Source organism: Rattus rattus, chromosome X (assembly GCF_011064425.1).
Source record: "Rattus rattus isolate New Zealand chromosome X, Rrattus_CSIRO_v1, whole genome shotgun sequence".
NCBI classification, from domain to species: Eukaryota; Metazoa; Chordata; class Mammalia; order Rodentia; family Muridae; genus Rattus; species Rattus rattus.
The window spans coordinates 22,304,855-22,376,943 of NC_046172.1; the positions used below are offsets into that span (position 1 = coordinate 22,304,855).

The 72,089-nt window shown below is 39.8% G+C and overlaps 1 protein-coding gene across 1 annotated transcript; it reads left to right on the forward strand.

Annotated features, from left to right (window-relative positions):
- The first annotated feature begins 1,985 nt into the window (after nt 1–1,985).
- LOC116888444 (ralBP1-associated Eps domain-containing protein 2-like) lies at nt 1,986–38,017 on the forward strand. Its single transcript, XM_032889719.1, has 4 exons — nt 1,986–2,191; nt 4,386–4,531; nt 25,037–25,142; nt 32,411–38,017. Exons 1-4 carry the CDS (start codon nt 2,144–2,146, stop codon nt 32,477–32,479), a joined length of 369 nt encoding a protein of 122 aa, XP_032745610.1. The 5' UTR covers nt 1,986–2,143; the 3' UTR covers nt 32,480–38,017.
- Nucleotides 38,018–72,089: the final 34,072 nt, after the last annotated feature.

Below are 72,089 nucleotides of genomic sequence, written 5' to 3' on the forward strand. Positions count from 1 at the left end.
GATAAAATGGAGTAACAAGGGCTGCATATATCGTGTAAGAGTGCTTGCCTCACACATATGAAACTTTGGGTTCAATCTCCAGCACTGCAAAATGAGTAAATAAATCATTTGGCAGTGAGGTTGCTCAGTAGGTAAAGGTGGTTGCTGACAATCTGAGCAGGAATCCTGCAACCCAGATGGTGAAAAAGGAGAAGTGACTCCCACAAAAGGTCTTCTTTGACCTCCATAATGTACCATGGCACACACATGCATGCACATACATGCATGCACACACAATAAATATATTAATGAAAAATAAGTAAGTAAGACTTGGGAACAGATGGTATTCTACCTTGGGAAAGAATGAACAGGGGAAAAATTGGGGCAGGAGAACTGAAGGCAGAGAACCCCAAGAAAGTCTAGCTTTCAGGAATAGGAACAGTCAGAGCAGAGAAGGGAGAGAGGGGGATTACAACTTGGAGAGTGTCGCTTCTCCACCACCTGAGATCACCAGGGGCACCATTTTGGAAGGGAGGTGAATGAGGAGAGTATAAGAGGCAACCAGGCTCTGCTAACCTTAGCTCCCTGGGAGCCAGTCTGTTCAGTAGTAGCACTATGGGAAAGAAGGCGCACTGTAGGAGGCTAGAGATGGCCATGCAAGGGGCAGTGTGGCAGTCGTTTGCGCTACAATCTGAGTATTTTGTGGTGTGAAGTTTCAGGCAAATGAAGGCCTGATACAGTGAAATGTGGAAGTCACTTTGCTCCTAAGCAGCTGGTTTATTCATCCTGTCAGTATTTTGCATCATTGGCTGATAGCAGCAGAAAGCAAAGGGGCTCTCCACAGCTGAAGGTACATAGCCTTAGGGACACAGGGAGTCTTATGTAAGTCCCATTACCCTGTGTTCCACTTGGCTGTGTTCTATGTCATGAAGTGCTTGGGGGTATCCCTCATCAGTCTTTGAGACTTAATAGTCAGCCTTTCTGATCACTACAGCCATTACATACCTCCTTTCCTTTTAAAGGTAAATGGCTATGTTTATTAGAGTGCTTCGTTTTTTAAAAGATTTAAAAGATTTGTGTATGTATTTCTGTGTGTGTGTGTGTGTCTGTCTGTCTGTCTGTAGAAGCCAGAAGAGGACATCTAAACTCTAGGAGCCAGGTTGTGAACTGCCTGGTGTGGGTGCTGAGATTTGAACTTCAGTTCTCTGGAAATGCAATTCTTAACTGCTGAGCCATCTCTCCAGCCCATACAGTATTTCTTTACTAGGATTTTAATATTAAAATTATGGGCCTTTTATGGTACTGATTGTTTTCCTCAGTACTCTTTAAGTCATTTTCCTAACCCTTTCTCATCTAGTTTTTTTTTTTTGATAATTTTTACATAAAGTATCAGTTTTTTTTTTTTGTGAACCTTTCTTTTTTTTATTAACTTGAGTATTTCTTATATACATTTGAATGTTATTCCTTTTGAGTTTCGGGCAAACATCCCCTCCCCTCCCTTCCTTATAGGTGTTCCCCTCCCAACCCCTCCCCCTTGCTGCCCTCTCCCCAACAGTCTAGTTCACTAGGGGGTCAGGCTTAGCAGGACCCAGGGCTTCCCCTTCCACTGGTGCTCTTACTAGGATATTCCTTGCAACCTACGAGGTCAGAGTCCAGGGTCAGTCCATGTATAGTCTTTGGGTAGTGGCTTAGTCCCTGGAAGCTCTGGTTGGTTGGCATTGCTGTACATATGGGGTCTCGAGCTCCTTCAAGCTCTTCCAGTTCTTTCTCTGATTCCTTCAACAGGGGTCCCGTTCTCAGTTCAGTGGTTTCCTGCTGGCATACGCCTCTGTGTTGCTGTATTCTGGCTGTGTCTCTCATAGGCGATCTGCACTCACATTTTGATCAGTTTTTAAGAAATCTGTATGTGAGATACTCGTGGTTCCTTTTCTTTTGACTGGAAGGAGACATGGAAGGGAATAGCGAGGTCTATGGTGGAAGATTTTCCCCAAGGATAACTGCATGTCTGCAGCTTGGTCTAGACCAGTGTGACTTGTTCTCCCTCAGTGACTCTTTTCCGAAATGTTCGTGGTCATATGTTTACACAGTTGGGGTTTGCATATATACCTTCTCTTTGATCTTGTTACAGTCTGAACCGGCGTCTGAAGCTGACTTATATCCTCAGATGAGCAGAGCTCCTTCCCAAGCTGCAGAAAGCAGTCCAACAAAGAAGGTAAGAGCAGCGAAAGATGGCTGCGGTGGTAGCTTAAAGACCCCTGGGCTTCTTACAGAAACTTGAAAGTTTCCACCAAGATGAATGTGACGATCTACAATTCTGAACTGTGAATTCTTTCTGAAGATTAGAATCCTGAAGGTTTGGGGCTGGACCATGGATATTCCTGGTAGTTTGTAGTCTCTCCAACCTTAAAACTAAACATGGGTGCCTTACGTTTGGCAAGGTGAAAAAAATGTTTTCAAGGAGCAGGAGAGATGACTTAGAGTGACTAAGAGTGCTTACTGCTCTTGCATAGCTAGGGCCTGGATTCAGTTCCCAGCACCCATATGGTGGCATTCTACTTTCTGACCTCTATACTCATTGTACACACATGGTGCACATACACACAACATATAAAATTAAATATAAAATGTGGGGAGAGCTGGGTGACTTTGGTAAGCCTCCATACATTTGTTAATGAAGCAGATGAGTGTCGCTGGTATAGCTTTGCTTCTTTGGTCTCCACTTGATTTCAGATATACACACAGTGCTCTCCTAAAGTGCAGCCAGCAACCTAGGACCCTTACTTGTATCACGTTTCATGCATACCCTACTTAACAATGGCACAAATTACTCCTGCCTTTTAGTAACCTTTTAGTAGTTACACATTTGTGCTCAATTTCCTTTGAAAATGCCCCAGAACATATCAGGGATGAGACACAGAGCCCTTCTGGCCTGAATTAGTTTTGGATGCGTGTGTGTTAAGGCAAACTATATCTTCTGCAAGAAGTTTTAAGGAAAACCTCCTATTTGCCATCTTATGTCTATAAATGGTTGGGTGTGCATATGATTAAAATCAGATATGTCACAGGAAAGGACGTGCTTAGTGAGGAAAAGGCTTATATAATTCAATAGCCCACTGAGTTCTGCAGTATATCCAATACTATTCACCAATGGGGCAGATTGTATGGTCTGTTCAATCAGGAGCTTCTTGCTGCTTTACCATTCATGTGCTCATTTGGAAATTCAGCAAGAATCTGGAAACCATCTAGTTTCAGACAATGCCCCCAGGTAACAGTAAGACCCCATTAGTACCCTTTGTGGGTAGGACCACCTCCCCTTTTTGGTACCATGATTTCTTTCTTTTCTGTTTTGTTGTTGCTGTTTTCTTGTTTTTAAAGTTACCATGCAGAGCAGTTCACTTCACTATCTCATTTCCATATGTATTAGTCTGTGTTGGTTCTCCCCTTCTTTATCCCCACCTGTGCCAGGATTTTTTCTCAAAATCTTGGCACCTTGCCTTAGTCTGACCATGTCATTGGGCCCCTGCCCTTCACAGCCAGTACTACTCACTATTGTGCTCCTCGTTTACTTCCTCACCCTCTTTTTGTTCTTTGGTATTATCCCTTAGGCCATTCTCTTAGCAAAGAGAGTGGACCTTGGGTTTGGAAGGTAACATGGGGTCCCCTAAGGAAGCAGGTCAACTGTTTCCTTGAACACACTGGCTTTTTGTTTGACTTCATGTAGGGATCAGGAGTAAGAGAATGATGAGCATATGATTAGGACCATTACAGATTTAAAATATATTCTTCAAAGAGGCCCAGAGTGAGGCAAGAGTCAGTTTTGTCTTCAATTAGAATAGACCTTGTGGTTATAAAGAGGAGTTCTCAATCATCCTAATGCTGCGACCCTTTAATACAGTTCCTTGTGTTGCAGTGACCCGCAACCATAAAATTATTCCATTGCTACTTCATAACTGTAATTTTGCTACTGTTACGAATTGTAATATAAATATCTGAGGTGTTGAATATCTGATATGTGACCTCCAAAGGGCTCACAACCCAAAGACTAAGAACTGCTATTATATAAAGACTATGTGACAAGTTTAAATGACAAGAAAATATAGATTGTTTACAACATTAAAAAAGGACAAGGGTTATGTCACTAGAATCTTATTCAGTGTCCTTCTTTGTATACAGCAAGAGTGGTAGATTCCCAGTGTATTTTAAAAAGACAGACAGTAGGCTGTTTGCTGTAACTCACTGCCAGCAGCCTCCAGCACTAGCCAAGTATTACCTACATGCCTGTGATGTGCAGTTTGAATAGAGGTCTTTTTGATCTTGGTCACAGAACTGTGAATAGTGGCATGATAGACGGAGGGATCATTTAAAAAAGTTTTTGAATGTTTTGGGTTGATTTTTTTAATCCACAGGATGTACCACATGCTCAGCCTCCATCAAAGCCCATTCGTAGGAAATTCAGACCTGAAAATCAAACTACAGAAGGCCAAGAGTCTGCTGCTGTAGTTGGAGGGGCAGCTCCTGCAGCGATGGTGAAACCCCATCCAACAGTACAGAAGTAAGTGGCAAAAAGATGAGTGAAGAATGTGGGGAACTTCCTCTTACATATGCATGCATATGTGCTTGTTAATTTGTTTCCCTTCTATTCCTAGCCACAGGGCTTAATGGTTGTCATAGTCATCTCTGTCATGATGACGACAACGGTGACAGCATTAAAGGCTCCCAATCTGATAGTAGACTTTATATTCCTGTTAGCCTGACAAAGGAGCAGCAAGTCCTAGGCGAGTGTTTAGTTTCATTTCCCCGTCTTTCTCTCTTTTCTTTCTTTTTCTTAACCCCTTTTTGTGTTGGCTGAATTTTCCTATGAAGGAGTCAATATGGCAGGGCCATTTCCCTCATCTCATGATCTCTTGTATGATCTTGTTTGATTTGTTCCTTTAGGGCACATGGCCAGCTCAGTGATCATAGTCTCAGTTCTCAGCAGAATTAGGGTATGATTTTAAAACATTTTCATGTAGAGTTCATTATTAGTCAGCTCATTACTGAATTGTGCAGGCAGATCTTCCATAATACCCCCCTCACCATCTGGAACAGATACTGGAGGAATTGTGGAGACACCATGGACAGGACTAAGGATTGAGACATTTGTGCTTTGGACAAACCACCCTCCTTAGAAGGCTGTCTTTGAGATCTATTACTTGACTCAGTCCTTCTGTAGTGACATAAGGTGAAATATTGAGGGCAAAACCCCGGTGCTGTCACTTGACTTGAAGTGATCCTTGCTTGCCAGCATTGCAAATAGTTGAACTCACTTGCGATATTTCTGTAGAACCCTTTCAGGTCCCACGGGCTCTGTATCTTTCCTTCTGCTACACTATTGTGGAAAGAACAGCGACAGGTTCTGTAGAAGCTGGGTTCCATTTGGGTTCTTTGTATTCTTCTTGAGAGGATTTTTCTTTCCCCAAAGGGATAGTTACCTGAAGCCATCAAGCAGTATGGGAAGTGATTTTCTGCATTGTTGTCACCTTCCTAACCAGGTTAGAGTTCTGTCAGGCAGAAAGATGGCTATGTTTTCCTTCTTCCTTTCAGCTTCATGTTAATTCCAGTCAGTCACGGGTGGCCACATTGCCGTCCAAGGTAGATTGCAGGGCATCTGGTAAACTTCACACAGAGAGATGTTGCTTTCCCTTTTTTGTTTTTTATTTTAAATCAGCTTGGTTGAAATATAATTTGCACAGCATACACTTTGGTGGCTTTTAGTATATTCACAAAAGTCATGTGATCATCACTACACTATAATTTTGCAACCTTTTTTGTTATCTCCAAAAGATTCTCTATGCCCAGTGGAAGTTGTTCCCCAAGTTCTCTTCCAGCTTCTGGAAACCACTAATTTATCCTCTGTCTCTATCCTGCTTACATTTTACATTGATATAGTCATGCATCATGTGCTCCTTTGTGCTTGATCTTTTACTTTCGTTAGTGTTTGCAAGGTTCATCCATGTTGTGGCATGAACTAGAATTTAACTTTTTATGTGAAATACTATTCTACTCTATTGATGTTCCACATGTTATTCAATAATTCACCAATCAGACTTTTGGGTTGTTTGACCTTTTTACACATTTTAAACAATGCTGTAGTGTTTTCTGTGTTCATGTTTTTGTGTGGATTTTGTGTTTTCGTTTTCTTGGGAATACACATATGGGTAAAATTTGGACTTATGTGGTAATGCTATGTTTAATACATTGAAGTAGTGTCAGATTCTTTTTCACAGTGAGCACTCCATTTTATGTCTTCAAAATGTATGAGGAATTTAGTTCTCTACTTCTTTTTTTTTTCTTTTTACTTTTTTTTCGGAGCTGGGGACTGAACCCAGGGCCTTGCGGCTGCTAGGCAAGTGCTCTACCACTGAGCTAAGTCCCCAACCCTAGTTCTCTACTTCTTCATCAATATTTATCTAATTTCTGTAAAAATATTTTTTATTTTTTGAGATTATAATATAATTACATTAGTCCTTCTTTTCCTTTCCTCTCTACAAACCCTTCCATGGGCCCCCACCTTGCTCTCTTTCAGATTCATGGCCTCTTTTTTCATTAACTATTATTACATTCATATAGCATTCCTGAATGCATAACCACAACCTGCTCAGTCTGTATGATGTTACTGGTATGTATGCTTTTAGGGCCAACCATTTGGTATTAGATAACCAATTGGTGTGCTCTTCCCTGAGGAAGACTGTCTCTTGCTCTCAGCATTCCTTGATTGCCTGTAGTTCTTTGTGTAGGTTTGAGGCTGTGTGAACTTTTCCCTGTCTCCATTAGCATGTCTATTGGTATCATCTTTTTTCAGGTCATGTTTAGGCAATCATCCATCCTAATGACTGTAACGAGGCATCTCACTGCATTTGCATTTCTTTAGTGATTAATATTGTTGAGCATCTTTCCTTGTACTTATTGGCCATTGGAATATAGTTTTGGATAAATATCTACTCATATCCTTTACCACTTATAGTTGAGTTATGGGTTATTTTATATAGTCTTTATAAAACAAACATATATAGACAAATATATAGACTATATAAAACAGATACATTATTTTCTCCTGTTCTGTTTGTTGCTTTTTCACTCTCTCTCTCTGTTTGTATAGTTTGAAGCACCAAGTTTACATTTTTGTGTGTGTATGTATGTATGTGTGTTTGCACTCCGTAACCCCGATTGACATGTAATTCAATTTGTAGACCAGTCTGGCCATGAACTCACAAAGACCTACCTCTGCCTCCCAAGTTCTGGGATTGAAAGTGGACATCTCCATGTCTGGCTTGGCACTTATATTTTTATTGTCATATTTAAGAAACTGCTGCCTAGTCCAAGTTCACAAAGATTATTTACTTAGAAAAGCCTTGTCACTTTATAGCTAACTCTGACTCCTATGGTCTATTTTGAGTTCATTTTGTATCTCATAGGAAGATGAGGTTCAAATTCATTATTTGACATAGTAATTATATAGCTGTCCCTACAGTATTTATTGAAATGGTGTTTTATTCTATGCATATGTTCTGTAAATGTCCATCAGCATGCTAGTGTGGAGATCATGTACTGTTTAGCTAAGAGACTAATGCACAGGTAACATTGTGAATAGTCAGGACCTAAGTTTTCACATGAGAGGATTTATACAGCTTCTTATTTTAGTTCCAAGATCAGCTTATTTTGGCATGGTAGAAATATTCATAATTTTTCAAGGCTGGGAGCAAAAGATAGAATATACAAAATGTTTGTCCTATAGGCTTTTCCCAAACCGCAGTTTTGAGATGTAAGCTCAGATTCCCTAAGGTATGTGATATATATATGTATGTATGTATATATATATATATGTGTGTGTGTGTGTGTGTGTGTGTATTCACCCCTCCCCCACTTCTTTCCCATTCACAGTACTATTTGCTAGGTACTGTCTTTGGAGCAAATGAGAGAAAGAGTTACAGACATTTTCTGTAAGCCTTAATTCTCCAATAGAACATGAAGAAAGGCTAAAAATAAAGAAGAACTAGTTGTAAAACTGTCATCAGCTTTTATAGAAATTAACATCAAAAAAGAATCATTGTCAGAATCCAATTCAACTTTTGGTATTACGTTGCCCACACAAATGAATTAATAAATTCATTTGTTCAAGTAAAATGCTTAGTCCAGGTTATGTGCAATAAACATTTCAATAATGTGTCATCATTAATTTGGCTTAGAGACAGTTTGGCTTAATTGTTCTTTACCCCATCTTTCTTGTCTATTAAAGATGAACTTTAGGAAAATAAGATTATTTGCGCAGTGTGGAGACAGAGGATACCATATAACAGTACCATGGCTCTGTTCCAGACTCTGTAGACAGTATTCTTCCCTATAACCCCAGAGTGCATTCTAGTAGCTAGTATAGACTGTTTGCTTATCTGCATGATGTTCTCAATGGGGTTGGAGTTTTTTCTTTCCCTCCTTATGCTTGATATATTGGGATTCTCTATGGGATTGGAGGATTGAATACCTGATGGAAGTCCTCCATTTCCAACAAAAGAAAAGGCAATCCAAAATTGTGACTTAGAAGATGCATCTAGTTTCCTTGGGTGAAATCAGGGCCTAGGGATAAGGCTAAGAAGATCTGTCCTTTTCTCTTTTTTTCCATCTTTATTAAATAGGGTATTTCTTTCTTTTTTCCTCCATCTTTCTTAACTTGGGTATTTCTTATTTGCATATCAATTTTATTTCCCGTCCGGTTTGGGCCAATATCCCCTAACCCCTCCCCTCCCCTTCCGGGTGTTCCCCTCCCCACCCCCAGTACCACCCTCCCCCAACAATCATTCACTGGGGTTCAGTCTTAACCCAGGACAGGGCTTCCCCTTCACTGGTGCTCTTACTAGGATATTCAATGCTACCTATGAAGTTGGAGCCAGGGTCAGTCCATGTATAGTCTTTGGGTAGTGGCTTAGTCTCTGGAAAGCTCTGGTTGGTTGGCATTCATTTGTTCATATGGGTCTCGAGCCTTCAAGCTCTTCAGTCCTTTCTCTGATTCCTTCAGCAGGGGTCCCGTTCTCAGATCAGTGGTTTGCTGCTGGCATTCGCCTCTGTATTTGCTGTATTCTGGCTGTGTCTCTCAGGAGAGATCTACACTTCTGCACTTCTTTGCTTCATCCATCTTGTCTAATTGGGTGGCTGTATATGTATGGACCACACGTGGGGCAGGCTCTGAATGGGTGTTCCTTCAGTCTCTGTTCTAAACTTTGCCTCCTTATCCCCTCCTAAGGGTATTCTTGTTCCCCTTTTAAAGAAGAAGTGAAGCATTCACATTTTGGTCATCCTTCTTGAGTTTCATGTGTTCTGTGCGTCTAGGGTAATTCGAGCATTTGTGCTAATATCCACTTATCAATGAGTGCATACCATGTGTGTTTTTCTGTGATTGGGTTATCTCACTCAGGATGATATTTTCCAGTTCCGACCATTTGCCTATGAATTTCATAAAGTCATTGTTTTTGATAGCTGAGTAATATTCCATTGTGTAGATGTACCACATTTTTCTTATCCATTCCTCTGCAGAAGGGCACCTGAGGTTCTTTCCTACAGCTATTATAAATAAGGCTGCTATGAACATAGTGGAGCACTTGTCTTTTTTATATGTTGGGGCATCTTTTGGGTATACGCCCAAAAGAGGTATAGCTGGATCCTCAGGTAGTTCAATGTCCAATTTTCTGAGGAACCTCCAGACTGATTTCCAGAATGGTTGCAATTCCACCAACAATGGAGGAGTGTTCCTCTTTCTCCGCATCCTTGCCAGCATCTGCTGTCACCGGAGTTAGTTATGGATGACTCTCTGTATAGATAAGGATGATGGACTCTCCATCAGCCTCTTGTCACTGCCCATACGTTTGCATGATAGGTGTGAGCCAAAATGTACGTGCTAATATATTTTTTTCACTTAGAGAATCCTGTTTATATTCTTTCTGGGAAGGGTTTTTTTTTTTTGAGATAGGTTCTCACACTATAGCTTGGGCTGGCTACCTCATAGCCTAGGCTGGGCTTCCTCATACCCTAGGCTGGCCTTAAACTTCTGGAATTCCTCTTGATTTCGCCTTCTGAGTGCTGGTGCAATAGGTGTGAGCCACTGTGCCTAGCTTATATCTTTTAAAAATAATAAATATATTATTATATATGCTTCAGATTCTCAAAATAAAGCAAAACAAAACATATTTTTCAAATTTAGATTTGCTACTTGAACAGAAATACACTGAAGGATAGGATTGCTCTGTAGGAAGCCAGGCATCTTGTCTTCTGTTCTAGATTTTGTTGGGATTGCCTTTATCCATATGCTAATGACTTGTTACCAACATATTTTATATTTAAGTCATTTCCATGTGACATGGAACATGAACATATGGAAGAAAAACCCCATAACTTATTGCGAAGTCTTTCTATTGATCTCACTGGCTTAAAAAACTTAGTCACCTGTTCTTACTCACCTACCAAGGTGACAGAATAATACAATTTCTGGTTGGTAATGTGATAATCAGTATTACCAGTCTACTTGACCCAACCTAGAATCATGTGGGAAGAGGAAGCAGGTCTTAAGTAAGGACTTGCCTGGCTGTGGGCATGTCTGTGAGGGGGTCTTGATTTTTTAATTTATGTGAAGATCAGTCCACCGTGAGCTGCCACCATTACCTAGGCCTGCAGTGCTGAGAATCTAAGTAGGTCTGCCTCGTGTATTTTCCATGCTCCTGACTATGGATATCATGTGACTTTGCTTGCTTTGAGCTCCTATCACTGTGTGACTTCTTTTGCTATGATGGGTGTAACCTGGAATTGTAACAATTAAACCCCTTTCTTATATAGATTGCCATTGTCAGAATATTTTTATCACAACAAACAGTATGAAACAATGAGAATAGGGCAGGTGGCCACATAGCAGTTGAAATAAAGCCTTACATCATCGGAACACAAGAAAGCATAAGGATAAGCTTAGTTAGAGAGCTTGCCTACTGGGGCCCTGAGTTCAGCCCCTAACACCATAAACTCCCTTTAGGGTGCTCTGCCACACCTTCTCATGCTGACAGTGTTGCACAGTGCCTCATCACGTCTGTTAGTGTGGTATTCCATGGAATGAAACAAAGCTGGATCTACTGGACAGTCTTCTACCTTTGAAACTCATCCAGTTGCGGTCAGATTGGAACATGGAAAATGTTGGGGAATTGGTAGGGAAAAAACTTCAGAAGCAATTAAGAGGCAAAGATTTCCTGAACTTAGTAACAGATGCCCTGGACCTAACATTGATGTCTAAATTAGGACCTTTTATTTGCTTTTACTTAGGATTTCCTTTGATTTACCAAATGAGAAAAAAACCCAAAATTAAAAAACAATAACAGCAACACAAAACTTGGAATAAGTTAGCATATTCTTTCTTGACTCATAAAGACTTTGGAACATTAGATTATTTGAGGATAGGGGCAGAAACAGACCATAAAAGGGGACTGCAAACCTTTGGACTCCTGAAAAATTTCTAATCTTCTAAAGGTTTTTGTCCTTTCTCTGTGAAAGAAGTCTACCACTTTGAGCTCCATAGATTAGTGCCTTGCTATGAAGGGTCATGGTTGAACTGGATGGCCAACTTCTGCCTTTATATACCTAGGAAGAGCTGCTGCTTGGGTTGGGAATACCCGGCATCCATTCAAGTCTGAAGCGGTGAGGATTTCATCAAACGCATGAATACAGGGCATCTGCCCATGTAGATGGAGGGGCAGCAATAGAGCAACAGTTTCTAAAGCTGACTCACATAACATGGTAGTAGTTTATGGATGGAGAGGCATCTGGTTCGGTTGTTCTTTTCCTGTAAACTTTTAAGTTTTGAACTGTAACCATTCACAGAAACTAACAAAATGAATACCAAGTAAACCTGTTTGTGTCTTACAATTTTTTCCAATGATTATATCTTACCTAACTATAGCCAGGATAATTCTATCCCATTTTAGAACATATTGTCATATTGTATAGATTTGTGGGTCAATCACTGCCCTCAGTATGCTGGAGTCATACCTACTTCCTATTACCTAACATTCACAGCCCCTAGCAAACAGTTGCCTAATTTTCTATTCTTATAATTTTGTCATTTTAAGAATGCTATATAAATGGATTTTACATTTTTCCTCAGCATATTTAGCACATTAAAACAGAACAAAACACGACCAATCAACCAAAAATTCAAACAAACAAAGCAGTTCAGGACACTGATCCCAAAGCAAGGAAATCTTCCATCCCTTAGCATCCATCAAATGTGGTAGATGTGTGTATCAGCCAGCACGGTGAAGCGGTGTTCTGTGGCATGCATATAGCAGTCTGTTTAGATCATCTCCTATTAAGTGACACTTGGACTGTGTGTACGTGGTGAGTATCACAATGGAGTTGCTGCAAGCGTGTCTGCGACGTTCTTACTTGTACATGAATTTTCCTTTCCTTGGGATAAACTCCTAGACATGATTTTTGGATTATCTACTTAAAAGTGTGTGTAGTTTGAAAAGACACTACCAGTTTCTTCCAGAATGGGTTTTCATGTTCCATTCCACCAGCATGTGTGAGACATTAATTCCTCCGTCTCCTTGGCAGAATTTGGTGGTGTTCCGTTTAATTGAGCTGTTAGTAAGGTATGTAAGTCTGTTCATTGTGATCTTAATTTGTATTTCTCTGCAGGCTAACAATGTTGAAAACTTTTTGTGTGTGTTTTTATTTTCCACAATCTCATTTGGTGATACATCTCTTCCTGTTCTTTGATGATTTTCTAATTCTTTTGTTTTTAAGATTTATATATATTTATATCTTCAGACACTTTGAAAAAAGGGCATCCAAATTCGGTACAGATGGTTTGCGAGCCACCATGTAGTTTGCTAAGGGTGAACTCAGGACCTCTGGAAAGAAGCAGTCAGTGCTCTTACCTGTTGAGCCATCTCTCCAGCCCTCTTTTTAATAATGTTGCATTTTGAATCCCTTTCTCTTCTTTTCTTTTCTCTTTTCTTCACCTTCCTTCTCTCTTCATCTCTTCACAAGCCATTGCATTTTCTGTTTCCTTCTCCTTTTCTTGTATTCTTTTAGTTGTTGATATTCAAGCGTAATCTTGTATATATATTGAATATTATCCTAGAACATTTATTGACCTACCAAAATGCTAGTAATTAATGTTCTTTGAGTAAAGAAAAGACATAGTTGGGTTTCTAAACTTTAATATGCTCTTTATTCCTGCAAGGAGGAAAGGGTAAGTTTTACTCATCTTAATTTATTAAAAATTCACAGCTGAAATAAATTTCATTTCAGGATCAATGGTTTGAAAACTTGAGATAGTATTACGCGTTCAAGTAGATGTATTCAAGATATTACCAGAATAGTAAGATCCTGTAGATGTGCCATTGAAACCAAATCTATGTGCTTGAACAAATGCCTAAATATTAAACATCTCAAAGTAAAATAAAAAGTCTTCTAGAATGTTGTTCTTTTTAAAAAGCATAACATTGGACCAAAGCACGGTTTTTTCTCTAGTAGACATTTAAAATTTAAGTTTATTGTAAAGCAAAGGCATATATCATTATCAAAACTCAAAGCATTCTTTTATGCTATGTATATTTGTTTCAGTATTACTGAACACACTGGCTGTTTGACTTCATGTAGGGATCAGAGTAAGAGAATGATGAGCATATGATTAGGGACCTCATTATAGATTTAAATATATTCTTCAGTAGTGCCCAAGTGGAAAAGAAAGTCAGTTTTTGTTTCAATTAGAATAGACCTTGTGGTTATAAAAAGAGGAGTTCTCAATCATCAATGCTGCGACCTCCTTTAATATAGTTCCTGTGTTGCAGACTCACAAAACTAAATTATTCCATTGCTACTATAACTGTAATTTGCTACTGTTAATGTAATTGTGGCTACAAATATCTTAGGTGTTGGAATATCTGATATGACTCCAAAGGGCTCACAACCCAAAGACTAAGAACTGCTATATAAACATCTAGTATAAGTTTGTCGACAAGAAAATATAGATTGTTTACAACATTGCATGACAAGGGTTACAGGCCACTAGAATCTTATTCAAAGTGTCCTTCTTTAAAGCAGCAAGAGTGGGTAGATTCCTATGTATTTAAAAAGACAGACAGTAGGCTGTTTGCTGTAATCACTGCTAGCAGCCCAGCACTAGCCAAGTATTACCTACATGCCTGTGATGCAGTTTGAGCTAGAGGTCTTTTGATCTTGGTCACAGAACTGTATTTAGTGGCACATAGACGAGTAATTCATTTAAAAGTTTTTGAATGTTTTGGGTTGATTTTTTTAATCCACAGGATGTACCACATGCTCAGCCTCCATCAAGCCCATTCAGAGGAAAATTCAGACCTGAAATCAAATCCACAGAAGGCCAAGAGTCTGCCAGAAGTTGAGGGGCAGCTCCTGCAAGCGATGGTGAACTCCATCCAACAGTACAGAAGTAAGGGCAAAAGACGAGTAAGAATGGGGACTTTCTCTGTATATGCATATGCTTAATTTGTTTCCTTCTATTCTAGCCACAGGGCTTAATATATAGTCATCTCTGTCATGATGACTTACAACGGTGACAGCATTAAAGGCTCCCAATCTGATAGTAGACTTTATATTCCTGTTAAATTTACGCTGTAAAGGAGCAAAGCAGTCCTAGGCGTAGTGTTTAGTTTCATTTCCTGTCTTTCTTTTTCTTTCTTAACCTTTTAGCATTCAGATTTTCCCATGAAGGAGTCATGGTGAAGGCCATTTCATCTCATGATCTCTTTGTATGGATTCGTTTTGATTTGTTCCTTTAGGGCACACACAGCCCAGTAGGGGATCACAGTCTCAGCCTTGCAGAATTAGGGTGCTGATTTTTTAAAACATTTTCTATGTAGAGTTCATTAGTCAGCTTGGTCACTGAATTGAAAAGCAGATCTTCCATAATGCCCCCCAACATCTGAACAGGATACTGAGAATTGTGGAGACACCCATGGACAGACTAAGGATTGAGACATTTGTGTTGGACAAACCACCCTCCCAGAAGGCTGTCTTTGAGATCTATTACTGACCTAGTCCTCTGTAGTGACATAAGGTGAAATATTGAGGGCAAAAACCCGTGCTGTCACTGACTTGAAGGATCTTGCTTGCCAGCATTGCAAAATAGCTGAACTCACTTTATATTTCTGTAGAACCTTTCAGGTCCCATTTTGGCTCTGTATCTTCCTTCTGCTACACCATTGTGGTTAGTAGCACAAGGTTCTGTAGAAGTTTTCGTCTCCATTTGGGTTTTTGTATTCTTCTTGAGAGAGGATTTTTCTTCCCCAAAGGGATAGTTACCTGAAGCCATCAAGCAGTATGCAAGTGATTTTCTGCATTGTTGCTACCTTCTCCTAACTAGGTTGGGAGTTCTGTCAGGCAGAAAGATGGGCTATGTTTTCCTTCTTCCTTTCAGCTCATGTTAATTCCAGTCAGTCACGGGTGGCTACATTGCTTATTCCAAGGTAGATTGCAGGGCATCTGCAAACTTCACACAGAGAGATGTTGCTTTCCTTTTGTTTTTATTTTAAATCAGCTTGGTTGAAATATATAATTTGCACAGCATACACTTTGGTGGCTTTTAGGCATATTCACAAAAAGTCATGGATCATCACTACACCATAATTTTGCAACCTTTTTTTTGTTGTTCCAAAGATTCTCTATGCCCAGTGGAAGTTGTTCCCCAAGTTCTTTCAGCTTCTGAAACCACTAATTTATCCCTCTGTCTCTATCCCTTACATTTTACATTGATAGTTTGCATCATGTGCCCTTTGTGCTTGATCTTTTACTAAGTTAGGTTTGGTAAAGGTTCATCCATGTTGTGGCATGAACTAGAATTTAACTTTATGTGAAACATATTCTACTCATTGATGTTCACATGTTGGTTCAATAATTCACCACAATCAGACTTTTGGGTTGTTTGACCTTTTTACACATTTTAAAATAATGTTGTAGTGTTTTCTGTGTTCGTTTTGTGGATTTTGAAGTTTGCTTTTCTTGGGAATACACATAAGTAAAATTTGACTTATGTGGTAATTACGTTTAATACATTGAAGTAGTCACGATTCTTTTCACAGCAGCACTCCATTTTATGTCTTCAAAAAAATGTAAGGAGGAATTTAGTTCTCTACTTTTTTTTTTTTTACTTTTTTTCGGAGCTGGGGATCGAACTCCATTCTATGGGCTGCTAGGGCAAGTGCTCTACCACTGGAGCTAAGTCCCAACCCTAGTTCTCTACTTCTTCATCAATATTTATCTAATTTCTGTAAAAAATATTTTTATTTTTTTGAGATTAGGTCATAATTGTTATTAGTCCTCTTTTCCCTTTCCTCTCTACAAAACCCTTCCATGGCCCCCACCTTGCTCTTCAGATTCAGCTGGGCCTCTTTTTTCATTAACTATTATTACATCCATAGCATTCCTGAATGCACAACCACAACCTGCTCAGTCTGTATGATGTTACTGGTATGTGTTTTAGGCCAACCATTTGGCATTAGATAAACTCAATGGTGTGCTCTTCCTGAGGAAGACTGTCTTGCCTCAGCATTCCTTGATTGCCTCTGGTTCTTGTGTAGGTTTGAGGCTGTGAACTTTTTCCCGTCTCCATTAGCATGTTATTGGCATTCATCTTTTTCAGGTCATGTTTAGGCAATCATCCATCCTAATGACTGTAACGAGGCATCCCTTTACAGCATTTGCATTTTTTAGTGATTAATATTGTTGAGCATTCTTTCCTTGTACTTTATTGGCCATTGGAATATAGTTTTGATAAAACATTCGCCCATATCCTTTACCACTTATAGTTGAGTTATGGTTATTTTATATAGTCTTTTATAAAACAAACACATATAGACAAATATATGTATCTATAAAACAGATAACATTATTTTCTCCCTGTTTTGTTTGTTGCTTTTTTCACCTCTCTGTTTGTATAGTTTTAGCACCAAGTTTACATTTTTGTTGTGTGTATGTATGTATGTGTGTTTGCAATCTGAACTCGATTGACATGTAATTCAATTTAGAATTAGTCTGGCCAATGAACTCACAAAGACTTACCCTGCCTCCAAGTTCTGATTTTGAAGTGACATCTCCATGTTGGCATTTGGCATTTATATTTTTATTGTCATATTTAAGAAACTGTGTCAGTCCAAGTTCTTACAAAAGATTATTTACTTTAAAAAGCCTTGTCACTTTATAGCCAACTCTGACTCCTGCATGGTCTATTTTGAGTCTATTTTGTATCTCATAGGAAGATGAGGTTCAAATTCAATATTTGACAGTAATTATAGCTGTCCCTACAGTATTTTATTGAAATGGTGTTTATTCTATGCATATGTTCTGTAAATGTCCATCAGCATGCTATGTGAGATCATGTACTGTTTAGCTAAGAGACTAATGCACAGGTAACATTGAATAGTCAGGACCTAAGCCACATGAGAGGATTTATACAGCTTCTTATTTTAGTTCCAAGATCAGCTTATTTTGGCATGGTAGAAATATTCATAATTTTCAAGGCTGGGAGCAAAAAGATAGAATATACAAAATGTTTGTCCTATAGGCTTCTTTCCCTGTAAACCGTAGTTTTGAGATGTAAGCTCAGATTCCCCAAGGTATGATATATATGTATGTATGTATATATATATATATGTGTGTGTGTGTGTGTGTGTGTATTCACCCCTCCCCCACTTCTTTTCCCCATTCACAGTACTATTTTTATAGGTACTGTCTTTGAGCAAATGAGAGAAAGAGTTACAGACATTTTCTGTAAGCCTTTAATTCTCCAATAGAAACATGAAGAAAGGCTAAAATAAAGAAGAACCAGTTGTAAAACTGTCATCAGCTTATAGAAATTAACATCAAAAAGAATCATTGTCAGAATCCAAATTCAACTTTTGGTATTATTGCTCCACACAAATGAATTAATAAATTCATTTGTTCAAGCTAAAATGCTTGGTCCAGGTTATGCATAAACATTTCAATAATGTCATCATTAATTTGGCTTAGAGACAGTTTGGTTTAATTGTTCTTTACCCCATCTTTTCTTGTCTATTAAAGATGAACTTTAGGAAAATAAGATTATTTGCAGTGTGGAGACAGAGGATACTATATAACAGTACCATGGCTCTGTTCCAGACTCTTGTAGACAGTATTCTTCCCTATAACCCCAGAGTGCATTCTAGTAGCTAGTATAGACTGTTTGCTTATCTGGCATGATGTTCTCTCAATGGGGTTGGAGTTTTTCTTTCTCCTTATGCTTGATATATTGGGATTCTCTAATGGATTGAGGATTGAATACCTGATGGAAGTCCTCCATTTCCAACAAAAGAAAAGGCAATCCAAAATTGTGGACTTAGAAGATGCATCTAGTTTTTGGTGAAATCAGGGCCTAGGGATATAAGGTTAAGAAGATCTGTCCTTTTCTTTTTTTTTTCCATCTTTATTAAATAGGGTATTTTTTCTTTTTTCCTCCATCTTTCTTAACTTGTATTTTTATTTGCATTATCAATTGTTATTCCCGGCCCCAAGTTTCTGGGCTAATATCCCTTAAACCTCCCCTTCCCTTCCATATGGGGTGTTCCCTCCCCACCCCCCATTACCACCTCCCCAACAATCACATTCACTGGGGGTTCGCCTTAGCAGGACCCAGGGCTTCCCTTCCACTGGTGTTTCTGGCCAGGATATTCACTACCTATGAAGTTGAGCCCAGGGTCAGTCCATGTATAGTCTTTGGGTAGTGGCTTAGTCCTGGAAGCTCTGGTTGGTTGGCATTGTTGTTCAATGGGGTCTCGAGCCCTTTCAAGCTCTTTCCAGTCCTTTCCCTGATTCCTTCAACGTGGGGGTCCCTTCTCAGATCAGTGGTTTTGCTGGCATTCTGCCTCTGTATTTGCTGTATTCTGGCTGTGTCTTCAGAGAGATCTACTTCTCTGCACTTCTTTTTGCTTCATCCATCTTGTTCTAATTGGGGTGGCTGTATATGTATGGACCACACGTGGGGCAGGTCCTGAATGGGTGTTCCTTCAGTCTCTGTTCTAAACTTTGCCTCCTTATCCCTCCTAAGGTATTCTTGTTCCCCTTTAAAGAAGAAGTGAAGCATCTACATTTTTTGGTCATCCTTCTTGAGTTTCATGTGTTCTGGTGCGCCTAGGTAATTGAAAGCATTTTAAAGCTATTATCCACTTATCAATGAGTGCATACCATGTGTGTTTTTCTGTGATTGGGTTATTCACCAGGATGATATTTTCCAGTTCACCATTTTGTCATGAATTTCATAAAGGTATTGTTTTTGATAGCTGAGTAATATTCCATTGTGTAGATGTACCACATTTTCTGTATCCATTCCTTTGTTGAAGGGCATCTGGGTTCTTTCCAGCTTCTGGCTATTATAAATAAGGCTGCGATGAACTTAGTGGAGCACGTGTCTTTTTTTTTTATATGTTAGATCTTTGGGATCTTAATCACTCAAAAAGGTATATAGCTGGATCCTCGTGTAGTTCAATGTCCAATTTTCTGAGGAACCTCCAGACTGATTTCCAGAATGGTTGCAACTCCACCAACAATGGAGGAGTGTTCTTCTTTTCTCCGTGATCCTTGCCAGCATCTGTCACCGGAGTTAGTTATGGATGACTCTGTATAGATAAGGATGATGGACTCTCCATCAGCCCCTTGTCACTGCCCATACGCTTTGCATGATAGGTGTGAGCCAAAATGTACGCAGCATAATATTTTTTTCACTTAGAGAATCCTGTTTATATTTTTTCTGGGAAGGGTTTTTTTTTTTTGAGATAGGTTCTCACACTATAGCTTGGGCTGGCTACCTCATAGCCTAGGCTGGGCTTCCTCATACCCTAGGCTGGCCTTAAACTTCTGGAATTCCTCTTGATTTCGCCTTCTGAGTGCTGGTGCAATAGGTGTGAGCCACTGTGCCTAGCTTATATCTTTTAAAATAATAAAATATATTGTATATATGCTTCAGATTCTCAAAGAATAAGCAAAACAAAACATATTTTTCAAAATTTAGATTTGCTACTTGAACAGAAATACACTTCAGAAGGATAGGATTGCTCTGTTAGGAAGCCAGGCATCTTGTCTTCTGTTCTAGATTTTGTTGGGATTTGCCTTTATCCATATGCTAATGATGACTTGTTACCAACATATTTATATTTAAGTCACATTTCCATGTGACATGGAACATGTAGAACATATGGAGAGAAAAAACCCCATAACTTATTGCGAAGATCTTTCTGATCTCACTGGCTTAAAACTTAGTCACCTGTTCTTACTCACCTACCAAGGTGACAGAATAATGCAATTTCTGGTTGGTAATGTGATAATCAGTATTACCAGTCTACTTGACCCAGCCTAGAATCATGTGGGAAGAGGGAAGCAGGTCTTAAATAAGGACTTGCCTGGCTGTGGGCATGTCTGTGAGGGAATTGTCTTGATTTTTAATTTATGTAAGAAGATCCAGTCCACCGTGACTGCCACCATTACCTAGGCCTGCAGTGCTGAGAATCTAAGTAGGTCTGCCTGCGTGTATTTTCCATGCTCCTGACTATGGATATCATGTGACTTTGCTGCTTTGAGCTCCTATCACTGTGACTTCTTTGCTATGATGGAGTGTAACCTGGAATTGTAACTAAGTAAACCCCTTTCTTATATAGATTGCCATTGTCAGGGTATTTTTATCACAGCAAACAGTATGAAACAATGAGAATAGGGCAGGTGGCCACATAGCCGGTTGAAATAGAAGCCTTACATCATACGGAACACAAGAAAGCATAAGGATAGCTTAGTTAGAGAGCTTGCCTAGCATGCACAGGGCCCTGAGTTCAACCCCTAACACCATAAACTCCCTTTAGAGAGTGCTCTGCCACACCTTCTCATGCTGACAGTGTTGCACAGTGCATCTGCTCCACATGATAGTGTGGTATTCCATGGAATGAAACAAAGCTAGGATCTACTGGACAGTCTTCTACCTTTGAAACTCATCCAGTTGCAGTCCAGATTGGAACATGGAGGAAAATGTTAGGGGAATTGGTAGGGAAAAACTTCAGAAGCAATTAAGAGGCAAGATAAACACCTTTCCTGAACTGTTAACAGATGCCCTGGACCTAACATTGATGTCTAAATCAGGACCTTTTATTTGCTTTACTTAGGATTCCTTTGGTTACAAATGAGAGAAAAAAACCCAAAATTAAAACAACAATAACAGCAACACAAAAACTTGGAATAAGTTAGCATATTCTTTCTTGACTCATAAAGAACTTTAAGGAACAATAGTTATTGTGAGGATAGGGGCAGAAACAGACCATAAAAGGGGACTGCAAACCTTTGGACTCCTGAAAAATTTCTAATCTTCTAAAGGGTTTTTGTCACCTTTCTCTGTGAAGAAGTCTACCACTTTGAGCTCCATAGATTAATTGCCTTGCTATGAAGGGTCATGGTTGAACTGGACTCGTAACTATCACCCATATACCTAGGAGAGAGAAGCTGCTTAGGTAAGGATGCCCCGGCATCCATTCAAGTGTGAAACTGGAAGTGAGAGTTTCATCAAACACGCATGAATACAGGGCATCTGCCCATGTAGATGGAGGGCAATAGAGGCAACAGTTCTAAGCTGACTCACATAGCATGGTAGTAGTTTATGGATGGAGAGGCATCTGGTTCCGGTTGTTCTTTTCTGTAAACTTTTAAGTTTTGAACTATATACATTCACAGAAACTAACAAAAATGAATACCAAGTAAACCTGTTTGTGTCTTACAATTTTTTCCAATGATTATATCTTACCTAATCTATTTGCCAGGATAATTCCTATCCCATTTTAGAACATATTGTCATTATTGTATAGATTTGTGGGTCAATCACTGCCCTCAGTATGCTGGAGTCATACCTACTTCCTATTACCTAACATTCACAGCCCCTAGCAAACAGTTGCCTAATTTTCTATTCTTATAATTTTGTCATTTTAAGAATGCTATATAAATGGATTTTACATTTTTCCTCAGCATATTTAGCACATTAAAACAGAACAAAACACGCACCAATCAACCAAAAATTCAAACAAACAAAGCAGTTCAGGACACTGATCCCAAAGCAAGGAAATCTTCCATCCCTTAGCATCCATCAAATGTGGTAGATGTGTGTATCAGCCAGCACGGTGAAGCGGTGTTCTGTGGCATGCATATAGCAGTCTGTTTAGATCATCTCCTATTAAGTGACACTTGGACTGTGTGTACGTGGTGAGTATCACAATGGAGTTGCTGCAAGCGTGTCTGCATACGTTCTTACTTGTACATGAATTTTCCTTTCCTTGGGATAAGCATCCTGAACTGTGATTTTTGGATTATCTGCTAAGTGTGTGTAGTTTGAAAAGACACTACCAAGTTTCTTCCAGAATGGAGGTTTCATGTTCCATTCCCACCAGCATGTGTGAGACATTGAATTCCTCCGTCTCCTTGGCAGAATTTGGTGGTGTTCCGTTTTAATTGAGCTGTTAAGTAGGTATGTAAGTCTGTGTCATTGTGATCTTAATTTGTATTTCTCTGCAGGCTAACAATGTTGAAAACTTTTGTGTGTGTGTATTTTGTTACCACAATCCTCATTGGTGATACATCTCTTCCTGTTCTTTGATGATTTTCTAATTCTTTTGTTTTTAAAGATTTATATATATATTTCATGTCTTCAGACATACCAGAAAAGGGCATCAAATTCCATTACAGATGGTTGTGAGCCACCATGTGGTTGCTAGGAATTGAACTCAGGACCTCTGGAAGAGCAGTCAGTGCTCTTACCTGTTGAGCCATCTCTCCAGCCCTCTTTTTTTAATGTTGCATTTTGAATCCCTTTCTCTTCTTTTCTTTTCTCTTTTCTTCACCTTCCTTCTCTCTTCATCCTCTTCACAAGCCATTGCATTTTTCTGTTTCCTTCTCCTTTTTTCTTGTATTCTTTTAGTTGTTGATATTCAGCGTAATCTTTGTATATATATTGAATATTATCCTAGAACATTTATTGACCTACCAGAAATGCTAGTAATTAATGTTCTTTGAAGTAGAAAGACATAGTTGAGTTTCTAAACTTTAATAATAGCTCTTTATTCCTGCAGGGAGGAAAGGGTAAGTTTTACTCATCTTAATTTATTAAAAATTCACAACTGAAATAAATTTCATTTCAAGGATCAATGGTTTGAAAACTTGAGATAGTACTTGTTCAGAAGTAGATGTGATTCAAGATGTTACCAGAATAGTAAGATCTGTAGATGTGCCATTGAAACCAAATCTATGTACTTGAACAAATGCCTAAATATTAAACATCTCAAAGTAAAATAAAAAGTCTTCTAGAATGTTGTTCTTTTGGAAAAAGCACTAACATTGGACCAAGGCACAGTTTTTCTCTAGTAGACATTTAAATTTAAGTTTATTGTAAAGCAAAGGCATATATCATGTATCAAAACTCAAGCATTCTTTTTATGCTATGTATATTTTGTTTCAGTAATACTAGAGTTGTTCTCAACATTTTACTTTGTAATATTTATTTTTATTGTATTCTTGCATATATTATTCATTTAGTAAAGAAGTTATGAATACAAGTTTACTCTTATATGTGGAACCTGGATAACTTTCTCTCTTTTGTCTCTCTCTTCTCTCTCTCTCTCTCTCTCTCTCTCTCTCTCTCTCTCTCACACACACACACACACACACATACACACACACACACACACACACACATGTACATGTGCAACCTGAGAATACAAAGGAGACATTTGTGAAGAAGATGGAACTTAATGTGATAGGAAGCTGGACAAGACAGGGTATTGAGTAGTGAATATTCGCCAAAGTCTATATGAATTTGAATGAAAATGTCATTATGAAACTTTCACTTTGCTCAGTGAATATATGCTACTGAAATTAGTTTTTAAAGTGGGGGAGAGTGCTCAGTGGGTAAAGCGCTTGGCTGTACAAGCGTGAGGACCTGAGTTTAAATCCCAGAACACAACTGTACATTCAGTCTCTGCTTTGTGAACCAGTAGACTTCTGAAACTTCTTCCCCGTCTCTGTATGGCTGACAATTAGCCTTTAAACTTTCTGCAGAATGAACTAATCTTCTACAGATTAGCAGGGTGGCTAGCGTAGTGTATCCTCTAAGGAGATAGTCATTCTATCTGTAGGGTAGATCAGTACTAGAACCCATTTCCCAGTGATTAAAAATATGATTGTTTTCCTAAGAGAGTAGGAATCACCTTTTCGTTTTGTTTCTTGCTGTGGGAATAAGAGTTTGTAAGTTAGATTTACGGTGGCCATGTTGATTTATCATTCCCACCATGGACGGTTTTAAAAGATCAACACCATACTAAGAAGACTTACTGGCCAGTGTAAGCGGATACTTTAATAGGTCTAAGTGGAACACATGATCTCCCTAGTTACACCTGTTCTTCAAGTTAGTACTGACTTAGCTAAGGTATGCTGGTGCAAAAACATTCTTCATTTTCTTCAAGTGCTTCAGATACATTCTGGTATACATGAAAATTCACGCATTCTCATAAAGAAATAAAAGAGAATTGAGCAGTCTTGCTAAATTTCTGCTTAAGAAAATGTTCTGCTCTTTTCCACAAGTCTTGTCCACTGAAGTAGATTCCATTAATGCCTATACAAAAAGGGTCATTTGGCTAATAAGACTTATCAGAAAAGCGCTTATTAAAATGTCTTGGAATAACTGGAACACAAATGTTTGAAAAGGCTCAATTCACAGTCTCTATTCAAGTTATAGAGTGGGGAATGGCTTCAGGTTTATATAAATAATTCATCCTGACAAATTTGTTTCATTTTGGCATGGGCCTGCCTGCCTGCTGGCTTGCTGGCCTGAGAACATGAGATGTTATTTTTGGAGCCCTAGGATGTTAACCTTTGTCAGTTTAGCTCCTCTCATGAATCTGAGTTCTGACTTGCAAGAAAGGGTCCAGACCTCTGAATTTCTTTTCATTGACATGTTTGCACTATTTTACAGGCAGTCTTCCAAGCAGAAGAAGGCTATTCAGACTGCCATTCGCAAAAATAAGGAGGCCAATGCAGTACTGGCCCGCTTGAACAGTGAGCTTCAGCAGCAGCTGAAGGTAAGGAGTGCTTCTCATATTTGGATCCCCTCATTTACCCTGCCTTTTTCTTCCCATTTGTTCTGACCATCAGCTCCCCATTCCTTTGTTCTCAAGGCTTTTTTGACTGGGGAAGAACAAGTATATTTGTGTTTCAAGGATTGGTTCTTGACTACTTAGACTAAGACTAATAATAACTTCAGTTAAAAGGAAGCAAAGCTGCTCATAAACTCTGAATTCTTTGTTGTTCAAAGCTTCTGGGAAAGTTCATAAATGTAGGGATCATCTATGAATGATTCTCACTTTTGTGGAAGTAGGCAGCCTGGGTAAACCCCTTTTCTGGTACCTTGGAAATGGTTCCATTTCACTTCTCAAGGACATCAGCCCTGGTTTTCTCACCTGTTCCTCTTCATCACTTCTCTGAATCAGTTTCTCAGGCTGCTCCAGCCATATAGCACAAATGTGTTGACATCATACAATAGTAAGGTATTTTGTCCTGGCTCTAGAGTTTGAAGCCAATTTGTCATCAGAGCCCTCCTGTCTTTGAAAGCTTCAGAGATGACATGCTTCCTAACTCCAAGTATTTTTTGGCAATCTTTGCCATTTCTTGACCTGTACTTAAAGGTCCAATCTCCATCTCCACGCTCACGTAACATTCTTCCTGTGTCTTGTCTATAATGTGTTCTTATTGTACCTTTCTGATTAAGGACAGCAGTCATTGGATTAGGGCCCAACTTAATGTAGCATGATGCCATCCTCATATAAAAATCATGTTTACAGGTCCTGGGAGTTAGGACTTGAATATATTTTGGTGGGATATGATTTTATTGGGTCATTCTCACCCCTCATGTAAACATATTCCAGCATCAGTAATCTTAGGGATGATTTCATTCACTGTCTCACATTTCTCTTTATTGACTTCTTTTCATTCCTCTCTCTCTCTCCATCTCTCCATCTATCTAGTTTCTAGAAGAATCTATATAAATGATCATCTCTTTGCCCAGGCTGGCCCTAGAACACAAAATCCTCCTGCCCCAACCTCCTAAGCGTTGAGATGATACATGTGCACCACCATGCCAATGTGGAACCAGTGCTTGCGACTGAGATACCGGGCTTTTCCTCCTTGGCCCTCTACTCCACAGTACTGCTTTAGCACTCGCCACTCTCTTCCTATTCCCAACTTCTGGTTTATGTGCTTCTCACTTCTACTAAGATATTTAATTCCAGAACTTTTAAATACATAGAAAATCTGGAATAGCTGTACCGTGAATATTTGTACAGCCACGGCTTCAGATCTTCCACTAACCATTAATTATGCTTGCTTTATCACGCACGTGTCAGTTTGTGCTCTATTCATCAATTTATTTCACTTTTGACATATAAATACATTACTAATATTTGTATATATTCCCTAAATATCTCAGCATATATATTGTTAGCTAGACTTGTTTTTTTTTTATTTGAGACATAGCCCCTTCATCCTGGAACTCACTATGTATGCAGAAATGTCTAGCTTCATAGAGTTCATTTTTTTTTTCTAGTTTTTTTTTTTTCGGAGCTGGGGATTGAACCTAGGGCCTTGCACTTGCTAGGCAAGCGCTCTGCCACTGAGCCAAATCCCCAACCCCGAGTTCATTTTTTTTTACAGGTTTTCCTTATGATGTGAGATTTAACACATATGAATCATAACTGCATTCTTGCTGATCTTGTAACAAATTGGATATACTTATATAACCCAGGTTCTATGGATTTAGAGACTGTTGCCATCCCTGAAAGAGGGTTTCTCATTTTCCTTCCCATTCTACTCCTACCCCACCCACAGGCAACCAGTGTTCTGGTGTTTTCATACCATAGGTTTGTCTGTCCTGTAACTGTATATGATAGTATCCTATAACCAATACTTTTGTATACAGTTTTGGAGATTCATGTATTTTGTTGTGTGCCTCAAGGGAATTCTTCCTTTTACTTCCACTCAATACTGTACTGAGTGACTATGCCGCAGTTACATTATTAGCTCCATTGATGAACACTTGAGCTGTTTACAGCTTTAAAACATAGCAAATAAAACTGCATCATTGAACATGTTTTAAAAACTATGTTTTTGTCTAATCTTTGAGAATTTCATGAAATGTATTTTGGTCATATTCACCCCTTTCCTTGCCTCATGTCTTTCTACAATAATTCTCTGAGTCTAACTTGTGCTGCCCCTACATGTATGGCTGTGAGGTAGCTAGCTAGCTAGTCAATTTATAAGGGACTGTACTCCTGAAGAAAACTGACTCTCCCTTAGGTTAAAAAAAAAAACAAAAAACAGACAAACAAGCAAAAGTCTCAAAACACCTTCCCCCATGTACACACATGTCTTAGTTACCTTTCTGTTGCTGTGAAGAACACCATGACCAAGGCAACTTATGCAGCCTTGTTAGAGGAGACCTATCACTGGGGGTGAGTTCTGAGCTTTCAAAAGTCCATCCAGACCCGATCTCTCTTTCTCTTTCTGCAACTTACAGATTATATATATATATATTCCTTCACAAGCAGTTTCACAATGTTGTCAGTATTTCATTCTATTGTTTGTATCACCTATTTATTTGATGGCTATATACTTTTATGAACAGATACTTCAAAATTTGATAGAATCCAACTTTGTAACTTTCATAAGTTTATTACTTTCAATGTAAGGAAACTATACATCTATAGATTATAAAATAATTTTAATATATTTTCTTCTAACAGCTTTATTTATTTTCCTTTACATTTTTACATTAAATTTGTACATGATGTGACATTAGGGTCAAGTTTCATCTCTCCCCATGTTAGTATTTTCTTAATCCAACACCATTTGATGAAAAGACTTTTCCTCCCTTGGATTGATCACTTTGGTGCCATTATCATAAATCTAATGACTTGTAATTATGGGTTCAGTTCTGACTTTTTACTCTGTTCCATTAGTCTTTCTATGAATCTCTGTGTTACAGTCTTGATTATCGCTGCCTTATTCTGTCTTGAAATGTGGTAATATAAAATTTTCGACATGTTCTTTTCCATGATTCCCTTGGATATTGTAAGCTGTTTCTTTCAGAAAAAATTTAAGGATTGGTAGAAAATGTCACAAAATAAGAACCTGGTAGGATTATGGATAAATTTATATTGAATCTATCAACTAGTTTAGAAGAATTCAGCATGTAATTAATATTGATTTAATCTGAAAAAGCTGAAGAGTCCTACAACTATTTTAGCCATCTAAAATTCTCTAGGGTTCTTAGATTTGAGTATATAATTTTTTTTTGAAAATTTTGTCCAAAATCTTGTGATATTGATAGATTTAAAAACAATTTGTTGTTCAGTTGAATTTTAAAGGTCCCAGGATATAGGATCGTTACAACAAAAACCGCACATTCTTGTGTATATGTCATCAAATTGTAATGATTTTTTTTTGAAAACATCACTTGACAGTAGCTAGCTTCTTCCCTTAAATGAGAGAACTTTGGTACAAATCTATCATATTTGTACACTGGAAACTAGAAATGCTGCCGAGACAAATCCAGGGAGACCTAAAGGAACACATATATTTTCTTATGTATTTGGAAGATTGAATAAAATAGAGATGTCCAGTGATCTTTAGATTCTTGACAGTTCAATTAAGATCCCAGCAGGATTTTTAAAATGAGTACAAACAAGCTGATCCAAACATTTATATGTGAGGGCTGAGGAACTTGAAATTGCAGGCCTCCCAAAAAAAGTAACAGATAAAGAAAATCACTGGCAAGCTGCAGTAATTAAGGCAGAGAGTTCTGAGAATGGGGTATGGATCAGAATCCTGAGAGAGAGATCATATAATTTTAAAACCATTTTGATAAAAAAGGCAATGATGCTAAATAGTCATAGAAAGCGTGTCTCCCAGCATGTTTAACACTTGGTTATTCACAGTAACAAATAGGGAATCTTGATCTAAGTCTCACCCCATGTACAAAGACTAACTTGAATGGGGCTTGTCCATGTAAATGGAAAACATAAAGCTATAAAATTTTTAGGAGAAATTAAAGGGAAAAAATTCATGCTTTGAGGTTAGATATGACCCCAGTAAAAAGAAATGATTAAAAGCATAATCTATAAGAATATAATGTAGTTTATTCACCTTCATTAAAATAAAATACCTTTGCTCTGCCAAAGACACTAGAAAATTACAAGACAAGTTATAGATGGTGAGAAAATATTTTCAAACTACATATTTGTCAGAGAACTTTTGTTCTGACTAAAAAGTAATTTTAAAACTCAAAACTAAGTCTTTGGGAAGGCCTGCTACTGTTGGCATGCTAAATGAACACAACAATAAAAAGACTCCTGACATCTTACTGTACCCATACATCAACGGCTCACTCAGCCCTCACCAGAGAAGCTTCTTTTTGCACTAGATAGGAAGTAACACAGAGACTCACAACTAGACAATGGATAGCAAGAAAGACAAGGGGAATACTCAATCCTAAATGGAATATCTTCATCAAAATCCTACCTTCCAGGGCTCAGGGATCTATGTGGAAGAGGAAGTGGAAAGATCATAAGAGCTAGAGGTAAAGGATGACTCCAGAGAGACAGCATCTTCCAGACACATGGCTGATACACTCATGAACTCACAGAGATTGTGGCAGTATGCATAGGGCCTGCACATGTCCAAGCCAGACAAAATCCTAGCATGCCGAAGGGGAAGTGGACACAAAGTCCCACCTCTAATTAAGAAGCTATTTGCAATTGATACCACCTTCTAGGAAAGGGAAAATCAGCTCTTTACATTGGAGCCTCCCTGAGTATAATGACCACACTTCACAGAAGGCCCCACGCCCAGGAGTAGTTGCCCCACACAAAGTGAATTTCTTGTATTTTCTTTTTTATTTGTTTTGCTGTTTTTGTTTTATTGATTTTCTTTCTTTCATTCAGCTTGTTTGTCTGTTTTTCGTTTTCTTTTTCTTTTCCCTGTTGGAGAGACTGAGAACATGGCATTGGATGGGTAGGGAAATAGCAAGGATCTGGAACGAGTTAGAGTGTAAAATATATGATCAAAATATGTTGAATGAAAAATGTAAATAAATTTTAAAAAAAGATTAAGAACTTTAAAAAAACCAAATATCTCAATTTAAAAATTGGCAAAGGACTGGAACAGCTATTTCACCAAAGAATATAAGGATGACATATATACATACAAGATGATATTCTATATCATTAGCCACTTAGGGAATAATTTAAGCTAGCATTACATACTACTATACACTTATTAAAACTGGTGAAACAAAAAATGGCACTGTTAATGGACAGCAATTGGAACCTCATGCATTGATGGTGGGACTGCAAAATGGTACCCTCACCCCGGAAAGTCATTCAGTAATCTTTTGAAGTGATATCTATGTTTATCTCATTTTAACTTCATTTTCCATTTAATTTGGCTTTATCCTCTCTCTCTCTCCTTTTGTTTTTGTGTAGTTTAGCTTTTTTCATTGTTCTTCTTGTTTCTTTTCAGTTTTGTTTTTTTGAGACAGGGTCTTACGTAGCTCAGGCTGATATCAGAATGACTAATGTATGTGTCACAGTCTTGAACTCCTTTTGATCATCATTTCTTTACTTGCTAAGTGCTGGGATTCCAGGCACATGCTACTATGGCCTATTTATGTGGTGCTAGAGATGGAATCTGGAGTGACCTGCCTTTTAGGCACGTACTCTACCAACTGAACTCTGTTCTTTTTGTACATCATTTTCACAAAACATATTTGCTCCCTTGGGGCCTTTGAAGTTGCAATGTAGTCATCCTGCACGTCTTCATCCAACGTAGTCAAGTAGCTTCCTTTTAGCTTCATTAACGTCTATGATCAAGTTGCATCACCTCTAAGCAATCTTCCCTACTCATACTTTCTGTTTTCTCCTGGTCTGCTAACTGTTGTTCTCTAATGCATCATCTTATTTCTTGACTTTCATCGCTCTCTTCTTTGCCCATTTAATTGTCTGTACATTCATTTGAATATAGGCCATATAAGGGTCTCGGCCTACTTTTTCTTGGGTTTTGCTGATACCGTAGCTAGAGCAGCATCTGACCTAGAGCCAACAGATGCAGAAGTGATAGCTTGCCAGGAATGTGAACAGAATTTGAACTGTTGGTGCTGTATATTGTTTCTCCAAATGTTAGCCTTCACTATCTCAGAATTGAGTTTTAGTTAAGAATTTTCCCACACTGGAACAATTCTACTCAGAGCACTTTAAATGTCCTTTTTGTTTGCAGAACCCTGTTTTGGGACTGAATGTTTCAATTTCCCAAACAGTATTGGTTGTTCCTCTCTCTGCTTTTATCTCAGTGTTGTGGTTTGATTAGGTGCTGTGGCCTATATAGATTCATGTTTGAATGTTTGACCATAGGTATTAGGAGGTGAGTCTTATTGAAGTAGGTGTGGCCTTGTCGAAGGAATTGTGTCACTGTGGGGTTGGGCTTTGAGGTCTCCTATGCTCAGGCTATGCCCATTGTGGCACAGTCTCCTGCCTGCACATCAAAGTATAGAACTCTTGGCTCCTCCAGAACCATGTCTGCCTGGATTCTGCCATGCTTCTCACCATGACGATAATGAACCAAACCTCTGAGACTGTAAGCCAGCCCCAATTAAATATTTTTCTTTATAAGAGTTGCCTTGGTCATGCTGTCTCTTCACAGCAATAAAACCTGAACAACGACACCCATAAATCATGTTAAGCTGTATCATGTGCAAGAATGTGGACAAGAAGAGACTTTTGTGGAAGGATAACCAGTCTTTTTATCCTTCATCCCCAACTAAATACTGTACTAGAAAAGAAGCCAGAGATTGCAACTAGAAATTTAGTTGAGGTGACTCATAGTTCTGTATTGGGAGTCTGCTTTTCCTTTTGGTTCTCCCCTGTTGGCTTTTTAATATTTAATGTCATTCTCTACTGCCTTCTGAGCCCATCAAAGCAGAGTGAGGCTAAGGCAGGGTTGCAGAGAAAATCTTATCAGGTGTGCTATGAAGTAGTTTAGTTGTACCATGCTCAAAGTGCCTCATGTTAACACATATCAGTGCCAAGTAGTACAGTGGCTGCAAGGCACTCATGAAGCCACACCTGAGGTTAGTGACTGGGAATCCCCCATTGTCTGGTCACCAGCATTGAAATCAGTGCCTTTTGGGCCACCTATCTCCAAGTCTTTTCTACATTTCCTTTGAATGTGTAAAGAAATAGAGATGAACCCATGAAATGATGCCTTTCCTTCTTTTTCTTTCTTCTGTTTTTGTATAATTTAGGAAGTTCATCAAGAACGGATTGCATTGGAAAACCAATTGGAACAACTTCGCCCAGTCACAGTGTTGTGACAACCTCAAGGCTTGAGTGACAGCAGGTGACCTTGTCTGCCAAGATCTTTCTTTTGAGTATTTGAGCCCAACTACTTGTCATATATGTCTGAATGTCAAATGCTGTGAGCAGCACAACATAATCTATATGACTTTCTCTTTTGCACTTCACTTGTGTATTTTACAGTGGTGGTAAAATATGTCTTCAACTGATCATTGCACTTAGAATATTAACTATCAGCTACTGGGAGGCTAAAGCAGGACGGTCATAAGCTCAAGGCCATTTTGAGAAGCTTCTTGAGATACTGTCTTAAATGAAAAGTAAAAAGAGAGGTATGTATATATCTCAGTGGTAGAGTGCTTGCCTGATTTACAGGAAGCCCCTGTTTAATCCTAAATCCCACTTAAAATTATACTTATATTGGAATTTATCTCCAGTTTTAACCACTTTTAGATACTGCTCCTTATTTAAATTACTCTTTTAGCAGATAATTGAGAGCATTATTTATTTAAAGAATTTATAATTTTACAGAACCTATTAATGATGTACTACCAGGATGCTCATTTTATTCTTATATGTATGCTATATACAGTCCGTGGGTTTCCTGGATAGTATGCATTCCAGCTGGATAGTCTTAGGCATGATGATAATAAAAACAAAAGCTGGAATACAATTAAAGCATCAGATTTATACTGGCACTGTGCCTCTACCACTAAATGCCAAAAACTGCTTCCGTAGTACCATTTTGATATTATGTCTGTTATACATAATACATGACTATTGTTTTCAATATCAAAACCTTACTGGGTCTTTACACCTCTGTGAAGTAGAGATTTTGGCAATGAACTGTTGAACTTGGCCAATCTAGGCCATCAACCTAGAAAACTTAGTCCTTTTCATGTAAATTTTTGCGCAAGCACAATCTACTTTAAATGCCTTGCCTGATCAAATTAAATAAATAATTGCCAGATCTCTGCTTTTATCCCGCACGGGATAACAACTTTGTAAATGCATGAGCTTGGAAACCACCCATCAAATATTGGTAGCTGGATAGCTACCTATTTGTTGTTGAATCCAGGTATCCAAGCTGAGAGGGGAAGAAAATAGCCACCAACTCTGCAACACTCCTTGGCTGTTGTCATTGTCTTTATTTTAGCCTCGATTGCAAATGTGTTACTTCTGAAGATACAATGAAAGAATGCAATCTTCCCACCAGCTCTGCGACTACTTGTTCGGTGCAAAGTGTGCTCTTGGGAAGTATTAACATTACATACAGTTCAGGGGAGCTTAGCTAACTCTAGTGGAAGTGATAGAAAGCAATCTTAAATTGCAAAAGCAAGGATCCTGTAGAAATTTAGTAGTACAGCCCAGTTGAAAGTAGGAAATTACTGACCTGTAGGGTTACAGGGTCCCTGAATCACTGATCTTCAACAGGGCATTGTAGTGTTAGCACAAGTTGCACAGGGTACTTTTCAAATGGTTTTGGATAGATTTATAATATGTAAGATTAAGCTGTTGATTTCAATAGAGCTGAGAGTGTTTAGTAAAAATAGGCATTTATTTAATACTTCCCTGTTCCTTTGGCAAGCTCTATCAGTAGCTTAACAACAGAAGAGTTCAAACAGATGATGTTTTTCCAAAGAAAAACAAATTGTTGACTCTCTTCCATGCATATTTAAGGATTTGAATCTGATTTGATTTGGAAAGTCATGAAACTTGAACTATTTCTGCATTTTTTTCCCTTTGGCTGCCTTTTTTTTTGGTTGTTGTTGTTCTTGTGGGGAGGGATCAGGAATGGGTTTGACCCCTCCTAAAATTATAGTTGGTTCAGTGCAAATTCCTAGGTGACTTCTTTTTCCATATGCTGGGATGTGGGGGCTGGGACAGATTTTCAACAGCGTTATCATTGCAGATGTTTCACAGCATGTTTGGCATTTTGTACATTCAATACAGGAAAGACTAACATATGCACTTTATCTCAAAGTCTCCCAGTGCATATGCACTCACTTGGGCTAGCACTTCATCTCCACCAACCAGACACAACCTAAGGAGTGCTGGTCTACTGAGCATTTGAAAACACTGACATATTGTTTCCCTCATGAAGTAAATGACACAGGGAACTGCATGAAGAGATTGGAATTTTAAAGGACAAAACTTGCATTGGACAATCAAGGCCCTCTGAGTTCCACAACCTCATCAATATTTACATTGTGGTACTGGGATCAAATACCAGGACATCATTCATTCTAGGCAAATTCTGGGCCATACCTTCAGCCTTTCACCAATATTTTAATGAAGCATTACATTAAACCACACACCAATCAATCTCCCCCCACACGCACACATAGTACTTTTAGCTGGACTTAATTTTGATCAGTTTATTAGTTGTTTAGAAATAGATTCATAAAAGGAAGTACTTATGTTTCTATTAAATATATACTACTAAATACATGTTATATGACTAGTATTGATCTTTTACTTCTGTGTTTTGTTAGGATGTGCACTTTTAGGGATACAGTGCCTGATAATATTTTTTGAGAGCCTTTAATATGATATGGGGAAAAAACACATTGAAATCACTTGTAGAACTACTTTGGAATTTATCTCCATTTAACCACAAAAAAGAAGCTTCCTTGATGAAGGATAAGAGATGAAGATTTGCTTGTTTTGCAGAATTCTACAAAGTGAAGGTTAACCCTGTCTCCATTCATGGGGCTTTAATTGCCTTGTTGCTCAATGGTCTTTCTGCCTGAGGATCCTCCAGTCCTACAGATGATCATACACAGTAGGAAATGACCATGGGCTTATTGGGGCTTTTTAGCATCTCTAGTAAGTAGCATACAGCTTTGGCCAGCTTTCTATTCATAGACCTAAAGCAGAGCCCAAATGATAATAGTAAGAATGGATGTATAATGTGACAATCAAGATATTTGCTCTAGTTGGAAAGATCTAAGCAGTTTATAAGCATCAGACAAGGGTTTGGGACTAATTTAGAAATGAGTTGGCTTAGATGGAAGCTGTGCTATGTGATTATTAGAACTAGGCAGGACCAGCGTTCCTCATTTATAGCTAGCATGAGAAAATCACATCCCTAAGAATTGTGGACTCTTGGCCCAGGAATCCACAATAATAGATAGCTAGAAGTAGAGTTGGGATGTAGCCTGATTTTATAGATTCCAAGGTAGTCCTCTGTCAACCCTAAAAATAGATTAGAAAGCCTTTACTATTTATCATGTTGCATTTTATTGACTTAATTGGTCCTTAGATATGAAAGCATCTTTGAAGGAGTTTTAGATCTAGACATTTCTCTCAGATTTAAGTAAAAAAATAAAATTTGAGAGGAAATAATGTTATTAAACTATTCTAATGCTTCACCTTTGATGATGTAGTACATTCCTTTAAATCTTGGCAGAACTTTCCAAAGCTACTGTTTTCAATAGATTCCAGTCCCATATTCCCATGGGCACTTGCTTTCTCAAGTAGACTACTGTAATAAAAATGAACTCAATATGTAGGAGCTTATAGTTTTCTCCAGTATATTGGTGGTTGCTCACAAATGGTTCATTTTAACACATTTTAGGGATAAGTAATCAAAAACATGAACTTCCCTTTTGTCTTCCCACCAATGTCTGAACTATTGTAAAATAGTATGTTTCTTTAGCTGTGTTTTGATTGTATAGTATTTCTAAATATTTCTCTGTGTTCTGGATGGTCTCATAACTGTGGCCATAATAGATATTAGAAGATCACTTAGACAATATCTAGAATTAATGTGATTCTTGCAATCAAGACAGACTTGCAAATGTCTTTTTCTAAGCAGTAGTTAGAAAGAGCTCAATTATAGTATTGACACCTTAAAGCTAAAACATTTGTTCAACACAAATTTCCATCACACCTCTGACTAGATATCATCAAGAGAATGTGGATTTACAAACATAAAAGCAAGAATTTACCATCTCTCACAAGCAGATTGCCCCATGTGATTGACAAGAAGGCTCATTGGGTTGTGGTTTGAACATTGAGGGTGTGAAGAAAATGAAGCAGTGGCTGAAGAAATCTTCTCCTCTCACTAGAGGTTTTCCGTTCTCTTTCCAGATGATCATTCTATTTCAAAAGTTCCCTTAAAATTCAGACTTCAACACATCAATTGAATTTCTTCTACTCTAGTTATGGGTGTTACAGTTTTTTGTGTCATGACTCAGTATGTATGGTTCAAGTTCCTAGTCAGGAGCAGAGATCTGGAAGTGTGTAGTCCCTAAGCCTGCACACCTTCCTCCTCTTTCAGCATGGCTTGTGGAGACATCCCACCAACATAGACAGGTTGGTCACTGATGATCATTTTAATAAACACTGTGGGCCATTTTGCTTTGCTTGTTGGTGAAAAGAAATGTATCTAATTATTTGAACCTCTGAAGGATTGTAGACAAGGAGGACCAGACTTTAGAAACTATCCATGTGGATTTTGAGAGCTGCTGCCCAGCAGAAATCTTATAAATATGCCTTGAAGCAGTCATTTTGTGATTAGGAGCTGGGAAGCCCAGGTATAGTTAGTTTTAGGCTTGTAGGATTACTTCCTAGTTTCTCTAAACACACATGTTCGTAAAGAATGCATTGAAACACTGCAGGTTGCAGTTGACAGTACCTACTCTGTCTGCAAAAGCCTCACTTTGCTGGCAACTATTGGAGAATGCTTAGTTTGTATGTCTTGGGAGTTTTCCTTCTTGCTCCTAGCTAATTTCATGGCTCTGGTAAGTTAGAAATACTATGTTTATGACTCTGAGGACCAGAGGACAACAGGCTTTAAGAGGGCTTAAATTGGGATTCGAGGACTGCAGTAAGGAACCCCTCAGGTACCAGGTTCATAGCAGTCCGGGATGATAGGACTAGATCCTAAAGTTCTTTCAGGGAGCTCTGCCATGAGACTGAACACAGTGTATCCATCATAGTCCACTTGACCAACTAAGTTGTAGTTTTTGTTTCAAGTCAACTTACATGAGAACTTCCACTACACCAATCTTGGGAAGTGGGGATACCCTCTTCTTTAGAACTAGAGCTGCCATTCTTTTCATCTTCAGCACAAGTAAGGTATTAAGTGAGCCAGAGACAAAAAGAGCCATTTTAGTCTTCATAATTATCTGCTAAGAGAGATAACGAGCTGACTGTCTATTTTAAACTCGAAGGTAAAAAATGTATATTATATTTTTTCACTACAGGTACATGTAACAGTAAAAAGTGTAACAGCAAAGTATATATTTGATGCTTTCTGTCTTTTCATGATATTGTGCTAACAAGTTGTGCTAGTATTGAACTCAACCTGAGTTTCACTCATTTGCTAAGCATTGGGAACATTCTGTGTATTTACCTTAAACATAAATAAATTCCTGAGAGTGTCCTATATTTGGATTGAGATTTGTAGACTCATGCTAACTTTACTGCCTCTTTTTCACACTTGTTGAAAAATCTGTGAAGAACATAGTAAGTTAAGGATTTCCAACTTGGAAAAATGTACACGATGTGAAACTGGGGTGCTATGTTAAAAATAAACGTATGATAACTCATGGGTTTTGTGGCGTCTTGGTGTCAGTATTTTCTGGTTTCTATTTGGCCTTAAATCAGGCATTGTGAAATGAGTTGGAGGGTCTGTTCCATTAAAATCAAAGTTTGAGGTTTGGTTAATTCGTCTCCTGGCAAGACAGGTTCTTCAATATTTGTAAACAGTAAACTTTTAGCAGTCATGGGTCATCAGAGCAGACTCACTTTAAAGACCTACTGATTTGAAACTGGACTTAATGTGAGCCCAGATTACTTGTTTTATTTCCTCAGCGGTCTTTTGGCTTGTGAATTTCCTAAACTGTAAATATTTCTATAGTCCCACCACTTTAGAGCCTGAGGCAAGGGATCAAAACTTATTGATAGTGAGTTAAAGGACAGCTTAGGCTAAATAGTGAAGCCATGTCTCAAAACCCAAACAATAGAACAATTACATCCATCCAGTGTCCTTAGCTGGAAAGGGATTGTCTTGGTTACTTTTTTTGCTGTTATAAAATACCCTGACAGAAGCATCTTAAGAGAGAAAGGGTTTATTCCAGCTGACAGTCCATCATAGCGGAGAAATCAGGGTGTCAGGTGGAGCTATTGTTTCATTGCATCCATAGATGAGTGCAGGCTGCTGTTCAGTCCCCTTTCTCCATGTATACAGTTCAGGAGCCATCCGAGGAATATTGCCATCCACACAGTGGGCTTCTCCTGCTGTAATTAATATAATCAAGATAATTCCCCACAGGCATGCCCAGAGGCCAGGGAATTCTAGGTTCTGGCAACTTAACAATACTAACCATCACAGGAGCGCTAAAGAATAGTGAGGAACAGTTGTCCCCAAATCCTGACCAATTTCCTCTTTCACCATAGTTGCAACTTCTTTCCTTTACCTTCAAAGTACAAGTCTCCTATTGTCTGCACTTTCTACTGTGCTATAGTGTACATCTGTTATGGTTTGGATATGGATTAAAGGCTTGATCCTCAGCCATTGGTATTATTTGGGAAGATTCTGTGGACTTTAGGAAGGACCACATCCTTGAGGGCTGTAACTTGTACTAGGCCCCTCTCTGTCTCCCTGTTTTCTGCTTGTTGTAATGTGAGCAGTTCTCTTCCACAAAGCACTGAAATATCTGTAACCATATTTAGGTCTCAAATCCCCAGACAAATGGCTAACAGGTTTCATTGACATATCAAAGCAGACCTGGCCAACAGGTTCTCCCAGCACCTCTTTATCTGTTATAGAGTCCTTCTGGTTAGCGTACTCTACCCTGAACTCAAGCCCAGGTATTGGCTGGGCTTCACACCCCCCACCCCCAGTTCCTCTGGCTCCTGTATAACTCAGTCATTTTGGCTGTCACTCTCTTGGCCAAGGCTGCCCCTTTTTATCATCAGTTCCTCTCCTTCACATAGCCCAGTTCAGGGTTATACTCACTCTGGACTCTCCCAGATGTCCCTGCCTCTGACTATGCTTCTTCTTTTATCTACAATAAACCTTTTCCTCCACCATCCTCAGGAACAGTCATGTCCTTCCTTTTTATTTCATTTTTTTTCATTCAACCATGAGTCAAAATACATCTTCTGTTTATGTAAGGCCTTTTGCTGCAGTGATGAGAGTCTACTACATTGTCTACCAGTTTGTTCTGTACGCTGTCCAGCTGGCTGTAGATGATGTACTGCACAGCCAAGTGCTGGCTCAGGAGCTGGGAATGAGAGCAAGATGCTGCCTCAAGAAGCTCATAGGTCATTAGGATGGAGAACTCTAGATGAGACAGCGTGGAATGTTGTGTTAGGGTAGGCTAATTGTAGCTACTGCAAAGACATAAACTACCTTGAGTTGCGATTGAAGCTATTTCAATATTTAAGAGAAAATATAAATTACACATGTAAAAATATGTGTAATTGTTCATAGTGCTAATATTCAGGGAGTGATTTGTGATTTCCCCATTTTCTGCCTTCTGTAAAGACTGCAAACTAGTGTTTTTAACATGATCTAAATCTGCAAGCTTAATACATTTTATATACATATATATATATATATATATATATATAATGTATTTCTAGTATGTATTCAGGTAATGTACCAGAATCTTAGACACTTTTGTCTTAGGGATGTATTGATGTGAAGAGATGCTAGGAAAACAATGAATTGGGGCTGGCTTACAATTCAGAGGTTTAGTCCATTATCATCATGACAGAAAGAAGGGTGGTAGCATGCAAGCAGACATGGTGCTGGAGAGGTAGCTGAGAGTTCTACGTCTGCATAGGCAGGCAGCAGGAAGAGACAGAGACACAGTGGACCTGACTTGAGCATCTGAAATCTCAAAGCCCACCCCCATAGTGATACACTTCTTCCAAGACCATGCCTATTCCAACAAGGCCACACATATTAATAGTGCTGCTCCCTATGGGTCTAATGGGGGCCATTTTCATTCAAACCACCACAACAAGAGAATAAGCCTTTTGTAAGCAGATATTGTATGGGACAATGTGAAAGTGTGTTTTGATCCATCCTCTCAGTTCCTTTTCGAAGGTGGTGGTATTAGGGACCCTGTGATGATTGAGGATTGTAGAGCTCTTTTTATTTTATTTTTTTTGTCAAGAATATTATCAAAGTGCAGAAACAAAGTGTTGGGAAATGAAGTATTGGGAAATATAATGCTTTTATTTAACAATTTGAAGAAATCCCCAAACCTGTCCCAGAAAACGTTCTGAGTAGAATGTCACCATGATCCAAGAGCCCTATCATATTGTTTTCCAATGGTGATGTGTTCTAAGATTGTGGATAGTGGTATTTACAGGCATCTGTGGGAGTGTTTCCTTCACAACATTTTCCTATTAGATTGTATTGGTATTAGATGGTACCCCACACAGACCTTCCTTTGCTTTCCCTGGAGTCCTTTTGGCAGATTGGGTAGAAGGGACTCAGAAATGGGAACATTTGAAAATTCAGCTGTGAGGATTCTGGCATCATCAGTAGAGTGAAACACACGCCACACACACACACACACACACACACACACACACACACACACACATGCACAAGCAGAAGCAGCCAGAGAAGTTATTTGCAGCCTAGACTGCCAAGAATGGTTTGGAAAGCAGGGAATGTGATCATTGGTGTTTGGAATCATGGGAGATTTCATTTCGCTAAGAACAGCTGGCTTTTAGTCTGTATCGTTGCTTTTAAGTTTTCTAAAGAGAATGTCCCTTCTATTGCTATATTTTGAGATGACTAGTTCCATCTTTGGTACAGCATTATAGAACAGACTGCATGCCTTCACTCCTGTATTGGACTTAATCAAAACTACAAGGCTGAAGGAAAGCCAAGGGGAAGAAAGATAATGCTTGTGGAATGGAATAAAAGCAAGCAAATAAATTAAATGCAGACACAGAGAACTGTGATGCAGGCTCTTTGATATTCAAATGAAATTGGCTTGAACTTCAACCCACGTGTGTTGAAAGCCTGTAATCTCGGTCTCCCTGGAGTTTCTGTGACACAGGTGATGGTGAAGAGATTACGATTTTTGTCCCTGTAGTTTCTGTCTCTAAGAGGCATCCTAGGAATTAGTTTCCTAGATGATCTACCTCTACCTCACAGTTTATAAGCACTAGGCATTTATGTGTATGTGGAAGACAAAGTAAAGTGGCAAAGAGGCAGCATTTATAGAATATTTAGGGTAATAAGAACTTTGAACTAGTTCGTGTACAGGCTAATCACATTGTACAACTACAGAGGGCATTGTTCATGTTGTAGTGCGTATGAAAGATACCCTTTAGATGCAGTGGGCTTCTCCAAACCTCTGAGCTGCACAGTTCACTCTTCACCTTACCAACATGAACTTCTTTGCTCTTCAGATTGATCTACTGTTCTGATGCCGCTGGCTGAGGGAAGGTGGGGAGGTGGGAACTTTGGTGGTCCTGCCAGCGCTTGTAACCTAGTGCCTCTCTACCCTCCTTCACCACCTTGTTCTATATTGGATCTAGTCTAATAGTTCTTAGCTGGGATAATTCTGCCTCTGGTTCCCTCAGGAGATATTTGGCAATGTTTAGAGATGGTTTTAGTTGCCAGGGGATATTGGCATGTAGTAGATATAGGGTAGCTAACCCACAATGTACAGGATAGCCCTCCGAAAACAAAACATGATCTGGCCCCCAAAATATCACTAAGTTGAGAAATCCTATTCAGAGGAGACCATTGAGCTTCTCTCCATTTTTATCTATTATCTATAGCAAAGTACCCCCCCCCATTCTCACCACTGCCATGGAGACTTCCTCAAATAGCCAAGGCCACATTGAAAGGGTATGTTAAATTAGCTCATTAATTCAAATGAGTGAAGCTAATTGAATAAAAATAAACAACAGCACTGGTCCATCTGTTTCAGTGATAGGAAACAAGAGGAAGTGGTGGGGACGGTGGTCATGCAGCTGTCTGCCCTGTCTATAAGGACAGTGCCAGGGTTACTTACTGCCGTACAGGTTGCCATCTCACTACATTTTTGACTCCTGGAGATGAGCCTCAATATCTCATCTCCTTCATCCCCTAGCAAGTCATTTTATGCTGTTAACACTCTTGATGACTTGTAACTTACATGCAAAAATTCTAAGTGTTTGGTCTAATGAATCAGGGTAACCTTGAAGACTGACTGCTGGAGGACTTAGATTATCTGACTTTACTATTTACTATAAACTACACCAAGAAAGATACTGACAGACACACACACACACACACACACACACACACACACACACACACACACAGAGAGAAATGATGGGCAGATTAATGGCAAGAATACAGACCTGCACATACTACAGTTCCTTGAGTTATATTTTTAAAAGCCATCATAATTGAGTGATGGAAAAGATTATCTTTTCAGTAAATGGTGCTGTAACAATTGAATATCCATATGAGAAAAAAATAAACTTGGAATCCCTACCATGCACACAATTTATTTTTATTATTGAAAACAATGTTTACACTTTAAACCTATTTTGATAATATTCTTTCCCTCTCCAAGCCCTTTCAGACCCTCATCTCTCCTTACCTGCCCAACTTTAAGTTTTTTGTCAAAAAACTAAAACCCAGTACAACCATAACCCCCACTAACCAAGAAACCAAACCAAAACACACATACCCCCAAACAAACAACCCCACCAAACTATAACTAAATAAAAGCACAAAAAACTTGTGGAACTCATTATATGTTAGTCAACTACTCCTGAGAATGAGGCCTGCCCTGGACTGGTTGGTACAGTGTCACTCCACTGGAAAAATCTGATTTGCCCTCTCCCAGTAGGTATAAATGACAGTTCAGATTAATCTTTACACTAGAGGCTAGAGAGGTTTTCTTCATTCGTTTATTTATTCATTTTTAAAAATTAGAAAAACTAAATATATTAAAAGAAAAACTACCACATCAGATTGGACAAGAAGGGAAAGAGCCCAAGAGAAGGCACAAGAATCAGAGACTCACTCATTCACACACTCAGGAGTCCCATTAAGACACTAAACTGGAAACCGTATGATATATGCAGAGGACCTGGTGCAGATCGATGCAGACACCATGCCGTCCATGTTAACAATTTAATTCAATATATAATGTGGATCTGAATTATAAGAGACCAAAAAAAATTCAGAAGAAAGTATAAGTTAATATCTTCATGAATTTTGTAAAGAGTCTTTAAAAATAAAATTTACAAAGTGTACTACCCATGAAGGGGAAGACCGATAAATAGGATTTCATTAAAGCTAAGAACTTTTGTTGATCAAAATCCATGACTAAGAATGTTTTGGCAAGCTGCAAAACAGTAGAACTTCTTTGCAATACATCTGTCAAATGATATTTGCTTATTTGTGTGTGTGTGTGTGTGTGTGTGTGTGTGCATGTGTGTGTGTGTGTGTGTGTGTGTGGTATGTGGTGTGTGTGTGTGGTGTGTGTGGTGTGTGTGTGTGGTGTGTGTGTATGGTGTGTGTGTGTGTGGTGTGTGTGGGGTGTGTGTGTGTGTGTGTGTGTGTGTGTGTGTGTTGGCAACTATTTCTTATTTAAAACATTGAGGGAAGAGAAAGCTCTGTGCAGGCTGACATTATGCAGGCCAAACAAAGCAAGCCTCCCAGGCAGCTCTGGCCACACATGGCCAGTTTGCAGCCTCACCTTGAGCATTCCTTGGAGAATGAAGCTGCTTTAACATTTCCACGTTTTCTTTTATGCTTTCCCTGAGCAGCCTCTCTGCAGGGGAAGAAACAAGGAAGCCATCTATTTCTCCGCGGCACACATTTCCCATTGGATGGCAGAATGGGTGTTGGACGTAGTTTCAATTTTAAAGGAATGGCTATTAGAGGTCATTTCAGTTTTAAAAAAATGGCACCTTTCTGCTAATAGATACAGAGATTAAATACAAAACCATCACTTTAATCAACTCTTTTTCCCCCATTACCACTGTGGGGATTAAAGCAGATTTCCCTGTCTCCTTATTTTCTCAGACTCTAGCAGCTCAACATCCATGCATGATAGTCTAGAGTCATGGAAAGTCAGCTTCATGCTTCAGTAAGACAGAAAGGTGTAGTAGATGAAGGATAAACTTGGAGCATTCTGAGCCCATTAATGTCCACGTTCTTTATTTTCTACATCCCAAATCATAATTTTCATTTTTCCCCTTTCTTTTTTTTTCAGCACTAATCTTTCTTAATTCTATTATAGTTAAAGGTTAGTGAGGTGGGGATGATTTCCCCTTGCCATCGTATTCCAACACCATTGAGTACGAGGAGGTGGCCTGGTGGATGGCGTGCTTCTAGCCTTGCGTATTAGTTAAAAGTCTAGGAGCTTGAGTTAGACCCTGTGGATTTAAATCCTGGCTATACTGTTTTGCAGTCTTGGGCAAATTCTTTTCTTCCCTCTGCCTCAAACCCTCATCTATAAGTCACTAATAATAGTGTATGTGTATCAGTTGCAGTGGTGCCAAGCAATTGCTAAACGTGTTCACTAAAGTGAAAATTGACTGTTGGCTGGTTGTCTGTCAGGTCTTGTTATCGAGCCAAGCCTTGGGAAACAGAATACAAAGGGGCTATTGTTCCAGAGACCACCGGCCCACTCTTGATTTCAAGAGAGGCAAATAACTTTACCAAAATAACCCTCCTTTTTCGTTGAACTGGCTAACATGGGGCTGCTGGCTCTTTTGATGGTATTCTTCTTATGGGACATAGTCATGGCTAAAATCCAAAACCACTCAGAAAATTAAGATCATTTGCGGGGCGGGATATTCTCTTAAAAGTTGAAGCTAGAATTACAGTATAGACGAGAAAAGCTTGATCCTCAAAATGTGAACTAATTTACTCATGGCATGGCAGTATAAAAAAGTCATTAAAAGCTTGGGTGATCTAGAATTATAAATCACCTCAGAGAAAGTCTGAATTCCACAAAGAAGCAGTAGAGATCTATTCTCAGGAATTGCTGCTAGAAAGCGTGAAACCCATTTTTAGAAGTGAGTGAAGGGGCTGCAAGTGGTGGTTGACAGTCTGAAAGGACTGTCCTGGAATGGCATGGCAAGCAGGCCTTCTGAAAAGTATGCTTGGATATGTAGCTGAGGAGGAGATTTCCAAATAAAATATTGAACTCGATTTCATCTTTTTTAATAGTTAAATATGAGAGGACAGGTAGAAATTGGGGAAAGAATCATTAAACAAAAAGGGACCTGATGACATGGGAAATTGTTAGCCCTTCTAGATCGCAGAGGTCAGTGCCTTCACTCAAAGAAATGAAAGCTGTGATTCCCAGGACCTTTCAGAATGAAGAAGGGCACTGTTCCTCAGACATTTAGCAGAAGCTGAAAATGGAAATGAGACTAGATAAAATAATACGCTTGCAGACCTGGCTTCTAAGAGTGTGACCCATGACATTCCCAGGAGATTCCATAAAGTTCTTGACGATTTTACATCAGTAGAAACACTGAAAGAAAAAAGGCTGTTAGAGTCTTCAAATTCCATAGGCAGGAAGCAAGCCGATGCTCAGGCATAAACATGGACCAGTGTTCATGATAAAGGAAGGATGTCATAAGAAGAGTTCAGAGGGCAAGGCTAAGAGCCTGGCAGGGAAGTTGAAAGGCAGCAGAGGCCTCCTTCAAATCCTTGAAACAGAGTGGAATTTGGCTGGGTTTGAAAATGATTTCGAATGATGCTTCACTTTTTCCCGTTCACCTATCTATTATCGAAGCATAATTGGGTGCAGATTTTATGCTTTGCCTGTCCTTCCATTGTGTATTGAGAACAGGGGATGGATGTGCTTCTCTAGTTCTCCAGATTCGCAGATGGAAAGAAATCACATCCTGACGTTGGTCTGTATCTGTATCTGATTTAGATGATACAAATGCGATGCTGTGGACTGTTGAGCTGAGGCTCAGAAGACACTTGTGGGCTTGTTTTTCTTCTTTGGTATAGAGAGAAGAGGTCTCGAAGTACCTTAGGATGGGGTAAATATAGTTGATGAATGGAATGGATTGGAATCATAAGGTGCACCAGGGGATAGCCTGTGGCAATTAGAATTTGTGCTCTGCTAATCTCCCCTCTTAGAGTTACATTATGTGCTATGGCAAAGGGACTTCACTGAGATCATTGAAGTAATTCTCACTTAACCTTAAAATTGGGAGATTATCCTGGGTTCTGAGTATAATCCCTTGAGGGAAGGAGATGGGAAAGATGGAAGCCTGAGAAGGTGGGCCGAGAATGTGAGGAGCAGTGCTTGGCAACCGTAAGGAACTGAGAATATCCTAGCAGACAGAAAGGAAAGCAGCTGTGAGCTCTATAGCCACAAAGAACTGAGCTCTGCCACTCACTTGATTGTGTGGAAGTAGGTTCATCCCACAGCCTCCAGAGAGGGTTGTGTACTGGCCAACATCTCGGTCTTTGTTTGTCTTTGCTTGCTTGCCTGCTTGTTTTGGTTTAGTTTGAGAAAGCCTGAAGAAGGGACTCACTTGAGCCATGGTTCCTATGTGAAACCATTAAGACAGTCAATTTCTAATTTTTAAGTCTCTCTGTTTTGACAGTTTGTTACAACAGAAAACTAATCAACTAATAGAAACTTTGATTTCAGTTTCCAATATTATGTCTACTGAGAATTTGCTGGGGCTGGAGTAGGAAAGGATCGGGAAAAAACCTAAAGGATACAAGACCTCTCTTCTGACCTCTCTGAGCATTCATGGTTTTCATGAAAGATTGTCTTTTGGAAAATGGAAAAAAAAAGTCAAAGAGGTACAGTGGGGGATTTGTAGAGGCTGTTCTGTTCTTTGCTATATCCATTCTGCAAAGCAATTATTTCCTCCCCAGTTTAAGAGCCTGGTCATGAATGCAACCTTTGTAGAATAGTTACAGAGAGATGCTCTACTGATGAGGTTACAAAAATGAGAGAGACAGCCTGCACTGGGAGTGTGGGGGTGGAGTAGAGAGTCCTTTAGAGGAGGAGCATGGTGGCTAAGGGCTGCCAGCTGTGTCCCAGATGGCCGCATCACAACAGATAAGAGTAAGGGATCTGAGCTGAGAAGGCCTGAACGCCAGTCGTAGGTGTGGCTGTCTAAGCTGTGGCTCTGGGAACGTCGTTCCTCTTAACTTCGCCCTGACATCTAAGCATTAAGGGTGGAGAAGGAGAAGACTCACATTGAGGAATTGCAGCTCTAATTCATTAACAGGCTGTCCGTGGAGGCATCTTGCTGATTGTGCAGCATTGCTTAACTCAGAGCTGGAAATTGTTATGCTGAATCCAACTTAAACCAGGCACTATTGACTGAATTCTTACTCGAAATACCTTTGGGAAGGTCAAGGGGAGACCTTGTCTTGGCTCCTCTGGACAGCATGTCTGACTCACCTGGGACTCCTGTCTCTCAACCATGGATCAAATGTTCCCGGGGAGGGGATTTTTAGCACTGTCATAGCTGTGGGATACAGGAGGAGCTGTATGGCTCCTTTTCTGACTCCTTCTCATAGCCATGAAGGTAGTTTTCCTGGGATGCATCAAAGAAGGTCGAGGTACAATTATGTTGAGTAATTTAGAGCATTAGGACTTCTGAATGATTTTTACCATTAAAAAAAAAAAAAAACAGGAGCAATGAATATCCTAGTAAGAGCACCAGTGGAAGGGGGAGCCCTGGGTCCTGCTAATACTGAACCCCCAGTGAACTAGACTGTTGGGGGGAGGGCGGCAATGGGGGGAGGGTGGGGAGGGGAACACCCATAAGGAAGGGGAGGGGGGAGGGGGATGTTTGCCCGGAAACCGGGAAAGGGAATAACACTCGAAATGTATATAAGAAATATTCAAGTTAATAAAAACAAAAAAAAAAAAAAAAAAAAAAAAAAACAGGCTGTTTAAGAAAAATGTTTCAAGGTGTACACATTTGCATGGGTATGTGTGTGAGTACACATTTTCATATGCCTACATGTGACAGTACAGTGGGAAAAGGCTTCTAATAACATATAGAAAAACATTAAAATTAATTACAGTGCTCCATTCCATTGAGAGTCAGGTCCCTTTTGATTGTGGAATCCCAAAGATATATGGATCGTAGATAAGATATGGAGGGAATATAGCTCTTTCTTCTCCTGTTCATTTAGGGAAGACCTAGAATATAACACTGTGAGTGGTACTTGTCTGTTCTCTGTCAAGTGGGTAGGAGTGGATTTTGTTACTGTTACTCTTGTTTTGTATTTTAATTTTATTTATCTTTTTAATTTCATTATAATTTTAATTGAAACCTGATTCTTCTCTTATATAATATATCCCAACCCCTTTCTACTCCTCCAAGCTCCTCTCACTACCACTCTCTCCCCCAGATCCACTCTCTTTCCGTTTCCCTTTAGAAAAGAGCAGGCCTCCAAAAGATGCGAGCCAAACAGGACAAAACAAGATACAATAGGACAAGGCAAAGCCCTCATATTGATGCTGGACAAGGCAACTCAGTAGGAGCGAAAGAGTCTCAAGAGCAGACAAAAGAGTCAGAGATACACCTGATCCTACTGTTAGGAGTCCCATAAAAACAACAAACTAACAGCCATAACATATATGCAGAGGACCTGGTGCAGATCCCTGCAGGCCCAGCACTTGCTGTTTCAGTCTCTGTGGGCCCATGTGAGCCTTGCTTAGTTGATTCAGTGATGTTTTCTCTGAGTGTCCCTTCTGACTGGTAGAAGTCCTTTTAAAGGCTATGGTATCTGAACATTTTGAGAAGACTATCTGAAATCATTTAGAGAAATTTGTAGAAGAACAGAAACTTCCAAGAAGGAAATACCAATAAAAAAGAAAATAGAAAAGCATTTGAAAAACCATCTTTTCTAAGACTTCTTAATAAGATTTTTACTATCCCACAAATGAAACATGGCTGGAAGTGGGGTAACTCAATGGTAGAGGAGGTAGCATGTGCAAGGCCTTGGGATTAATCTTAACAAAAAGAAACTTATGAAGAAGACTGGCTTGTATTCAATTTAATGAAATGGATTGACAACCTATCTAGAATCTAGGTGATTTTTTACAGTGCCATCTCAGAAAGTTTTCATTCAGAAATTTAAAGTTAAGTGCGTGAGAGCTACTTTCCAATTCCCATCTAAGTGTTTTGTTATTCAAATAAATGCCAAGACAAAGTGGCTTGTTATATGCCATCTGATATGTTTCCCACAGTTCCCGTCCCTCGGTTCCACTTGGGTTGGCCACAGGAGAGATGTGCAGGAGACTGAGTTAGGAATGAAGCAGAGGAGAATAGGTTGCTCTCAGGAGACCAGGGTTGATCTGCCCTAGTTACATCAGGTACACATTTTATGGTTCTGCTGGTAATTCTTTTTGGTAGACCACCAGAAAGGCTTACAGTTTGAGTTCATGCACGATTTATTTCTTTACCTCCATGTTCTAGACCAAGTGTGAATGTGGATTTATGGCAAAAGTGCCATCTCTGGCAAGTCCTCCAAAGCAGTAAAGTTGGAGGCTGAAAGGTGAGAGGACAACACGAGTTCCAACTTGTATCAGGTTCCAGTTGTCTCTGGTTTTCATCTGCTTCATACTTATCTGATTTCAGGCTCAGTACTGGACACTGAAGAAACAAATACACTAAGACTAAACTATTGCATTTACCAGTTTCTGTAATTTCTTGAGGCCCAATCCCTAGCCATAGCAATGTCCTACTCTATAGCGTTTGTGATTTTATTTGACTCCACCAGAACATTGTACAGCCAACAACTGCAACACTCAATGGCTTAAGATAGTAAGTGTAAATTTAGCTAATGTGTCTGGGCGGTGATGATTTAAGCTGAGCCCAGCTGGACAGTCATCTGCCCCCACTCTCCCAGGCTCCTGCACACATCTGGCGATTGCCTATCCATGTCAGCTGATCCAGGATATCGTTGGCTAAAATAAGTGGCATGACTTGGTTCTGCTTCACAAGTCTCTTTTCTCCCATCGGACCAGCTTAAATCTGTTTTGTTTTATGAGGAGGCTGGAGGGTGAGAGTGATCGATCCAGTGTAATCTCAGAAACACCTCTCAAGCCTCTATGTTTGTTATCTTCTCTTTCTTTTGGTCGTAAAACAAGCTACATGAACAAGCCCAGGGCAGCAGAAGGATACTGAAAAGTTACCTGGTAAGTGGGTTGTGAGTACAGGGAGGAGTAAAAAATTAGGGCAGTTTTTTTTTTTTTTTTTTACAATCTATCCCACTAACACAGAGGCGATACATATCTGTATGAACTAATGTTATTTTCAGAGCCATTTCATTCCCAATATCTCAATTTCTTATAGCTTTTAATTGCCATGTTATGTGACACAAATCGTTCCTTGTCAGCTTATTGTATTCAAGTCTTGAGCTCAGCATCCCTGCTCATCAGAACAAATATTTACCTAGCAAAGCTGCAGGTTTGTGCAGTGAACTTGCCATTCTCCTCTCCCCGCCCCCCCTCAGGTATGAAAACCAAGAAGGAGGTAGCAAAAACCCAAGCCCCAGGGATGGGAAGTTGCTGAATACTGACAGATTGACACATACTGTTAGACTGAAACTAAACTGAGTCAGGACAGGGCTTTCCTGAATTACCCATCAGAGATGTCACTTCCAAGTCAGTTGCATATATTGTTGCTTACTTATTTATGCGTTTTTTTCTAGATTTAAAAATTTTATGTGTATGAGTGTTCAGTCTACATGTATGTCAGTGTGCCAGTTGTGTTCTTGGTGCCCACAGGGGTCAGAAAACATTAGATTGCTTGGAACTGGAGTTGGTGATGGTTGGGAGCCATCATGTGGGTGTTAGGAACCAAACCCAGGTCCTCTGCAAGAGCAAGTGCTCTTAACTGCTGAGCCATAGTCTTCAGTCCATGTCTATTTTTATTTATGTGTAGGGGTAGGTGTCCGCCATGTGTATGCAGGTGCCTGCAGAGGCCGGAAAGCATACCAGAGCTCTCAGATCTGTAGTTATCGGCAGTTGTGAGCCTCGGGGTGTGGGTGCTGGCAACCAATCCCAGGTTACCTGGAAGTGAAGGAGCAGTCTTAACCTGGAAGAGAAGGGAGCACTCTTAACCACTGGGCACTCTCTCCAGCCTCTCTTGCACGTTTTTATGTGCTACTGGTTTTGAAGACACTGGTGTTAAAGAATGGAGGGTTAAGAGACAGATGGTTAGGTTTTTTTTCCATTCTTGGTCATTTTCTTTCTTTCTTTTTTTTTATTAACTTGAGTATTTCTTATTTACATTTCGAGTGTTATTCCCTTTCCCAGTTTCCAGGTCAACATCCCCCTAATCCCTCCCCCTCCCCTTCTTTATGGGTGTTCCCCTTCCCATCCTCCCCCATTGCCGCCCTCCCCCCAACAATCTAGTTCACTGGGGGTTCAGTCTTAGCAGGACCCAGGGCTTCCCCTTCCACTGGTGCTCTTACTAGAATATTCATTGCTACCTATGAGGTCAGAGTCCAGGGTCAGTCCATGTATAGTCTTTGGGTAGTGACTTAGTCCCTGGAAGCTCTGGTTGCTTGGCATTGTTGTACATATGGGGTCTCAAGCTCTTCCAGTTCTTTCTCTGATTCCTTCAACGGGGGTCCTGTTCTCAGTTCAGTGGTTTGCTGCTGGCATATGCCTCTGTGTTTGCTGTATTCTGGCTGTGTCTCTCAGGAGAGATCTACATCCAGTTCCTGTCAGCCTGCACTTCTTTGCTTCATCCATCTTATCTAGTTTAGTGGCTGTATATGTATGGGCCACATGTGGGGCAGGCTCTGAATGGGTGTTCCTTGGTCATTTTCTATGTGAAGAAACTGTGCTTATCGATAGCATATTTTCTAAAAGATGCTCATTTTTAGTCACCCAAACTGCCCACTATTTAACTGTCTTAGGGTTCCCCAGAAGCCAGCTCCAAGCCAATGAGTCAGGTGCAAGCAGTGCATTTTAAAGAAATGGAAATAGCAGTGAAAGCATGAGAAGAATGTGCTAGATCAACCAGCTATAAGCACATTCTCAGCCTCATTAGCTCAGAGAACAACTAAGGGCACAATCCTGTTGGGAAGAGTAGAGTACGTGTTTCATGGTTACTCGAACAAAGGCGGGGAGAACCTGGGGTATTTATTCACCAGTCAATGGCCAGCATCTCCTAGTTGATAGCAATTCTTCTCGGGACACCAATCCTCTGGTACTTGTTACCTGAATCATGGATGGGCAGCATGGGCTTTAGCAATTAGAAATCCCTCAGGCAAACACAGTTGGCATCTGAGGGAAGTAGAGCTAGCACCTAAAGTGGACATGGTGGGGTATAAGGAAAGACTACTGACAAAAGCTGTCATAGTTCCCCTGTCTGTATACTGATACCTCAACTATAGGTCTGAGAACAGTTTTTCCTACTGTGCTGCCTAGGTGATGTATAAGGCCCACTCTCCCCAAATGCGACAGCCAGTGAGGGCCAGAGCTTACCCGCTCTCATGACCCATGTTCTCTAGTGATAATATGAGCCGTGGACATCAACACCTACCCCTGCCATTGCACAGTCACGGACTCAGACATGGCCCTCAGTGGCAGCAGGGACCGGAACTTCACCATGGCCCCAGGTGCCAGGGCTGGCCTCTCACAACACTTCTGCACAGAGACTCCAGTTCCATCTCTCTTCACAGTGCTCAAGCTGCTCCACTTCTCTTTCTGTCCCTTCTGACGACAACACACTCACACATTGTGATGGCTCCTGCTGTAGGCTGGCCATGTGGCTGGAAGGCCCCTGGGTGACATCCTCCATTAGAGCTGTGAGGCAGGGTACCAAGCAGGTTTCTATGGCCTGCCTGTGCCATGCGCTGGAAGAGAGGCTTGTGGGTGACATGGTAGCCTGCAAGTCTCTGTCTACTTCCTGTGCTGGATTCTATTTGACTTGATGGATTTTATGAGTATAAAGTAGCTTTGTCCACTGTCTTAGTTAGGGTTTTACTGCTGTGAACAGACACCATGACCAAGGCAAGTCTTATAAGGACAGCATTTAATTGGGGCTGGCTTACAGGTTCAGAGGTTCAGTCCATTATCATCAAGGTGGAAACAAGGTGAAGCATCCAGGCAGGCATGGTGCAGGAGGAGCTGAGTTCTACATCTTCCTCTGGAGGCTGCTAGCAGAATACTGGCTTTCAGGCAGCTAGGAGTAGGGTTTTAAAGCTCACACCCACAGTGACACACTTTCTCCAACAAGGCCACACCTCCAAATAGTGCCACTCCAGGGGCCAAACACCCACAACCATCACATCCACCAAGCCAAGCATCAAGCTAGAATAACATAGGACTGCCATCGCTCTGCTCCTGACTGATATAAAAACACCACCATGAACAATGTGTCTCTTTGTCCATTGCCAGGAGGTAAGGCTCCATTTCTTAAAGGTACCATAAACCTCAACAAACAGGACCAACAACTGGGGACTATGTATTTATATATGGTGGCCAATATAGGATGTATCTTATTCAAACTACTAATGGTCATCTTTAGACTAGAGCATTGTTATATTGAATAAAATTGAGATTATATTATATTAATGAGAGTTTAATGGGACCTGTGATTAGCAACAACAACAAAAATTAAAACAACAGCAAAAGCAGTGGGTATTGCATGCTAAAAAAATGTGAATATGAACTCTAATTTTGTTTACCAAGCAAATATTTGTGCTTGCTTTACTCTTTAGTACTCAAAAAGGTAGGCTTCTCTTTCACTAGAGAATTAGCAACTCTTTGATGTGCATAGGCCTCATTTGAAGGGATCCGTATAAATAACATATATTTCAAGATTGAGGACCCTGGCATCCAAGGGAAGTTGTAGGCTTGTGCTTTCTTCACACACATGCATTCCTTCAACAACCCCCGGCACAACTCTTACACCTAGAAAGAATGGAATAATCTAGAATGCTGGATTCAGTCCGTGCCACAAAGCATGATTAACCTCACCAGTAAATTACAGTTAACCGAGTAAAAGCACAGTGAGCAGATAAAGTACAGTTCGACAGCTTTTGCCAGTTTCATATATTTGTAGAGTGAATTTTTATGTCTTTACCTCCAAGTTTTCCCTGTCATGCCTCTCCATTTTCTTCTGGAAACCTTCTCCTCAGTCAGTCCCTCTCATACTGTCATGTCTCATACTGTGTGTGGCCTAGTAGGTTCAACTAGAATTTTTTTATGAAGCCAGGGCGGCTCCTCAGTGCCTACCTCACTGAAGAAAGTGACACCCCATCCACATTATCCATCCGTTTGGTGAGGCTTTTCAGGAAACATTTTTTTTTTATTAACTTGAATATTTCTTATATACATTTCGAGTATTATCCCCTTTCCCGGTTTCCAGGCAAACATCCCCCTCCCTCTCCCCTTCCTTATGGGTGTTCCCCTCCCCCCCTCCCCCCCTTGCCCCCCCCCCCCCAACAGTCTAGTTCACTGGGGTTCAGTCTTAGCAGGACCCAGGGCTTCCCTTCCACTGGTGCTCTTACTAGGATATTCATTGCTACCTATGAGGTCAGAGTCCAGGGTCAGTCCATGTATAGTCTTTAGGTAGTGGCTTAGTCTTCAGGAAACATTTTTATTTGACTCATTGTATTTCTCATTACCCTCATCATTTCAGTTGGGTTTTTCTCCAGTATTTCTTCTTTTTTAATTCCATTTTCATATCTTAAACTTGGTTCCTTTTTTCCTCTAGCTGTTCTTGATCTCTTCTAATAAATATATTTGTGTCCTCCTTGAGTAGTTTAAGCAAATTTATAGTTGTTCTTTTGAGTTGCCTGCCTGGAATTTTGTTTAGGTAATTTCCACTGGGAGCTATTACTGTGTTATTGGGAATTTTGGAAGGAGATACGTCGTCTTGTCTTTGTTTTTCATGCTTCTGGTGGTTTTGCACTAGGAACCATTGAATTGGGAGTAGATTTTTGGTGGAGTTGTTTGTAGTTTTAGAATTCACGCCACATTTCTACTTTTAGTAGAAGCGTCTGTAGTGTTTAGGAAACAGTTGCAGTACTAGGTTGCAATAGGGTTGAAGTGATGGTTTTCTCTTTTTGACTGTTGTTCAGAGTCTACTTGGCCCTCCACTGCAAATGAAATACTGTGTTCAACAATAGTCATTACCCAGCAGTAAACCCACTGGGAAAATAGAATATCAGTTGACTACAAAATAGTCATAACTTAAAAAGCAATTGCTTTTGTGGGATGGTGTTGGTAAAGGGACAGTAATATGATTATATGTGGTAGTATATTAGTTATTGTGCATATGAGTGGAGAAAATTAGGAATTGGTATTAGGTTCCTAGACAGGAAGTAGAGAAGGGGGACATACATAGAAGGAGGTGCGGGGGGCATATGGAAAGTTTCGTAAATGATGGATTGAAAAGAAAGTTCAAGCACACACTGAAATAATAAAGAACAGTCTCTTCTTTCAGGAGGGTGAGTCAGGGAGACTGCAGACCAGAGCAGCCTGTGTTCTTTTGGAGAGGTAAAAGAATGAAAGGATATGGAGATAAGAGGGGGAAGGAGACTTGAGCAATTAGAGATGGAGTTGGCCTGTTACTTGACCTTGGGAATTGTATAAATAAGAGTTGTAGAGGGGAGCTGAGAGCTGGGTGGGGACTGGGTGTAGGCCTAGGTTCTTACCTGACTCCCTGACCTTGTGGAGCAAGCTAGGGTGGGTGGAAAGTCTTGGCATTTCAAAGTCTCAGTGATAACCAGGAGGTAGGGCTGAGGCATGGGAATGCTCACATAGTAAACATGAGCCACTTTAAAATAGCCATAAACTTTACCACGTAACTGTTACTTCCACCAGTTGAGGATAAGACCACTACCACAATTTTGAACCAAACTTGAAAGCAAGCTTTAATTAAATAATGGCCAGGAGGATAGGCTCTGGCCAGGCCCATTCCAGAGTTTCTGGGAAATAGCAAGGGGCCACTTTTTGCTGAAGCTTATAAAGGCACACCCATACTGCCACCATATTTCCCATCAGATCCAATCAGGGACATGCATATATACTGATATACTTCCTGTTCGCATACATCCTGCCTACATATGATCAAGCATATTGGTGCAGTTGAGTCAAACAACTTTGTTTAGGGACGTGAGAACATGTGGCTTGTTTTCTCCCATAAAACAATCACCTCCCGCATTTCAGAAAGTATTTGTCCTTGGGCAAGGGGCTTATAGGTTAGAGGCCCTATTGTTTCATGAATCTCTTAGGCACAGTAACTAAAACTTAAACTGTAACTTCGGCTTTCATCTACTCTCCACATCTACTCTCTCAAATAGCTTACTTACACTCTACCATTTTCAATTCCAAGAACCTACAGATCCTTGAGAGAATTTTGACCAGAACTGTATTGAGGCATAAATATTCCCTACAAATAAAGTCATAAAACCAGAAGAGTTGTGATCTCAAACCACTTGGAAAGAAACACTTGGTTTTTCTGGAGGAAAATCCTTAAGATGAAAGTCACAATAGCTTTTCGTGTTATAAACTGTTTTATCCAGGAGAAGATTGATAATTTGTCTTTTGAAGAAAAATCTTTCGACCTTGAATTTCCGCTGTCTTAATTATGATCTGCTAGACTCTCAAAAGGGAGACACTGGCTTGAGTGTATTCAGTTTGACAGTGTAGTTTGTAACTTTGCATAGTGCTTATTCATTCTGTTACTGATGAAATTCTAAAGTGGCATTCTAAAGTCCAGAGAAAGAGATCAAAGCTTTCTTTTATGAAGAGGGAGAGAACATAGTAGGATAACACAAATGCCTGGTACAATCATTCGAGGGTTGGGTCCTAGAAAAGGCAGACTCTGTAAGAGTCATCAAATACCATGTGTTATATTATTCATCTATCACCATAGTAATGTCCTGTGAGAAACGATCTCAAAATCCAGTTGCTTAAATCATTTTTATACACCTTCCACACCCGAGATTTGGCTGACATTTGGATGATATAACTTGACGTTAGCTAAACTTGGCTGTAAACTGCAGGTTGGGACTAGATAGGCCTGTTGTAACTCTCTTCCTTTTTGAAACTGTAGACTAGCTAGCTATGTTCTCATTTCAGTGGCATAGGAGATTTGCAGAAATACTAACTGCTTTAAGGTCTAAGTTCAGAACTGACACACTCATTTTTCCACACTATCCTTGTCAAAGAAAGTCACTTGGCCAAGTTGTCCATATATGGAAGAACTCTGATGTCACAAGATAGAAGGCATGGCTAAAAGGATGAGTGATTAATTGGAAACAATAGTTCAATACCTTACTGAGAAGCAAATGGCATATGCCTACATATGCCAGTAGCTGATCCATCTTATTCCTGCCCAAGATGAGGCACAAACTGTATGAGAGTAATGTCATTGGGAATGCTGGAAATTCTCTTTTCCATAAAAGGGTAAAGGATGTGGGAATTATAGTACAAACAAACTGTTTAGAGCTCTAGAGATCAACCAAAAGCTTAAAACAATCTGGAGGAATTTTTTGAAATGACTAAATATCAGTAATAACAGCCTTTTAAAGCCTTTTATCTTTCCTTGTTCCCATCTTTCTCTTTTCATTTCTGTGGTAGCGTTGAAAACTACTTGTAATTGTTGTGACACCAGCAGCCTAACAGCTGCAGACGGGTTAGAAGAGAGTTGAGGGGGGTCTTTCCAAATCCTATTCTCAGAGAATTGTCATTATTTGATCCATTTTACAGTTCCTTAGAAAATCCCACTCCCAAGACTTGTCCTTATTTGACTTGACTCAGAACTCAACCACTGTGAAAAGCCTTCTCCTCAAGGGCATTTGTCAAAAACAATCAGGAGCAATTGTTTAATACCACAGTTGCCTGAGGCAGTGGTAAAGGCTAGGACAAAAAACAAGCTAAGTACAAAATTTGAATGGGGCAGAGAACGAGGGTATGAGTTGTTCGTAGGAGCATTGAAAAGCGTGTGGCATATTCATAGCGTTCTAAAAGGTTATCCAACTATGCAGGTCTGAGTTCATGGTCAGGAGTGCACACAGGCTCAAAAAGAGCCAAGAATGTCCCAAGCTCATTCTGGCCAGCGTTAGGTTGCTGCACAAGTCTAAAGGGGAGGCTGAGGCAGAGTCTATATTTGTTCTGTAAATTAACCAATGGTTTATAACAACTTAAGGGAAATGGCTGAATGTAGATGAAAATCAGTGAGATGCTTCAGGTTGACTGAATGTTCCAATAGGCACATGGAAGCCCTCAGCAGGACGGAGGGGCTGACTGCTTCGGGTCATGGAAGGACACGTCTGTTGAATCATTAGCTGACTACTAGTTTTACTGAATAGAGATTTCAGTGGCTACACAGAATACTTACTTTACCTAATTAGTTTGAGAATGTCACTAAGCAATGAGCAACAATAACAAAAGCAAAAGAAAAATCTTTGAGTGGGAATCTGGTTTCCAGACTTGTCGGACTATAGCTCAGTGGCAGAGGACTTGCCTGGGATGTAGAAGGCTTAGGTTCAACCCAGGACCATGGAGTGTGCAGTGTAAAAGAAAACATACAAAACAGCCAAAGCCACAAACATATGACACATATACAAGAGTAAAGTAACAAATAGAAACGGTTCTCAAGGAAGCCAAGAGGTTGAACTTACTTAATTTAAGTCAGCCATTTTACATACATGCAAATAGCTAAAAGAAACCACACCTTTGAAACCAAAGGAGAATGTGTATCATCAAATAAAGAAGAATAATAAATAAGAGTTTCAGGCCAGACTGCGATGCCTTGTAAGAACCTAGCTCAAAGAAATTAAAAGCTAATAAATGGATGAATAAATAAATAAATACAGGGTGGACAGGAGAAAGGATAGACGGACTGAGGAGTGGAGTTCTGATTCCAGTACCCACACAGCAAGCTGAGCATCCCTCACACGGCTGGAACCCTAGCACTGAGGTAAGGGGCTGAGAGAAGAGATCACTTGAGTTTGTTGGTATCCAGCCTAGCTGAAGAAAAATAAAAAACCAAACATGAGGTCCAGACCCTTGGAGAGACCTTGTCTCAAAGGAATTAGAGAAGAGTAGTAAAGGAAACTGGACACTCTTCTCTGGCCTCCAACACCCACATACACACATGTGCACATACAACATGCACACATACACACAGATACATATACACGAAAAGAATTTGCATATTACTATGCTACTAATATTTGACAATGCTTGTAAAACAAGCATTTCCTTAGGAAAATATAGCCATATACTATGGTCACTTAATAAAATAATTCAAAAATATATAAAGCAGAAGCTGGCAGTATTGAAGGAAGACGTGGATAGAAGAGATAGAATGTGCTTAAAGTCGTGCTTATAGAGAAGATGACAGCTGCAATTCCTTCATTTTAAAGAAAGCAAGCCGGTGGTAGTGGTGCACATTTTTCATCTCAACATTTGGGAGGCAGAGGTGGGTGGGCAAATCTATGAGTTTGAAGGTAGCCTGGTCTACAGAGTGAATTCCAGGGCAACCAGGGCTACAGAGAGAAACCCTGTGTAGAAAAAAGAAAGAAAGAAAACAGAAACAGAAACAAGAAAAAACTTTTTCATTCACAGCGAACTTTCCACCTTAATAAACTTAGGAAAGCAAAAGGAAGCTAAGTTAGAGCAGGAAGTCAGGAAGTCAGAGTCAGGTATGGGGACGAACATCTGAATTCTCAGCACCGTGGAGGCTCAAGCGGGAGGATCTAGAGGACAGCCTGTGATACATAGGGAAACCTTATCTTAACAACAACAACAACAACAACCACAACAACCACAGCATCCTACCTGCATCCTGTAGTTATTCCGTGTTGTATACCCACATCTGAGGATTCGGAACTAGGACCCAAAGATGAGAGAGAACATGCAGTGCTTGTGCTTGTCTTTCTGGGTCTGGGTTACTTCGCTCGATATACTCTTTTCTAAGTTCATCCATTTACTTGTAAATTTCATAATTTCACTTTTCTTTAGTGCTGAATAGTATTCCCTAGTGTATATGGGCCACATTTACATTATATATCCATCTGTTGAAGGACACTTAGGTTGTTCCCATTTCCTGGAAATTGTGACAAGGGCAGCCATGAGCACTGCTGGGAAAGTGTCTGTGGCATAGGCTGCCAACTCCTTTGGGTAGATGCCAAGGAATGGTATAGCTGGGTTGTACGGTAGATTTATTTTTAGGTTTTAATTTTTTTGATTCTTCATACTGATTTCCAGAGTGACTGCATCCATTTTCATTCCCACCAACAGTGAGTGAGGGGTCCTCTTTCTCTACAACTATGCCAGCGTTTGCTGTCAGTTGCCAGAAAAACATGACAGGGACCATGGTGTTGTATCTTAGGAGGGGAAGAGCAGTGTACAGGGGACTCCAGCTTGGGGAGAGAGAAAGAGAAGTCAATATAGAATGAGCAGGAAGGACAAGAAACAAATAACACCAAGGTTGTCTGATAAAGACTCTAAACTTATATACAACACACACACACACACACACACACACACACACACACACACACACTTGGGCTGACAATGCTTCCCATAAGAACCAAAGACTAACAAACCCATCTTGAGAAACCTTCTTCCAAATGGTTGGTCCCTAAACAATATAGATTATTGATGTAGCCCTTGCTTGACTCTCAAGGTTTAAAGATGGATCCTTATTGTTGAAGATACCACATACTTACAATAGGGATTATTTGAACTGGATCTGACTTGAAAGCCTTCTTCCCGTGGTCTAGTTTCCATGGTACCAGAAATCTCTATGTAAGCCACCAAGGGAGAGAAGCTATTATACAGTCCTACTCAGCTGCAACGCCTATGAACCACAACAGTGACTAGCACGGCACCATATGCATAAAGGTGCAGTAAGTGGCACTCGCATGTTGGTGGTGACCAGCAGCTGTCTAATTGGACTTACGGCCTAGGCAATGAGAAGGAAATCATGTCTGGTACTGGAAACCTAGGCAGTTCACTAGGGCTCATGAAGTTATTAGAATCCACTACCACCACTCTGCTAGCACAGTAATAAATTCCGAACTACACGTATTAATTCCTAGCTACACAATGATTCCTAACTACATTCTAAATCTCATCTTGATAGCCACAGGTAAGTGCAGCTACCACCCTGCACTTATTGTCCTAGCAAATTGAGAAAAACACATTACAGAAAAACCTCAACTGGATACAGTACAGAGATCAACAAATTATGGGGAGCTTAGCCCGAATGGATACATCTATATCATAGATCCTGCATCTATGGCCCAGGGAAGATCACAGAAGAAGGCCTGTAAAGATTGGAAGAGCAAGAATACCAGGAAATCTGCTACAAAACTTCCTCACTTAGAAATAGCTGTATAATAGTAACAATGGAACAATGGCAAGATTTATGAACATGTTAACACGGAAGGGGGAGACTTTGGGGGGTGTCCACCCATAATCAACAAACTACATGGCATTAATGACAGCTTGGAAAAGGAGAATTAGCTTCTCCTAGGGATGAGCCCCCTTATTGGTTGTCCTGTGAAGAGTGGTCAGCCTTGAAACCATACACAAGCAAACAATAAAACAGACTCCGCAGGTTGCATATATATATGTATGTATACATATGTCTGTGCATACTCATGTATGCATATGTATGTAACAATAATAAAGAAAAAGGTTATCAACTTGAGAAGGGGCGGGGCATGGGACAGATTAAAGGAAGGGTAGCTGGAAAGGACTGGAGGGAAGAAAGGGAGGAGGAGTGTGATGTAATTCTGTTTCAATTAAAAACATTAAAAATAAAAAGTCAAAATGTATAAAAAAGTAAACCACAAAGCTAAGTACAGTAAGATAAAAGGAGCTAGGAAAATAGCAAAAAAAATGTAAAGACTAGAATGATAATTAAGGAACTAGAAAAAACAAATGTCAATGAAACCAACATCGTGAGATCTTGAAATCTTAGAAAAGATTGCAAAAAGAATTGACCAACTTTTATTGAACCACTTCTGTGGTGTGTTTTAAAAAGATTTTACATCCTTAGCTTGCTTTCTCCTACACTCATACACACACACACACACACACACACACACACACACACACACACACACACACACGTGGGGGGGGGGAGAGAGAGAGCGCCCTCTCTGCTCTGAATTCATCAGAAATAGCCTTGTCATCAAAGAAGAACAACGCATCATACAGGAATTGCTTCAACCTCAGGCCACCACACTTACCAAACAGTCCCAGTTCATCTCATGAACCTGAGGAGTGAGATTGTGAGATATAAGTTTTGGAAGCAAATTGCACAGTTGAGTGAGTGATGGGCAAACCTTTTTGGATGAAGTAAAAGAATCTGGACCTTTTCCCATCACCAACAACAGAAGTAGCCTTCTGGCTGCATTTCTTAGCATGCACTTCGTGATAAGGCACCTATTTGTTGGCTGGTAAGAGATTTCTCTCAATGCCTGATTTTCCCAGACCTTTGTTCTTCCCTTGGGCATTTAAACTGGATCCAATATTTTTTCATTTAATATACATTTTTAATTAAAATAGAATTACATTACTTTTCCCATTTCCTTTCTGCTTCCGGACCCCCAGGTACCCCAGATTAAGCATTTTCATGTGGTGTCCCCTTGGTTCTGTTTTAAGTGGCACTTGTGAGAAAACTGATTGTGAAGCAGTCTTCATTCCAGTTAGCTGTCCAGGGTGTTGTTGAACAGACTGCTCTTGAAATCCACGTGGAGTCTGGCTTTTGGAATGGTCTGGCCTAATGTTGAGGGACCATCTTAAGGAAGTTGTTATTCACCATTCACTTATTTCTTTGTATGAGACATATGAGAATCATTAATGGAGGAGAGATTGAGAGAAGGACAAGAAAATTGACATGCTAGTCAGCCCATAGTAATGGTTATGCCCTGTCTTCATATTCTCTCCCTCTTCCCCTTTCCTTCCCCTCCCTCCCACTTCTCCCCTCTCTATATGCATATGCATACACATTCCAGGAGGCCAAAAATCAAGAGCAGATGTCTTCCTCTATCTTTCCACTGTATGTTTTTGAGACAAGGACTCTCACTGAAGCTTGCACTTGCCATTTTAACTATAGTGGCTGGCCAGTAAGTCCCAGGAGTGTCTTGTTTCTGTCCCCTATGGTGGGATTTTACACACCTGGCTTTTATATAGTAATTGGCGATCCAAACTCAGATTCTCATGCTTTTGTGGGAAACACTTTATTCACTGAGCCATCTCTTCATCCCCCCTGTCTTTATTTTTGAAGGTTAAAGTGTGTGTGTGTGTGTGTGTGTGTGTGTGTGTGTATCTTTAAACAACTGCGTATGTGTCTTTATATGAATAACCTGATGCCCACCACAGCTGTGCTAGGTGCTGAGATGTATGTGAACATAGAGATGTTCTTGCATTTACTGAACTGAGGGAAGACAGGAGAGAGAAGAGTTGAGGAAAGAGATGGGGGGAAGGAAATATGAGAGTGAGGGAGAGAGAAGAAAGAGTGAAAGAGGGAGGGAGTGCTGAGAAAGGAAAAGGAGAAAAGAAAGAGGGTAAAAGGAAGTGGAGAAAGAGAAGCAAGTCGTGGTTCTTTCAAAAGCTTTATTTCTCACGCTCTTTTAAGCCTTAATGGTTACTATACTTAGTATAAAGCATTCTTGGGTTTTAATACAAGAGATAGATTAAATATTTTTGAGCCTCTCTTTTGATACTCTGATTCTTTTGCTCCCAGCATGGGTGGTAGAGGGATTGAAAGTCGCCATGGGAAAAAGATGGGGGAAATGTTGCTTTTGTTGCTACCCGCAGAATCGCCGAAGTCCCTGAAGACATCTCTTTTCTGGCAGTAGGGGAGTTGTGTTGTCAATTACGCCTAGAAGAAAATCTCATCGTCGCAGCTAACACGGGGAGAGGTTGGGTGCATCTGTTACTCTAGTGGCCACAGGCTGTTTCCCAGGAAGCACAGTTGCTTCATTTCTACTAATCCACAGCCTGCAGGAATAGGTGAAAATAATAAATGAGCCCAGAATGTTATGTTAGGTTTTAGCTCATTGACTTAAAAGGCTGAGGTATCATTTCCCTGAGATTTTTACAGTCATGAACATCTGCTCCTAGGAACCTGCAACATCTGCAGCACTTGTAGTCATTCTTTGCAAAGGACCATAAAGTTTATAGAAAAATGAACCCACACAGACACGGAGGCAACCTGGCAGAACCACCTTTCTGGCTAAGAAGTTCGTTGTTTTATTTTTCAGCATGAGCTGCTATGTCTATACTCGAGGACATATGGAGGAAGCCATGCTAAGATTCCCTCTTTAACCTTTTGCACACATAAACGTGCACCCTAGTGAGATGTAGGGAATCTCTGCTATATGCTGGGGACTTTCTCATCTCTATTTCCTTTTTTTAACTCTCTCAGTGGCCAGTAACCACTTGTAGTCATTAGCTACATAGATAGTATATTAGTTACTGTTCTGTGGCTCTGAAGGACATCATGAAAAAGGCAACTTCCAAAAAGTACTTAATTGGGGGTCTGCTTACTATTTCAGAGAGTGAGTCCATGACGACCATGCTGGGGAGCATGGCAGCAGGTAGGCAGGCATGGTACTGGAGCCGTAGCTGGGAGCTTACATCTGATCCTAAAGTTGGAGGCAGAAGCAAGAGACCTCAGTTTGGTGTTTTGAAACCTTAAAGCCCATCCCCAATGACACACCTTATCCAATAAGGCCGCACCTTCTAGTCCTTCCCAAAACAATTCCACCAATTAGGGATGAAACATTCACACATAGGACCCTATGGGGAAATTCTCATTCAAACAACCACAGATAGATAGACAGGTTCAGGTGTGCCTACTCAAGTGGGAAGTTTTAAGTTTTAATACAAGTTTCTGAAGACTGGGCTCGCAATTATCCATCGGTTAAGAAGAGGAAGGTAAATAGAAGCGAGAGCATCATAGACAGGACTAAGAGTAGGAGACCATCATTGTGGTCTCAGCTCGGAGGTTCTTACATGCTACTTGCTTTCTTTTGGAGATACAGTTCTCATTTTTACAATGAAGACGTTGCCTTTAATTTGTCTGTCTCATCTAGCTCTCATGCCAGGTAAAATCCATAAATATCCAATATAACCTCCATCATGCAACAGACACGTGTAGGAAGAAGGCAAGAAGGAATCAGGCCAAAATGTTTACAGGGTTTCCCTTTGAGTGGTAGAATTATGGCTTTATTCTAAGCTCTCTTTAGCATCATCTAAATCTTCTATAAAGCATGCATATCATATCTATGATCTAAATAATATAAAACATTGAACGTCATGGCAAAATATGGTCTTATCTTTTTAGCTCATTGTTACGTCTTTTAAAATCTATCTTTTGGGCTGTAGAGACAGCTCAACGGTTAAGAGCACTAACTGCTCTTCCAGAGGTCCTGAGTTCAATTCCCAGCAACCACATGGTGGCTCACAACCATCTGTAATGGGATCTGATGCCCTCTTCTGGAGTGTCTCAAGACAGCTACAGTGTACTCAGGTATATAAAAATAGATAATTCTTTGAAGCTTGAAGGGGCTTGAGACCCCATATGAACAACAATGCCAAGCAACCAGAGCTTCCAGGACCAAGCCACTACCCAAAGACTATACATGGACTGACCCTGGACTCTGACCTCATAGGTAGCAATGAATATCCTAGTAAGGGCACCAGTGGAAGGGGAAGCCCTGGGTCCTGCTAAGACTGAACCCCCCAGTGAACGGGATTGTTGGGGGAGGTGGTAATGGGGGAGGATGGAGGGGAACACCCACATAGAAGGGGAGGGGAGGGTTAGGGGGGGATGTTGGCCTGGAAACCGAAAGGGAACAACAATTGAAATGTAAATGAGAAATACCCAATTTAATAAAGATGAAAAAAATTTCTCTTTTCCTCTCCCTCTCCCTCCCTCCCCCCACTGTGTGTGTGTGTGTGTGTGTGTGTGTGTGTGTGTGTGTGTGTGTGGTGTGTGAATATGTGCATGTTAGTGTCTGAGTATGGTATGTATATGTGTGGAGATTGTAAGACATTTTTGGGTGTTAGTTCTTGACTTATACCTTGTTTGAGGCAGGGTCTCTTGTTTTGCTGCTACATATGCCAGGCTACCTGACCCATGGGCATCTGGGTATTATCCCTGTTTCTACCTCCCATTTCTCTGGGGGAATTCTACAATCTAGAATCATCTGGAAAGAGAATCTAAATAACTGATTATCTAGATCAGTGATTCTCAACCTGTGGGTCATGACCCCTTTGGGGGCCAAATTACCCTTTCATAGGGGTCACTTAAGATCATCGGAAATATCAGATATTTTCATTATGATTCATAACAGTTATGAAGTAGCAAATGAAAATAATTCTATTGTTGGGGGTCACTACAATATGAAGAGCTGTACTAAAGGGTCACAGCATTTGGAAGGTTGAGAACCATTGATCTAGATTACTGTTCTGTGGGCATGCCTATGCAGAATTACCTTGATCATCTTAATTGATGTGAGAAGACATGGTGGGTAATACTATTCCCTGATCTTGGGTACTGATTAGAAAAATTGAGCTGAGAATTATCTAAGTATTCCTTTCTCTCTGTTTTTAGCTGCGGGTGTGATGTGACTAGCCATTCAAGTTTTTAAGTTTCTGCTATTTTGATTTCCCTGCTAGAGTAGATTGTATCCTAGAATCGTGAGCTAAAATAAACTGTTTATCTTCCAAATTGATTTTTCCAATGGTATTTTGTCATAGCAACTGAAATAAAACTAACACATGAGCCATACTCCCAGCTCTCAACATTCTCTCCTTCTTAAGGTAGGCCTATTATGGTAGTCAGACCAACATGGCATCCCCATGGAAGGTTCTCTACTGGACTACTGGTGCTTCTGATCATCCCCATGAGACTGCTTTCAATGCGTTTACTTGTGCATTGAGTCTCTTAAACATTTTGGTGTGTGTGAGTTTAAGTGTGTGTGTGTGTGTGTGTGTGTGTGTGTGTGTGTGTTTGTGGTTTGTGTGTGCTATCTATACAACTGAATTAAAAACTTCTCAAGATTGGGAAGTATGGGTATTCTGCTTTTTATTGTTTGTTTTGAACAACTTGTGATAGTTTGAATAAGAATGGCCCCTATTGGCTCATATATTTGAACCCACCTCAAATCAGTATCATTTGAGGTCACAATACCTTTAATCTGGGCCACACCTCCTGATGGCAGCCTCTATAAAGGGGGAAGAAAGAAGCTTTTGTTCTCTGTCTACTGATTGAGGATTAGGATGTAAAGCTCTCAGCTACCACTCCTGCACCATGCCTGCCTGCCTGCTCTTATGCTTCCACCATGATGATAATGGACTAATCCTCTGAAGTTGTAAGCAAGCTCCCAACTAAATGCTTTCTTTATAAGAGTTACCTTGGTCGTGATGCCTCTTCACAGCAATGGAAACCCTAAGACACAACTGTTATGACTCTGCATATTATCGATAGGTATAGTCAGTTCTTTATGGAGTGGATGAGTAAAAAAATATATTTTTAATGTCGTAGCTCTAGAAGTTTATTCCCTTATTCAGCAAACAAATCTGATCAGGCTTTTCATTTAGAGTCCAAGAAAAAAAAGGTCTAAAAATTTGGTCATTGTGACTGTTGTTCTCTAAGAATTTGTAGTCTGGTTGTGGAGGTGGGGGTTGGGGAGGATGGTTATACACATATATGAATATCTGCAAGGAAAAGTTGTATGATGAGTTTCATAAGAGTGATGGAAACTTCAGAGACTAGGATCCCTGAGGAGGGAGAATTTGCTTCTAATAACAAATCAGGGATATTATAGCTGACACCTTTGGTACTTCAGAAAACATTCTTTAGTCTCCTGGTTTCAGACCCAGCAGTAGTCAATAGTTGCAGAATCCCATCTCATGTCGAATGTGTCTTTCTACCTCAGAACTTTCTCTACTGCTCCCAAACGGTTTGATTTTTAATGGAGAATGGTGATAATGGTGACGACGACAACAACGACAATGACGACGATGACGATGTCTGACCTATGAGATAGATAGACCCTTTGCTCTAAATTTGGCACCTCTCTCTCTCTCTCTCTCTCTCTCTCTCTCCACTGAGATCCTAATAGAAATAAAAGAGATGCTGTCACCCCACTGATTCATTTCTCTTTGTGTGGACATAGATCCTTGCAAGGAAGCCAGGAAGATAGTTTAGGATGTTTTCTTGGGGGAAGATTTAGGTAGATTTGACTCCCTTTTGACTCTGGGAGTGATTTTAAAGGTGTCTGTCGTGAGAGTGTTTTGAATGGGACATGCTCCTGAAAGACACTTGGAATTTAGAATTGCTCCTTAGGATAACGAGCCATCCGTAGCATCGCACAGTTGTGAAACTGCTCCCAGTAGCTTGGCTGTTTTGTATGATTAGATTGGCCGTGTCTCTTCCCACCACAGTTCCAGACTCTTTAAGACTATTTCAGTCTCAGACAGTGACAGCTTTCTGGTATCTCCCTGACCCCAGCTGCCTATCTGTCTGGGTCTTTGCCTGTGGCCACACCAGCAAACACTCAGCCAACAGCTCCTCTAGTATTGGCTCCCCACTTGCTCCAGACTGGTTTTTCAAGTGCCCTTGACCCTGACGCCCAGATTAAGGGCAGCTGTACTTCTTCAGCCATGCTTCATGGTGGCCTTGGAGTGCTTCCATCTCCAACCCAGATCCCGGAGGCCCTGGAATGGAGGGAGGGAGGGAGAGAGAGGGAGGAAGAGAGAGAGAGAGAGAGAGAGAGAGAGAGAGAGAGAGAGAGAGAGAGAGAGAGAGAGAGAGAGAGCGCTTTGACCTAGACCTGGCTCACCTCACACCATAACTAACAAGCTTATTATAGCATGCAATAAACCTCAAACCAGCTTGACTCAGATTCTTAAAGGGCCAGTTCTAACCAGCAAATAGCAAAGATAGTGTTGATTTTAAGCTGCATCTTCCTAGCATGTAAAAGGGAGAAATGTGCCCTCAGTATCCCACAGCATTCACTTGACATCTTTCAAGGGGTGTGATATTCTTTCTAATATCTGAAGTAAAATGTCATATTGAAAGTTTTATGGTTTTCTTAGGTACTTGTTAAAGAGCTGAATTTAAGAACAACATCAAGACTGAAATATTGACCACTCTCATAATGGGAACATGGTTGACAATGATGGTGGTGACTATGGAAACAGGAAAGAACATTAGTTAGTACTTCTTACATGCTTGGCCTCATCTAAAAAGAATTGAAGCACTAGTTTATCGAGTCCCCACCATACTTTTGCCCATCTTATATGGGAGGAAATAGTTACAAAGTGAAATAATTTTTTAAATTTGAGAAAGTACAATAGGATAGACAGTTTTAGAATCCAGAGCATACATGTGTACTGTTCATTCTATGTTATCAGGTTCTATTTCAGAGGGTGGAAGACAGGGGTTCCTTCTTCTACCTTAATTCATATGGGAGAAACAATGGCATAATTTTCTTTGATAATTGAAAAATGCCATTGAAATCTATTTATTTATTCTTTTTAATTATAGCAGTCTGTGTCAATTCTTCAAAGAAGAACAATTAAAATAACCTAGAATACAAATTCAAACATAATTTTACTACCCAGGGATAACCACTGTGTAAAGGTTTTATTTAGTATTTTTAACATCAAACATTTCATTAACAATAAATATGATTTTAGAAAGCACAGAAAATGAAAAAAGAAATGAATGTCATTCTCAATTCTACTCATTATTGAATTTACATAGTCTCTTTGTATATGTTTGTGTGAATGTCATATTGTCTCATAATCTGAGCTTTCTATTTAATTTTTTAATAAATGCCTTTCATCTAAAAGCATGCCCTTTCATGATGTCTCTTAGTTTTCTATTTTCATGTAGCAAATTAATAAAATAAATTCAGTGGTTTAAAACAACACACAGTCATTATTTTACCATTTCCATAGATCAGGAGGGTTTAGGACAACTTATCTTAATTCTCTGCTCAGGTCTCACTCACAATTAAGAAAAGGAAATGATTATATAGGCAGGAACAAAGGGTAACTCTAAGATCTGTTTTGCACATACTATTTAAAACTGAAATATGCTATTTTGACTTTAAAATCATGTTATTACTTCTCTAATGAATCCCTTGTATTTGAACCTTAGTCTTTCCATGTTTTTGTATTTATTAATGAAATAACAATGTTCACTGTATTAATAAGCTTTCTACTGATATGACAAAATACTTGAGAAAAATCTTATATCAAACTTTATTTTGACTCACCTTTCAGACTCTTGTCCATGATCAGTTGGCCATGTTGGTTTAGGCCTGTGGTAAGGCAGGAACTTCTGGCAGAGCAAAACTACTTACTTCATGGCCAGGAAACAGGAAGAGAGGAGAGATTTGGGATCCCACAATCCTTTTCACGTGAGCGCAATAGTAATTTAATGACGTCCACTAAGCCCCACTTCCCAAAGGTTTAACCACCTCCCAACAGTGTTGGGTGTCTGGTCCCTCAGTGATGAACCTGACTAACAGCGGGATGCTGAAGTCCTAGGCCTTTACAGTCACATGGGCATGTGTTGGACATTCAACATTTAGACCATAGCTACCACTCTTGTGGTTTAATCTTCTCACAGGCCCTCGAGTACTTCACTTTTTTTTTTAAAAGATTTATTTAATATATATGTGAGTATATATGTGAGTACACTGTAGTTGTCTCCAGACACACCAGAAGAGGGCATCTGATCCCATTACAGATGGTTGTGAGCCACCATGTGGTTGCTGGGAATTGAACTCAGGACCTCTGGAAGAACAGTCAGTGCTCTTAACCGCTGAGCCATCTCTCCAGCCTGAGTACTTTACTTTCATGGAGATAAGAAATAGTTGTTGAGCCAGAAACTTCAGGCATTTTAAAGGTAAGTAGCAGCAATGGTATATGGGACACAGGAAGTGTTTTAGTTTGAGTTAATTCATTTATCAATTAAAATCAGTTAATTTTTGCCAAGTGCCTGAAGGATATATAATATATTATATTGATATAAATTTATTTTATTTCTATACAAATAAAAATAATACATGACTATTTTGTAAGATTATATATATAATATTTGTGTGTGTGTGTGTGTGTGTGTGTGTGTGTGAGTGTGTGTGTGTAGGTAAAATGAATGAAAATGAAAATAAAAGTATGTTGGGAGCTAGAGAGAGCCTTGGTGGTTCAGAGCCCTTGCAAAGGATCCAGGTTTGGTTCCCATCGCCCATGTTGCAGCTCCTGAGTGTCTGTAACTTCAGTCCTGGCAAATGCTGCCCTCTTCTGACTCCCTTGGGCACCAGGGACACATACGGCACACAGACATACCTGTAGGCAAAACATACATGTAAAATAAAAATTAAAAGTTGTTTTATCCTTCCAACTAACCTGTGAGAGTGCGAACACTCTTTTAAGTTTATAGAAACTGAGGTTAGAGGGTAAGGGGAAGATGTTCAAATTAAACAGATCAGGGTCAGGTACTAGCCCTTCCTCTCATCAAGCGAATGGTTATCAGCAAGTTATGGTTCTCCTCTGAGTTTACTGTCTTCTCTGCTATCGCTTTGCTCGCATCAAAGAGTTAGTCCTTAGACATGGTAGAGCAGTGATTGTGCACAGCAGTGATTGGCTGTGCAATAGAATCATTTTGGCAACT

Excerpts from the sequence above, each read along its gene's own strand:
- LOC116888444 (XM_032889719.1), top strand. The coding sequence starts at position 2,144 with ATGAGCAGAGCTCCTTCCCAAGCTGCAGAAAGCAGTCCAACAAAGAAG. Across the intron at positions 2,192-4,385 it reads AAAGCAGTCCAACAAAGAAG|GATGTACCACATGCTCAGCC; the intron begins GTAAGAGCAGCG and ends TTTAATCCACAG. Across the intron at positions 25,143-32,410 it reads AGCTTCAGCAGCAGCTGAAG|GAAGTTCATCAAGAACGGAT; the intron begins GTAAGGAGTGCT and ends TGTATAATTTAG.